Consider the following 72,089-nt stretch of genomic DNA (forward strand, 5'->3'; position numbering starts at 1 on the left):
CTGACAACATTAAGTTAGGTGGCACAGTAAATAGTGTAGATGGGAGCAAAAAGTTGCAAAGGGGCATAAAGTGAGTGGGCAAAACTGTGGCAAATGGAATTCAATGTGGGAAAATGTGAGGTCATCCAATTTGGACCCAAGATAGATAGATCAGGGTATTTTTCTAAATGGCAAGAAGCTAGGAACTATGGATGAGCAGAGAGATGTAGGGGCCCAAGTGCAGAAATTATTAAAAGCTAGTGGACTTAAAAAGGCTAATGGAATATTGGCCTATAGCTCAAGGGGACTGGAATACAAAGGGGTGGAAGTGATGTTACAGCTGTACAGAGCTCTGGTTAGACCCCTATCTGGAGTACAGAGTTCAGTTCTAGGCACCACACCTTCCCACAAAGTGTAGTGGAAAATCTAGAACACACTCCCCCAAAAAGCTGTTGAGGTTAGATCAATTGAAAATTTCAAAATCGAGTGATAGTTTTTGTTAGGCAAGTGTATTAAGGGTTACGGAATCAAGGCGGATAGAGTTAAGATATAGATCAGCCATGATCTAATTGAACAGGTTCAAGGGGCTGAATGGCCTACTCCTGTTCCTATGTTACTAGTAAATGACTAACAAAGTAAATCTTATATCTAGGCACAACAGCCAAAAACACAGCTTATCTCCAGGGATCAGCTCTCCCTGAGGGGATGGGCCCAACTATGTTTGGGCTCCACTTAAAATGTGTAGAATGGAGAATGAGGAGAAAAAACGTAGGGAGTGATTTTCTGAAGCCTGAGGCGGGAAAGGCGGGAAAATCGGAAAAAATGAGTGCGGGTTCGGAAGCTGCCTCAGTGCGATTTTGCCAGTGCCGGTTTTGCAGGGCAGGAAACAGTCCCACCTCCAGCTGGCCAGAGCTTGTTAAGAGCCTTAAATGCTCGTTAAGGGCCTCTCTAATCTTATTTTGAGAGGCCCTCATTATTTTTCGACCATTTCGGCGTGTTCCACGACCCTCCTAAACCTGAAGGGTTGACAAGTGAGTGGTCTCCTCACAGCTGCAGCTCAAACATTAAATCGGGGATTTCATCAGGTATTAGTTGCAGGTGGCAGAGCTTTGCTTTAAAAGATCTTTGAGCACTTTTATCAGGCCTTCCGAAGTTGGAGGTGCTGCAGCTTGAATCTATCAACTGTGGGACCTCCTTGGAAGACCCTCTCCCCGCTTGCAATGAGCACTTCCCCAACGGAGGCATCTGCAAGCAGCATGGGAACAATTCATTTTCTTTCATCAAGGACCTCAGATTCGGATGAGGAGGAGGAAGTGCAGGAGGAGGTCAGAGTGCTGGTGTATCGACCAGCAGCAGCGGCAGCATACAGCTGCCGGTGATGCAAGGGATGAACGTATCATGGCCAGGTTTGCATAGGTTGCCCAAGTTGGCACATGTCCTTGGCTCCATCTTAAGACATCATTGACAATGGACATGACTCTCTGGCCTCCTTTCACTCTGGCCACCAACCTGACAACGCAAGTGTCGTGCAGCCCGCGGCGAAAGAGCAGATGCCATAACACCAACATTTTGGCATAAAATCATTTTAATGCTTTCCAACGGGGATGACATTTCATCAGTACACAAACATTCACCCAGTCTGCACACAGATCTGGAGATTATATCCCTTGCCAGCTGGACCCACATAGCCTTGGTTTCTTTGGGAGGTCTCTTCCTCCCAGATAAGTGGAAGAGCACCTCCCTGCTAGCTGTAACCCCCTCAACCAACATTTGCAGCGCCTCACTCGAGAACCTCGGGGAGGCCCTTGCCTTGGAATTGGACATAGTGGTTTCTCAGAATATGTTGCAGCATCGGCAGAAATCCAGTGGAATGATCCAAGGCAGCAAGAAGCCATAAAATCAGGCTGGTGAAGTGATGTCAACAGAGGCGAGTTTCAGTCCCAAAACACTAATTAACCAACGGCAACCCACACCTCTGAAATCAAGTGGCCAATCAGCAGAAAATCACAATTTTTTGAAAACTATCAGTGGAGGCGGGTTTCAAACCCACCCAAAGCGAAACCCACCTCCAGTGGAAAATCATACCCGTAGATTCAGAATATACTGACCTAGGGAAGCAGAGCAGAAGCATTGATTGGGTTATCACCTCAAAAAGGTATCGCTGACGGCCAATGGTCCCTCTAATTTTTTTTTTAGGCTGCGCGGCCCCTTCCACGCATATGCAGTTAAGCTGGCTCACGAGCTGCGGGGGACCTGTAGGTTATTTACTATGATTTTAAGAGGACAACTTTCAAAGCAGGATCACCTATAGGAAATAGAACTTATGCAGACCCCTGACAGGGACTGCTCCAAGGCCATAATGGTGGGCTTGGATTACAGTAGCTTGACTGAGACAGATAGTGAACTAGTTGCTAAGGGACTTCCAGCAGTAGTACCCCTACCACTCAAGTAAGTGAATACTGCTCAATAACCCTTCCCAGAAGGCATAAGGAAACTGCCTGGAAGAAAGCTGTCCTTTGAAGACCACTAAATATAACCTGTAGAGTTGACTCAATTAGATTGCTTCTGAGAATGAAATGTTCAGATTGACTTCCTGAAGCTATAGTTTAGCAGCAATTACAAGTCACTGGCTGCCACTCCACCCCACCCACCCCCCGCCACCACGCCTTGGGATCATGAAGTGGTCCTCGCCTTTCGAAAGCTTTAAAAAAAATCTGAATGGAGCAACGGGCAGGTTCAAACCAGATCCTTAATTTCACAGGACTAGAAGTTCTGGTATTCTGAAAAAACTTTACTCAGAGGCCAGAATGCTACCAAAAGAGGAAAGTTGAATGAAGATAAAATAATAAACCTGAGAGCTACACATTTGTTGTGCTAGAGTGTATTAGGAAAGAACAACAGGAACCAGTTGGCTGTTTTAACTAAATTTTCATTTGAAATTAAAGCAATTACTCCCCTTCCCTGAATTCAAATTCCATTCACTAGATATGCACAAGGCCACTTCCCCAGAACAAAACTACCATGTCTCCATCACAACATCCATTTCTTCCAGGGTTTCCAGTTCTACACTAGTCGCAAGTTCATTCTGCATGTTGATCACTGTGAATAAGAACTTCCTCACATTACTCCAAAAGTTGTATCTAGCAGAACAGGCTTGAGGAGCGGAATGACCTACTCCTGTTCCTATGCCAATCTCAACCTACATCCCCTCGACCTACTTTCATGGTTTAAGGGAGTAGTGCTCTAGATTTGCTTTTTCTGTAGGTTTTTTACCACTTTGCACACCTCTCTGGACGTCCCATTTTTGTAGCCTTTTCAATATTAAAAAATCCAAATTATTTTGGTCCTTCCACATAACTCGACACATTAGTATCAGTTTTCTCTGCACCACATATCTGTAGCTTCAATATTTCTTGTGTCTTGTGATGTAAATAGGATACCATACTGTAAATGCCAGTTATTTGTATCTACATGTATTGCTTTTATGTAAATCAAATAATTCACTTAAAACTGTATATAGCAAGACAGCAATGCAAACAAATTGAACACCAGCTAAATGGGTAAAAAACATTTGTTTGACACTGAGATTTTGACATTCAAATATAATTTCAGAGCCCAGTTTCTCCAATTAGAAAATTATCTGGTGCGATACAACTACAGCAAACATTAACTCTGAAATTAGATAAAAGTGGGCAATTTACACTTGATTTGCATTTAGTTGGACAATTTCTGGAGACAGCATTTTTTCTGGGGTCGGATCAAGTAATCATATACCATAATACTACCATGGGATATTACAACATTTGCATATATGCATATTTGATCCAAACATATGTAAATTTACTACCAACAATCATGTTATCCCTGATCTAAGCATATATAAAACAGTTGGTAAATTACCTAAATATTGATCACATGAAACTGTAATTTGCTCCAATAAAAATCATTAAAATACATCACTGCTGGTGAAACTGATATTAACATGAAAAATTTACCATGAGGAAGTTTAGTGACCAGTTTTGCATTTCAGTCCAAATCACTGGACTAAATCATAAAGGCAGTCAACACTTTATTTTTAATTGTCCATAAAATGTTAGTACCTTATGTATAAGAATATCTGATTAGGTGCATGTGTGCGCCTGTGGTAAACCACTGTTTGTATTCCTGTTTGTCCTGTTTGTATTCCACTGTGTACATGCCTGGACATGCCTCGGCTGACTCCTCCCACAGGTCCTAGTATAAAGGTGACTGCTCCCCAGCCCTTAGTATCATGGACCGGTCGACCACGCGAGGCAGACCTCCATTCTGTTGTTAATAAAAGCCTTTAGTTACTCTTCTAACTCTCAGTCTTTTATGAGTAATTGATAGCGCATCAATTTTATTAACAACATTTTTATAATGGAGAAGATCCTCACACCAGCATGCCTGGACTTAGATCATCGGGAGGCGGACTCATCCACCAAGTTTACTCACTGGCTTAAGTGTTTCGAAAAATTCCTGACCGCCTCCGAAGCAATCAAATCGGACGAGGACAAACTGGATGTCCTGACCTCCAAAGTGAACCACTGAGTGTACTCGGTCATCCAAGACGCGACCTCGTACGCGGACGCTATCAAGCTCCTCAAGGACCAGTACACGCGCCCAGTGAACGAAGTGTACGCCAGGCACCTCCTGGGGAGTCGTAAACAACAACCTGGGGAATCGACCGTGGAATACCTTCAGGCACTGTCTGTGCTTGGCCGGGCCTGTGGTTGTAAGGATGTAAAGGCCGCCGTGTACACAGAGGAACTTATCCGGGACGCTTTTGTAGCGGGCCACAGATCCAATTACACCCGACAGTGACTGTTGGAGCAGAGTAACCTCGACCTCAACAAGGCCTCTGAACTCGCACTATCGTTGGATGCAGCCTACCAGGGCATGGATGCCTACTCCTCTGCACTGTGGACGCCGCGGGGAATGACAGCCTGGGACACGGTAGGACCGCCTCATAGCGCCGTGCCACCCCAGCCACACCCCAACAACGGCCCAACTACCGCAGCAGTGTCCCAAGGCCAGACAGCAGTGCCCCAAGGCCAGAAATGCTACTTCTGTGGCCAGGCAAAACACCCCAGAGCACGCTGCCCGGCGAAAAACGCGATCTGCTCGGGCTGCAGGAAGAAGGGACACTACGCTAGCGTCTGCAGGGCCAAAGCCACCCCGAACCCCAGCAGCTCCGCGTGTGGGCCATGCGGGCCGCCATCTTGGACCTCCCCGGCCATGTGCGAATCACCGGTACAGCAGCCATTTTGGACGCCTCCAGCCACATGGGGATCATGGACGCCGCCATCTTGGACGACAGCCGGGACGCAGCAGGCCCCCGACACCGCCTCATCTGATACCCGCAGCGACACACCGACCCCTACACTGGCATCCATTACACTGGACCAAGCGAGACCGCACCAACTGGCCAGTTCCACAATGGACATTAAGGTAAATGGTCACGATACAATCTGCCTTTTTGACTCTGGGAGCACGGAGAGCTTCATCCACCCCGACACGGTGCGGCGTTGCTCTCTCCCAGTCCTGCCTGCGCAACAGCGGATTTCTATGGCCTCCGAGTCCCAGTCGGCGGACATCGGCGGCTACTGCGTGGTGACACTCGTAGTAGACGGGACCGTGTACGATCATTTTAAACTTCTGGTCCTGCCTGACCTCTGCGCTGCCGTCCTGCTGGGGTTAGATTTTCAGTGCCACCTTAAAAGTGTTACGATGGCGTACGGTGGACCCCTACCCCCACTCACAGTCCGCAGCCAGCAGCTTCCAAACTGCCCGCCGCGCACCAGGTGCAACCTCTCCACACTCAGAGTCACCCCCCCCCAACTGTTTGCTAACCTCACCCCCGACTGTAAGCCCATCGCCACAAAGAGCAGGCGATACAGTGCCGGGGACAGGGTTTTCATTAAAACCGAAGTGGAGCGGCTCCTGAAAGAAGGGATTATTGAGGGCAGCACCAGCCCCTGGCGAGCCCAGGTTGTGGTCGTTAAGACCGGCGAGAAGCAGCGCCTGGTCATCGACTACAGCCAGACAATAAATCGCTACACCCTGCTGGATGCCTACCCACTCCCCCGTATAGCTGATATGGTCAACCAGATCGCGCAGTACCGCGTCTTCTCGACCATTGACCTGAAATCAGCGTACCACCAGCTCCCCATCCGCCCTGAGGACCGCCAGTACACTGCCTTTGAGGCAAACGGCCGCCTCTATCACTTCCTTAGGGTTCCCTTTGGCGTCACCAACGGGGTCTCCGTCTTCCAAAGGGAGATGGACCGGATGGTAGATCAAAATGCGTTGCAGGCCACTTTCCCATATCTGGACAATGTGACCATCTGCGGCCGTGACTTGCAGGACCATGACGCAAACCTCGAAAAATTCCTCCGCACCGCCCAACTCCTAAACCTGACATATAACAAGGAGAAGTGCATATTCCGCACAAACCGCCTCGCCATCCTTGGCTGTGTTGTGGAACACGGAGTCATCGGCCCCGACCCCGACCGGATGCGTCCCCTTATGGAACTTCCACTGCCCCACTGCCTCAAGGCCCTGAAGAGGTGCCTAGGGTTTTTCTCCTATTATGCCCAGTGGGTCCCCTACTATACGGACAAGGCCCGTCCGCTGATCAAGTCCACCTCTTTTCCCTTGACGGCAGAGGCCCGCTTAGCCTTCCACCGTATCAAGGAGGACATTGCCAAAGCCACCATGCACGCAGTGGACGAATCCATCCCCTTCCAGGTGGAAAGCGACGCGTCTGACTTTGCCCTGGCCGCTACCCTCAATCAGGCGGGGAGACCCGTGGCCTTCTTTTCACGAACCCTCCAAGGCCCGGAGACCAGACACTCCGCTGTTGAGAAGGAGGCCCAGGCGATTGTGGAGGCTGTGCGTCATTGGAGGCACTACCTGGCCGGAAAACGATTTACCCTGCTCACTGACCAGCGTTCAGTTGCTTTTATGTTTAACAACAAGCAGAGGGGCAAAATCAAAAATGACAAGATCTTGAGGTGGAGAATCGAACTTTCCACCTACAACTACGAGATCTTGTACCGGCCCGGGAAGCTAAATGAACCCCCGGATGCGCTATCGCGTGGCATCTGCGCCAGCGCGCAGATCAATAGACTGCGGGCCCTCCACAATGACCTCTGCCACTCGGGGGTCACCAGGTTCTTCCACTTCATCAAGGCCCGCAACCTGCCTTACTCTATTGAGGAGGTCAGGACCATGACCAGGAACTGCCAAGTCTGCGCTGAGTGCAAACCGCACTTTTATAGACCAGACAGGGCCCACCTGATAAAAGCCACTCGCCCCTTCGAGCGCCTGAGCGTCGATTTTAAAGGGCCTCTCCCCTCCTCCGACCGCAATGTGTACTTCCTCAATATTATTGATGAGTACTCCCGTTTCCCGTTCGCCTTCCCCTGCCCGGACATGACCAGTGCCACGGTCATTAAATGTCTGAACAACCTCTTCACCCTGTTCGGCTTCCCCAGCTATATCCATAGCGACCGGGGCTCATCGTTTATGAGCGACGAACTCCGTCAGTACCTGCTAACTAGGGGTATTGCCACAAGCAGGACCACCAGTTACAACCCCCGGGGGAACGGACAGGTGGAAAGAGAAAATGCGACAGTTTGGAAGGCCGTCCTGCTAGCCTTAAAGTCTAGGGGCCTTCCAACCTCCCGCTGGCAGGATGTGCTCCCCGATGCGCTCCACTCTATTCGGTCACTGCTCTGCACTGCCACTAACGCCACCCCTCATGAGAAAATGTTTGTCTTCCCAAGGAAGTCCACATCGGGGACATCGCTACCGCCATGGCTGACGTCCCCAGGGCCGGTCCTACTGAGAAGACACGTGAGGACCCATAAAACGGACCCCCTGGTCGAGAGGGTCGACCTCCTCCACGCCAACCCCCAGTATGCTTACATCGCATACCCGGACGGGCGGGAGGACACAGTCTCCATAAGAGACCTTGCACCCTCGGGGGCCGCAGTAACCCACTACCCACTACCACCCCCCCCCCCACGATCCGATATCCAGCCCCAGCAGACGGCAGGCCTGGGCCCCGCGACCCGCTCGACATCTACGAGGACGACACGCCTGTGCCACAGCCTACGCTGGACTCGACGCTGGAAACTTCACTACCCCTGCCGTCGCCACGCAGATCACAGCGGCAGACAAGACCTCCGGAGAGACTCCAATACACTAACTTTTAATACACTTCACCCCGCCGGACTCAATTTTAAACAAGGGGTGAATGTGGTAAACCACTGTTTGTATTCCTGTTTGTCCTGTTTGTATTCCACTGTGTACATGCCTGGACATGCCTCGGCTGACTCCTCCCACAGGTCCTAGTATAAAGGTGACTGCTCCCCAGCCCTTAGTATCATGGACCGGTCGACCACGCGAGGCAGACCTCCATTCTGTTGTTAATAAAAGCCTTTAGTTACTCTTCTCTCAGTCTTTTATGAGTAATTGATAGCGCATCAGCGCCTAACCTAGTCCCTCAACCCATGACAATTTCACTAGAATTCACTTTGCAGATAAAAAAAATTGGGGCATTTGTTTTTTCACTCTAAAAATCAATCATTCTGGCAGTAGTTTAGAACATTCAGCCACCAGGCCCTGGCAATCAAACCTCATAGCCCAGGCAACTCTCATCACAAACCAGCAAGGAAGAAATACAGATTGGAATTTTGTAGGCCTGCAAGTTTGAGGAGTTTTTAGCACTTTGCCTCATTGGTGGATGAATTCTAAATCTGAACACCAAGATCCAATAGGATCAGCAACCGGAGATATATAAATGCAGGTTAACAGGGGCATTGATTTAAACTTCATGTGGCACTCCAGGCTTTATGGTACAAGCCTATTTACTGTCAAATACCTATATATACACAAACATATCCCAGGGATGCAACAACAATGTCCTAGTGAGTGCAACTGGATATAGCATGTTCTGCACAAGCCCCGACACATGTGCCGCCCCAACCTTTTAAGGCGAAAACACTTGGTAAGATGAGTCCAAATACAAATTGTTGAGCCGTTTCATTTCTCAGACAGCAAGTGAACATATAGAGCAAGTTATGATTATACTCAATTCAATTAGTACAACTTATTTTTGCATAAAATAACAAACTCACACTTCCCCACATTTGAATGACCTACTCCTGTTCCTATGCCAATCTCAACCTACATCCCCTTGACTTACTGTTATGGTTTAAGGGAGTAGTGCTCTAGATTTGCTCTTTCCTCCAACATGGACTGGTTGGGCCAAATGGCCTGTTCCTGTGCCGTTCATCCTCTGTAATTAATAGGTCATTATGCGTGACCAAAATAATGTCCAACTACTCTCCAGCTTCCTAATCTTTTTAGTCTGGGCAAAAGCCTGTGGTGGCAGCCTTCTGTTTAAAGACCTGACTGCCAGAATGTTTCTGTCTCAAATTTTATGCCCATGTTCACAACCAGAGAAGGCCTATGCCAGTCAACTACTAAGCACACTGGAACTTCCCAACACAATGGGAATCAGAAGCTTTCTAGATCTTTCCAGTGTAGGACAATTGCATGCATTCTCATTTTATTTTTACAATTATACATACATGGAACATGGGACAATGGACTAAATGTCAAACGGTCCAGGCCTGTTCACTTTCTTCAATTTTTAATAAAACGAATTCTGAGATTACAATTATGAACCCCATCATAAAGAAACAAAAGTCTGAAGATTAACAATTTATGTATTTTCATGTGGATGGAAGTCCCTGCTTTAGAAAATGAAATGAAAACCATCCAAACTCTTTTTTTACACATGCAAATAAGCTTATTAGCATATTTAACAATTTATTAATTCAGAAAGTTTGGTCCAGACTATCTACATGAAACATTTTCATACCAAATGACATTATCTGAATAGCCACTTTACATTAGAAAGTACAAAGGGAGTAATCACTTTCTTCAACACTTCTTTATGTAATAAAGCAACACACGCTGAAAGTAATCATTTTTCTCTTTTATTTTGTACAAAAGTTTTGCAGTTAAAGGTAATAACAATTTCTACCATAAACATACAGTAAATCTATCAGGCCACTGCGTGCTGTTTTTTTAATTTTGGGGAGAAAAATAATGAACTTTAGCATTGATTAAATGCTATTAAGCAAGGGATTTCTTCTCTTAAAAAAGTTAAAACTGGATTGTAATAGTGTCTTTGAATATTGCTTTCATCATTAACACCGAAAAAAGTTGAAATCTAAATGAAGGAGTTATTAAAAAATTACTTGCTACAACATAACAAGGTCACACAATCAGCCCATTATACTTAACTTGCATACTTATTAGCAGCAATATTTTCCTCATTAATCAATGTGCAACTACATACAACAAAGTCTACGCCAAGTGCAGATTTGTTCCTCACAGCTTTCAACTGAATGGAGGGTAAATATTTTTGATTAGACATTAACATTCACAGGTGACAATAAGTCACCAGAAAACCATACCCCTTCCCCTGAAACATCCCTCTACAAAAATCTGTGCTTCTGGGTTCAAAATTCAGTTGATATAGTCCCACATGCATGAAAGCAATAGATGTACAAGGGTCATAATAAGTTCCAATATGTAATTTAACTTAAAAAAATAAAAATAAAAAAGGAACAGTTCTAAACATCTTTCTGCTACTGTAAACACAAAAAATTGACAGTGCTTCAGCCAACTAGTTATCTCCTATATCTTCCTCGCTCTTTGTCTCTGTCTCTTTCTCTCTCTCTCATCCTTTCCCTTTCTCGTTCACGTTCCCTGCCTCGGTCGCGTTCTCTGTCTCGTCGGCTGTCTCGAGGCCGTTCACGCTCTCTCTCTCTTTCCCGTGGTCTACTTCGTCGATTGGTGACAACTGCCTGAGTGCGACGGAGGAAGTCATCGACTCTCATGTCATAGTCATGCTGTTGGAATGAATGAGAACTGTAACTAAAAAGTGAAATTATCCACCTTGCAAAGATCCACAGCTAGAACACATTGTGTCTGAATAGAATCGCTTCTCATCAAGACTTAGATTGTATTCAAAACATACTGCTGTAACGACTATATCTTTTATACTGTAGCAAACATCAGCCTTTTATCTCTAGCTAGTTATGGAGCAAGGGCAGCAGTGCACTTGACAATTACCATAGATCCCCTAAGACAGAGGTCAATCATAGGTCAGCACAGGTCACATACCAAGACACTTCACTAAAAGGTGAGATTATAACTGCACCAACAACATTCCTTTTGCCATCTGCCAGTCCCGCGCAGCCCGGGGCTGACTTTTACAATGTTAAAGTGCGTGCATACGCAAAACTGTGAAGGGGCTGCGCACCCAAAAGAAAAATTACGGGGAACATTGAACTGCAAAATCTCCAACAGTTTTTAATATCCCACCATCAGTGGCAGGTAAGTGACTGGAGCCACAACAATAAACACAGATCTTCAATTTTACTTCTAATTTAAAAAAAACTAAAGGTTAAATGAGTCTGATGGTGAGCACCATAAAGTGTTATCTGTCAAGTGTAAATGTGGGTTGTGATTTTTCTTGACTGACTGTACCTTATTGGTAAATCCCTTGCTTATTTTGAATATTAGCCATGCTTAAAATAAAGACAGGCGTTCACTGATTTTCCCAAATTTACATAGGTCTTTTAGGATCTAAATTTTCCCTAACCGATCTTCTCCCCTTTTAAGAAATCCTAAATTAAAACCTGAAACACCGAGGTGTTCAAACTGACAATAAAACTGAATTTAATGATTCATTGGTATGATCTAACAACCTAACTTCCCTCTCCACTCTTGTGTTTATAAAGCATTGTTCTGAACTACAACTGTGGTTCTTTGACTAGGGAAGACAGCACTAAGAATCCTAGCACACGAGTACATAGGAGAAATTGCAGTAATTAGAACACTACATGGTTAACTTCTTTCTGGGTGTTCAGTGTCAGAAACCAGGTTGGTACTTCAATGCCAGACACAGCGATGAAGTGGTGCAAAAACAAAAAGGAGTCCTTTTTCTTCGCATGGTTAAACATGAGACTTCAATCCTTGCGATGGAACCACGCTCCCTATTTCTATCTTCTGTAAATTTTGACGAGTTCAGATTATTCATATTGTGACGAGCAATAGCTGTAACACTGCCCCCCGGCCAACACCACCAGTTACCTCCTTCCACACCCAAAAAACATTAACTATTACTGTTTTCTGACCTTTAGCCAACTTCCTATCCATGCTGCCACATCTTTTCCATGAAAGCAGAGAAAATCAAACCCAAATATTTTCTAATGTGCAATACGGGCTTTGATGTCACAGATCCTGGGGTTATAGCCAACTTAGAGGCAGACGTGCTGTGTACTCACCCGTAGGGCCAACGGAAATGCCGGTTTTAGGCATGCACTGTGCATGTGCTGGAATGGCATTTCCGATCTGTCAAGAAAGCTCTTGACAGATCCTTCAGCTGCCCAGGAGAAGGGCCTCTGCGGGTGGAGCGTTCCGTTTTTTGGAGACCCTCCGCCCGCAGAAAACTCTTACAATGCCTGCTTTTACCAGGATAAGAGTTGAAAAAAAAAATTTCTCTGATTTATCATTTAAAAATACTTTAAAGAAAGGTAAGTTTATTTTTAGCCCCGTTAAATTTTTTGTTTAAAATAGTCAATTTATGTCATTTATAGTCATTTTAAAAATGTGATTTTAAAAAAATTATTTGAAGTTTTACTATGTTTTGGGGATGATCTCTATTCATAGATTTGACAGGTCTTCCTGTCAAATCTATGAATGGAGATTCCCTTCTCTGGTTGGCTCCCCATGGCTCACGTGATCCCAGGGATGCTGCAAACCGCCTGGGCCTCTGGGATACGTGGGCCCTGCGCACCGGCAGTTTGGGGAGGCCCAGCAGCGGAACTCTGCACTTCCCGGATGCCCTCCGGTCCAAGCGCAGATTTTTCCAGATCGCAGCCCTCCGCCTGCAGGAGGCCTGCGAAGGGAATTTCTGGGCCATTAAATACTACAATCCAAAGAAATTCTCTGTTTCAGACGCTCGCTTAACATGATGCAGGGAAGTTAAGACAGAAAGAAAGGCTCAATAAAAGGAAGAATTCATCCTATTGTATTTGATTAAAGTGCCTGATCTTAGTTGAAGTCATATTCTCCTTGATGTTGACTTAAAATTTGTTAGTATTGCACACTGATTATATTTCTGTATCATTTAACTGCAACCAACTCATTGCTTAAGTAATAGTCACAGCAACACGAACATGAAATAAGTTGTTACTGCAATGAGCATCAGCTACCACTAGGATAGTTGCAGGAATTTTGCAAAAAGAACACCTACTGTACATACCACTCGCTTGTCCCGGTATCTGGCTTCATGTGGGACTGGATGATGTCCAGAATATGGTGGGTGTGCTTGAGGTGGTGGGGGATGATGTTGGTAATAGGGATGATGTGGAGCCTGCTCCATACCAGGATATGGTGGCTGTAAATTGGAAACACATTTAAACGTTAACACAGCATCCTCACCTTCATTTGCAAGCTTTCTGAAATTACAGTAACTGTAGAAAAATATATTTGTTGCATCCAATACTGAATTGACAGCATTTTATTCTCAACTAAGGGCTCACAATCACAAGAAACCGTTTAGCAAGAAAGTGTGCAAACAGCATAGGACTCCATTAGACTCTAGGCCAACATCACTATGCTCAAACCAAGGGCAGTCAAGCTTGCTTTTCCCAGGAGGGGGACAAAAGAAGATAACTTCACCTCCAGACTGTAGAAAGGCACTGCTAAGTAAGACATGAATGATGGATAAGTTAGCATCCAGTCTGCTTTATAACTGATTTATACAAGCAATATGGAAAGATGGGTTGCAAGTATTTAAAGGATGGGCTGGTAGCTGCAACGCAAGCACACTAAACTCAAATCTTCACCTTGATTGCAATTGCACTTAAGCATTTCAAAGAGGACACATTTGGTCAGGCTGGGTTGCAAGGTAAAAATGGAGAATTTTTTTTTCTTGGGGGGGGGGGGGGGGGGGGGGTCAGATCAGGGGCAGAGGGTTTGAACTGCCACACCTGCCCCACCAAGGCTAACTTTTTTGAGGGGTGGAAGAGAAAGGACAGAATATGGAAAAAGTGAGGACAAAAAAAATTAAGTATGAAGCATTACTATCACTTTGGCATACAGAGCCTGTGTCAGATTTAAATAATCAAAACACAATGATGGTCAAAAGTCCTCGATCAAGTAAAGCGTGCCTTTGCAACAACTTACCATTCCCTGCCATGGTGGTGGTGGACCAATGCTATGATGAAATTCCCTCATATAATCATTGTAGGACTGTGAATAAAAGATGTATTTGTAGATTGAAACTGGGCTTTGAAATGTATTACCAACAAATTAGTATGAATGTTACTGTGATTCGAAGGTTTGAAATTTTACAGAAAATTACTTACTCCATTTAAAAACACATCACGTCTAACGCCGGAAAATCGTCTGTTGGGATATAAAGTTTTGAAATGATGAATGAATTTATGCAAGAGGAACAAAAATGCAAATGAGTTGACAGGTTCAGTTTAGGCAACCTACCTCTCTACTTCTTGGTACCGTGGATCCTTCATGTATCCTGCCCAAATATGAACATATTAACAAGCAAAGTTTTGCATAATGATCAATTACACAGGAAACCATTACATTAGTACAGCTAACAGACACATTTAGACAATTCATCGTTTTACGATGAAAACACCTACACTAACAGCCTGCAAAGATCTGTATTCATTTAAAAATATTTTATCATCACACCAGCCTTCAAGATTCCAAATATGGCCAAGAAATCCAGTTTAAAAAGTTCGATAGATCATTAAAACTCTTGCATAGGGCTCATACTTCGTTGTCAGCTTTTGGTCATGCCTTTATCACATTTAGCAGTCACTTGCTAGGTCAGAATATCCTGTTCAATTCTGCCAAGTCAACTCTTATGATGTAGATGCAGGCTCTGGCTATGAGACGACTCGAACGAGTTTCTGTAGTTTCTCCCAAATCCATCTTGTATATCAAAAAGATTAAGTAATTGTCCATGGACAATGCTACAGGCAATTTATTCTGGCTTTTACTTACGCGAAATATTTTGTTTTAAGCAGGGAGTGCTGACAACATCCTTGATAGATACTGATTTGGAAGAGTTAGAGTTCAACAGCGCTGAGCAGAATTGGTCCCATAGGTGGTTTTTTAACCTAGTATTTTAGCAATTATATCATTTCATTAAAGCTTTCTGCAGTGTGTTCCTTCCATTATGATAAATCCCTTAATGAAAACAAAATCAAGGTATGGGACCAGGAAGCCAATTATTATAACAATTTCTAAATTTATATAGACTAAAAATTACAAAGAGGTACACGAATACTGGAATTATAAATTTAAACCAGCTTTGCAATAAATAGAAAATGGCAATTCTATTGGCTTGTAATTTAGCCTGAATCACTTTCATTAATGGGAATTTTAAAGTATGGGAACCAATCAACTCGGGGAAAGGCAGCTCACGTGAAATAACATATTAAAACGCTCTGTCCTCATAAAAAATTCTTTTAAATTACCCCCTCATCCAAATACAGCATCGTCTGCATTGATTGAAAGAATTATTTAACAAAAGTATGCATTTAACTGGGACAAGTCACTAATTAAAGAAACACAGGGTTGCAATGAAAAATCATTCAAACCATCTAACCCACCCATGCCCCTTCCAACTTTCAATATAAAAAGCTGAGCCCAAACTTGAAAATAACCACTATGTAGTAATCCGATGGTGTATAATATGAAGACAGGTTTATAGGGTTACCAGCGTTAAATCCAGGAGCTCTATCTACCAAATAGGAAACTGTCGTTTCAAGCACAGCTAAGCTTTATCACTGCTTTTTAAAAAATGTATTACCAAAATTTTAATACAAAATTTAGAGATTGTCAGAAAGATCATCCCTTTTAGAATTATTTCTAGAGAAACTGTTAAACCTAACCTTTGTGCCCCATTAAATATTGAGAAAACATTCTTGGGTGGATCTGTAAGGTGTTCCTAATACAGTATAGCATTTGTTGTCACTGTTAGAGGCCTGAGGCAAATATGCCATAAGTGTGAAAATAAATTGATAAGCAAACAAGAACAGCATTTGCAATGTGCAGTACCTAACTGATAACCTAACTACGCAAGACTCAAATCTCAACCCACTTCACTGAATAAGGCTATTTACAGATTTTAGCACTTGCTTATAACAGGTTAGTCTTTAGCCTCCAGATCAGACTTCAGAAAACTTTTCTATAAGCATACTCTATGCTGTCAAACAAGCGTTGGTTTCTGAAATAGCTTTTATTAATCTGCACTAGTTTACTCTTTTACTAATCATTTTAAACCTCCTGTTCATAGCCAAAGCCCAAACACCCAATATTTTAGGAAATCACTGCATAGTTGGAAACACTCCATTCATTTCAGTGGAGCTAATTACATAAAATTAGTTGTAGCATTATGCTACTAGGGAGCCACAGTCCTTGCTTAAAAATACAAAAAAGACTTCCACTTAATCTGAAGCAAGTTCCACATATTTTTTTTAAACAATGAGTAAATTGCCTGTGGCATTGTCCATGGTCAGTTGATGAATACTTTTTCTATGCTAGGTAGCAACTGAGCTGGAGATCAGCTCGCCACCTGGTGGTCAGAGCCTGCAACTACATAAAGTTTGAAATAGGAACATTTTTAGCAAAAGCAATCGATAATGATAAATGTCGAGAGACAAGCATGACCAAACACCGTGACAACCGGAAGTAAGGCTTGTGGATAGCAAGCAAGTGTCCTGAGCAAGGCAGAAATATATTCAAACCTTTTTAAGTAACAATTGACCTGTTGCGCGTGTGTGCGCGTGCGTATATATAAAATACACATATGTGCATGTGTGTATCAAAACCTAAACTCTTCCAATAGTTCTCAAACTAGCAAAACTAAGAATGGAATAAACAGGAGGGTATTTCATTTTGCCAGATAGCTTCTGTAAACAAAATGAACTAACTAAAAATGTAACCTCTGAGTGGGTTCTTCCATTTTATGTAGTGTCAAAGGTTTTTACAGATTTTTTATACATCTGGAGCATAACAAGTTGGCACTGTGTTTCAAGTTCGCTGGGGATAGATTTGAGTGCAGAACTTCTCGTGACAGTAGCACATTTCTGGAATAAAAACAGAAAATGCTGGAAATACTCAGCTGGTCAGGCAGCATCTGCAGAGAGAGAAAGAGAGTTAACATTTCAGATTGATGACCTGCTGAGTATTTCCAGCACTTTCTGTTTTTATTCCAGATTTCCAGCAACCGCAGTATTTTGCTTTTGCATATTTCTGGAATTTGGGTAGAGATTGCCACACTTCTGACAATCTGCCCATTAAAGTGAATGAGTGGAAGATTGCATGGGGCACGTCGACCTGCACACCCGAATTCCCAAAATAATTTACATGATGCAAAGTTCTGCCAAAGGACCATTAATATATAAAATCTATCAAGATTACTTGTGGGGAAGGTGGCACAGAAACCAAATATGCTGGAAATATTCAGGTCAAGCAGCAACTGTGGAGGGAGAAAGAGAGTTACGTTTCAGGTCAATGACCTTTCATCAATGTTCTGATGAAAGGTCATCAACTGAAACGTCAACCTGGTTTCTCTCTCTCTCCACAGATGCTGCCAGGGCTGCTGAGTTGTTCCAGTATTTTCTGTTTTTATTTTGCTTTTGTACTAGAAACAAAAATAGGTTCCATTGCTGCATTATTATATTTTTTTCCATTTTGTGTTGAATCTCACCAGGCAATATCCTCAACAGGACTTTCAAAAATATTTGTCTGGCACTCCTTAGGATCCATGCAATTGGTGAAAAGCATTTAACCCACTACGTTTACAAGAAACTAAACAAGCATTTCTGAAAGTGTAGCATTCCTGAATTGGATAAAGATTCAAAGCTGTAAACATATCAGTCTTAAAATCATATTTCCAACTCGTGATATATCTGGCAATTTAAGTACAGTACAATCCAAAAATCCAAATTATATTGAATTTTGTAAATACAATCATATACCAGAATTGAAGTTTTATTCGAGTGATATTAACAAAAGATAATACTGCAGGAAGGACATCAAGGCCTTAGAGAGTGCAGACGAGATTTATTAGAATGGTACTAGAGATGAAAGACTTCAGTTACGTGGAGTGACTACAGAAACTGGGGTAGTTTTCCTTAGAGCAGAGAAGATTAAGCAGAGATTTGATAGGTGTTCAAAATCTTGAAGGGTTTCTTGGGATTTAAAGGAGCAACAGTTTCCAGTGACAGAAGGGTCGGTAACCAGAGGGCACAGATTTAAGGTGATTGGCTAAAGAACCAGAGGCGGAATGCAGAAACATTTCTTTTTACGCAACAAGTTGTTGTAATCTGGAATGCACTGCCCGAAAGGGTGGCAGAAGGAGATTAAATAGTAACTTTCAAAAGGGAATTGGATAAATAATTGAAAATAACTAAAAGCCATATGGTAATGACAAAGTGATAATTACATGAATTATTATTATTATAGCCCTTTCTCTGCACTCTTCCAATTCTGGCCTCGTGCGCATCCCCAATTTTAAATCACACCACCATTGGCGGCTGTGCCTTCAGCTGCTTAGGCCCTAAGCTCTGGAATTCCCTCTTGCCTCTCTTCCTTTAAGCCATTCTTTAAATGTATCTCACTTGTCCTAATATCTCATATGGCTCGGTAACAAAATTTGTTTGATAACACTCCTGTGAAGCGCCTTGGGACGTTTTACTACGTTAAAGGCACTATATAAATGCAAGTTGTTGTTGTTGAACAACACTAGGTACGATAGTCTAGTACTTACAGCAGTGGACTAGCTACCCAGTGGTAGCAAATTCAAATCCCACCACAGCAAATTGCAAAATCACAACTGATTTACCGGGACGGTGCATGTGACTGCACTCCTACACAATGGGCAATAATACCGCTTAGTCAGTGCTGTTTAGATACCAAGAACAAATTTTTAAAAAGTTAACAGTAATGTGCTATTCAAATCAACTATAATATCCAGGCTTTAGAATTCAACCAGCTACACCTGGATTATTCAAAGGGTTTAACTTTATCTAACTTGTTGTTGAAAGCTTCAGGTATTTCACTTTTCATTACTCACCTTTATATTGGCTACATCTGCTCAACACTTTTTAGCTTTCACTAACTGGCAAACATATCTCAAATTATCGTTAGTCAACAGCACTAACCATATACCTGAAATGATCACCGAGAAATCTGTACAGCATGTAATATGCTTGCACTTACCTGAAGTTTCTATGATGCATGATTAGTATTTATTAGGAAACGTGAGGATTCCATGTAGCATGATTTGAATGGGAAACTTGAGCAAGTGTACACAGACTCACGACCGCAACTACGCAGCATAATATACTTGACTTTCTGTCCATTCAAGTATATCTGCAGATCATATAATTGCAGTTGAATTAGGGTAGACTTCATTCAAATGCCACATTTCTAACTCAAAAATTTTAATATGCTACAAGATAATGACCTGGTCTTTGAGAGAATTCTGGTGGGTAGTCAATCCTTGGTCTCTTTCTGGTGTTATATGAGTCAAATTCTTCTGCTCGACGCCTACGTAAATTAGGTAAACAGAATTATTATGAAACAACAATGTGATGGATACAATTGAAAAGCTGACAAAATGTAAAAAAAACTCTCTTTTTAAAAAAGGTAGCAATCAAGAAATGCAAATATATAATGGGTTTGGTTTTTCCTGTGCTTCATTAATCAGAATTACTGTAACAATGAAACAGTTCATCAACTCGATCAGGTGGATTTTTATATTTTGAGATATTTTACTCAGTGCATCCGATGTCTTGCTAAGAGGATTAAAACAGTAAAAAAGGATTTCTAAAGCACTCATTTTAAAATAGTGCAGAAACGCTACAGTTAAAACTAGATAATTAACTTCAAAAAAAAATGTGAGATTTGATCAAATTTGAGCACACAAAAGTGACAAGCTGCATTTCCTGATGGTTCTGTTTTAATGCAATTACGTATATTATGGCAACAGAAAGCTTACTTTAAAAAACCCACAAATTTTCATAAGTTGCAATGCAAAATACAAGTTACCACATGAACACGAAGAAGGGGTGTATCTTTTGTTCATTCTTATTAATGACTCTGGCTGGTTAATAGTTTCAAATATTTTATACTTGTGGTTTGAAATACAGCGGTCCAAACATAATTTTATCCCCACAAAGAGGAAGACACCATCGAGATCCAACTTTCAAATTACAACATAACCTTTTTTTAAAAAAAAAAGCTTACCAAGAAAGAAAAAATCAACCTCCTTAATTTTCCCTATTCTCTTCCTGCTAAACAGGACATGCGCTATTAGTTTTAACATTCACATTTGTATTAAGGATGCAACAAGTGAATAAATACTGGTGATCAGATCAAGAAAGTCAAATCTTATTCACACAATGGGATTCATTCAAGTGTGCAATTTGTCACATTCGATTCCTATTGCCTCCATGGGGATAAAACATTAACACACAAAAACCTTAAACAAAATGCCTTAGAAGCCTTAATGATAGCCCCAAAGCACCAGGAAAGGTGATGATGTCAGTTATATTCATAATAAATAATTACTTTTCTCCAGCTTTCTGTTGCATATGTTTTTATATATTATTTAAAATCAAAAAATTAAGCATAAAAAAGCTTTCACGGTGAGAAAAATTCATTAATACTACGTTGATTCTTGCTACTGAATTGAGATGCAAGCAGTTAGTTTCTGGACAGCAACTCCACATTGTAGATTAACCAACATTTGCATTAAAGCTCCAAAATGATAATGTACAACTACCAAATTTGACATTACAAATGTACGGGTAATGCCTATTAACTATTTGAATAGAGCAAAAGTTTGAAACTGTATGCATGCATTGGTAATAAGGAAGTAGCTGATTAATCCAATGTCTAAATAGGTTACCAAGTTTTGACTAAGAAGAAATTATAGTTTGATATTTTGGAAAATGAAAGTTGGCTCACAGTAACAAATTAACAGGATGCATCAACCCAGTAACTCAAGAGTAATGAAGAAAAAGTGGATTTTCCTCACCCCATTATTCAAAACAAAACAAGGGCAACAACAGCAAGTTCATATAAAAATGCTGGTTAAAGGAGGAACATACCGCTTCTTGTAGTTGATTTTTGACCACGCAACGAAGGTTTTAATTTGACAGTAAAGTTCATAAAGCAGTCCCAACTAATGACTTATGATGTGTGAGCCACAAACATAAAAGGAGGGCCTGGCAGGCTGAGTAGAGGTGTTGTGGTAGCAATGCTATTGCAGTCCAGTGCAAAAAAATAAATTCCATTCACAAAGACCTTTAAAATAGCACAGTGAACCCCTTGGCTCATAACTTCAAAAGACAGCTGGCCGCACAGTCCATAATAGCCACAAAGAGAAGGGCACTGCCAGGTTTCCTCCTACCTAAATCGACAGTCCACTACATCAATGAAATGGGCCACCGTTGGATTATTTTCTACCTACCACAGGTGCTTTTCATAAAAGGAAACATTTGTCAAAGGCTGCAACCCAGAAAACTACATCAATCCATAGTCCTTTGACAGAGTGGAGGGTATTGGAAGACTTAAATCTGTCGTTTGGTAGTTGGCTACAGGCAAAAGCACTAAGCAGAGTGGTTACATCAGTTCTTTGAAATTCTCCGCTTTTTTTCACCGTGTTAACACCCATTTTCTCCCCCCAGGATTAGGAGGGAAACTGTATACTGTTCATAAGCAGTGCTCAGCGAGGTGGCTTCAAACTGTAAAAGTCCAGAGGCACTGTGGACATCTAGGAAGATCACACACGGACTCAGCAACATCCACTCTCTGGTTTGTTGCCAGGTCTCCAAGGGCCATCGATTTTTCCCTTTTAAAAAAAACCTAACCACGTGGATGCTTTCAGAAGCTCAGCAGCTTGATGGAAATGTATTCACTGTGACTAATTTTTTTAAGGAATACTTTCAATAGGTGTATGCGTCACGGTGACCAGGGTGTAGCACCAAGTGAAAGAGTCCCATATTTAATGCTCTTCTTGACCAAGATTAAATAACTTAACCCAAAATGTGATGTCATCTTCTGCAAAATTAATAGATACTGATCCTTTTAAAGTCCCAGAGCACATTATTATCCACAGGAATACACCTGAAAGAAAAGGCTTTCACAAGATATTATAAAAGCAAGTTTACCATTAAAAATATATAATTTACACTCCACCTACCACACCAAGATTTAATTACTTCGACACAATACCTCAAACTCCCTCCACCCCAGTATATGTACAGGATGTACCACTCTCTGTACTCATATTGGAAACAAGAATATAATCACCCCATTTCTTTATTACAGTTCATTCTGGACATTTATGCTTTAACCACGTATGGCTCCACTCTTTTACTCTTGAAGACGAAAAGCCACTGCGAAAGCACCCACAGCTGTCAGGGGTAGGCTGTGCAATCCTCACTGAAGCCACAGACTAGTCCATGCAGCTTGGCATGAGGATTTTAAAGTGATCTTCTGTATCGCTGGTACCATGAATGGTGACTCTTAGTGCTCCATCATGTTATTCCAATACAAGTGCCTACTATCAGTCCAAAGAACGTTTCTAACCTTCCCACTTCCCGGACAGGATCACGCCGAGAAGGCCGCCCTCTTGATCGTGGCTGAGAATGCACTCTTCTCTTGTGCCGCATTTTATGAATGAACTGATACAAGTCAATGCTTTCATCCGGTGGAAACAGAAGACAAAGCTGTGTGCCACATTCAGGTTCAATTTCCTACAAAAAAATATCAATGACACACTAAAAAAAAAGGCAAGCAATTTCAAGTCTGTAGTAAGTCTGAAAAGTTAAGATTTGTGTACCTGCCCATCCCGTCCAATTTTAACTGGTTTGTTTTCATTCCACAGGTTTACAAGATGCCCTGTTTTTGTGAATGGCAACTCACGTCTGGAAAAATAATTTTTTAAATATAAATAAGCATAATGGTCAAATATTCAACCTCATGCAAATGAAACAGCAAATTGTTAATTTACAGATCATAGAACAACTTGCTGCCTTTCATGCAGCTACTTCTTTTATTCCTAATTTTATTTTTCTTGAAAAATATTTCATCCCACTTTTTAGGTCTTCTCAGCCTTGAAAGAAGACAGGTTATTTACTTGTACTGTCAATTCACCTCTTCACCTAGGCACAAGGAGGAATGTTGGAAATATAAAGGGAATAGGAATATCAACCATGATTGAACTTAAGGATGGGGATGAATGCTTCAGTGCAGTACTAAAGGAGTGCTGCATTGTGAGCAGTGCCATCTCTCAGAAGAAAGACATGCGTTCACCGACGGCAGCAACGAGAGCGGCCCTAGGTGGAGAATGAGCGCGGAGACCGAGGAGTTAAAGAGCGGGGAGCGAGAGCGGCCCAGACACACCAGCGGCAGCAGCGAGAAGTAAAAAGTAATCGAAGTGTGACGTCACCATTAAGCAGGTAAGTATTTCTCTCTTTCTCGCTTTTTTCCCCCAAACTTAATTTTTGTGGTTTAAAGTTTCTAGGGTCTTTGTTGTGCAGCGGGGAGTGGTAGTAAACAAGGGCCCTTCAGCATATCATTTATTTGTAGCGTAATTAGTGGTATTGATTTGATTTAATTTAATTTGAATTAATTAAAGGGTAAGTCATGGCAGCACAGTTCGGTCCCGTGGCATACTCTTCCTGCACTATGTGGGAAATCAGGGACACTTGTCCCCGGCGACCATGTGTGTGGTAACTGTATCCAGCTGCAGCTAATGACAGACCACATTGCAGCGCTGGAGCTGCGAATGGATACATACTGGAGCATTTGCGATAGGGAGGACATCGTGGATAGCACGTTTAGGGAGTTGGTCACACCGCAGGTAAAGGCTGCACAGGCAGGAAGGCAGAGTAGAAGGCGCAGGTAGTGCAGGGGTCCCCTGTGGCCATCCCCCTTTCAAACTTTGGATATTGTTGAGGGAGATGGCTTATCGGGGGGAAGGCAGCAGCAGCCAACTTCCTGGCACCATGGGTGGTCCTGCTGCACAGGACAGGAGGAAAAAGAGCAGGAGAGCTATAGTGATAGGGGATTCTATTGTAAGGGGAATAGATAGGCGTTTCTGCGGCCGCAAACGAGACTCCAGGATCGTATGTTGCCTCCCTGGTGCAAGGGTCAAGGATGTCTCAGAGTGGCTGCAGGGCATTCTGGAGGGGGAGGGTGAACAGCCAGTTGTCATGGTGCATATAGGTACCAACGATATAGGTAAAAAAAATGGGATGAGGTCCTAAAAGCTGAATATAGGGAGTTAGGAGGTAAATTAAAAAATAGGAACTCAAAAGGTAGTAAACTCAGGAGTGCTACCAGTGCCACGTGCTAGTCAGAGTAGAAATAGAAGGATATTTCAGATGAATACATGGCTAGAGGAATGGTGCAAGGGGGAGGGATTCAAATTCCTGGGACATTGGAACTGGTTCTGGAGGAGGTGGGACCAGTACAAACTGGACAGTTTGCACCTGGGTGTGACCGGAACCGATGTCCTAGGGGGAGTATTTGCTAGGGCTGTTGGGGAGGGTTTAAACTAAAATGGCAGGGGGTTGGGAACCTGTGCAGGGAGACAGAGGAAAGGGAAGCAAGGATAGAAACAAAAGACAGGAAGGAGAAAAGCAAGTGGAAGGCAGAGAAATCAAGACTGTAAATCAAACAGGGCCACAGTAAATAATAATTCTAAAAGGACTAAGTGTTAAAAAATCAAGTCTGAAAGCATTGTGTCTTAATGCGAGGAGCATTCGCAATAAGGTGGATGAATTAGCTGCGCAAATAGATGTAAACAGATATGATATAATTGGGATTACAGAGACATGGCTCCAGGGTGACCAAGACTGGGAATTCAACATCCAGGGGTATTCAATATTCAGGATGGACAGGAAAAAAGGAAAAGGAGGTGGGGTAACATTGCTGGTTAAAGAGGAGATTAACACAATAGTACGAAAGGATATTAGCTCTGATGATGTGGAATCTGTATGGGCAGAGCTGATAAATACCATGGGGCAGAAAACGTTAGTGGACGTTGTATACAGATCCCCAAACAGTAATGCTGAGGTTGGGGATGGCATTAAACGGGAAATTAGAGGCACATGCAATAAGGGCACAGCAGTTATCATGGGTGACTTTAATCTACATATAGATTGGGCTAACCAAATTAGTAATACTGTGGAGCAGGAATTCCTGGAGTGTATACGGGATGGTTTCCTGGACCAATATGTCGAGGAACCAACTCGAGATCAGGCCATCTTAGACTGGGTATTATATAATGAGAAAGGATTAATTAGCAATCTTGTTGTGCGAGGCCCCTTGGGGAGGAGCGATCATATGATGAATGAATTCTTCATTAAGATGGAGAGTGAATTAGTTGACTCAGAGACTAGGGTCCTGAATTTAAATAAAGGAAACTATGATGGTATGAGGCGCGAGTTGGGTAGGATGGATTGGGGAATGTTACTTAAAGGGTTGACGGTGGATAGGCAATGGCAAACATTTAAAGATCGCACGGATGAACTACAGAACTTGTTCATCCCTGTTTGGCATAAAAATAAAACAAAAAAGGTGACTGAACCATGGCTGACAAGGGAAATTAGGGATAACAAGATCCAAAGAGAGGACATAAAATTTGGCCAGAAAAAGCAGCAAACCTGAGGATTGGGAGCAGTTTAGGATTCAGCAGAGGGGGAAAGGGATTAAGAGGAGGAAAATAGATTGAGAGTAAGCTTACAGGGAATATAAAAACTGACTGTAAAAGCTTCTATAGATATGTGAAGAGAAAAAGATTGGTGAAGTTAAACGTAGGTCCCTTGCAGTCAGAATCAGGGGAATTGAATGGCAGACCAATTAAATACATACTTTGGTTCTGTCTTCACAAAAGAGGACACAAATAACCTCCCAGAGATGTCGGAGAACATAGGGTCTAATGAGAGGGAGGAATTGAATGAAATCAGTATTTGTAGGGAAATGGTGTTAGGGAAATTGATGGGATTGAAGGCTGATAAATCCCCAAGGCCTGATAATCTACATCCTAGGGTATTTAAGGAAGTGGCCCTAGAAATAGTAGATGCATTGCTGGTCATCTTCTAAAATTCTATAGACTCTGGAACAGTACCCATAGATTGGAGGATAGCTAATGTAACCCCACTATTTAAAAAAGGTGGTAGAGAGAAAACGGGGAATTATAGGCCGGTAAGCCTGACATCGGTAGTGGGGAAAATGCTAGAGTCCATTATAAAAGATGTAGTAACAGAGCACTTGGAAAACAGTGACAGGATCGGACAAAGTCAACATGGATTTACAAAAGCTAAATCATGCTTGACTAATCTACTGGAATTTTGAGAGGATGTAACTGGCAGAATAGATAAGGGAGAACCAGCGGATGTGGTGTATTTGGACTTTCAGAAGGCGTTCGATAAGGTTCCGCTTACGAGATTAGCGTGCAAAGTTAAAGCACATGGGATTGGGGGCAAGGTACTGACTTGGATAGAGAACTGGTTGGCAGACAGGAAGCAAAGAGTTGGAATAAATGGGTCTTTTTCCGAGTGCCAGCTCAGTGTCAAATGTTTTTTTATTGGTATTACTCATTAAGCACCTTGGGACGTTGTTACTTTGGGTACATGTGTGGCTAGAAACTCACCAATCCCAAGTTCATTAAATTTGAACCCATGGCCTCGCCCCTCCCCAATTCTGTAACCTCCCCCAGCCCTACAACTCTCCGAGATATCAGTGCTCCTCCAATTCTGGCCTCTTGTGCATTAACAATTTTAATCGCTCCACCATTAGCAGCCATGCCTTCGGCCATCGAGGCCCTAAGCTCTGGAATTCCCTCCCTAAAACTCTCCGCCTCACTACCTCTCTCTCCTCCTTTAGGACACTCCTTAAAACCTACCTCTTTGACCAAGCTTTAGGTCATCTGCCCCATATCCCCTTATGTGGCTTGGTGTCAAATTTTGTTTCATAACGCTCCTGTTTTACGTTAAAGGTGCTATATAAATGCAAGTTGCTGCTGATTAAATTATGATGATTTAGAGGTCTTGGTAGATATGATCATTAACACGTGAAGCAATTGCAGAACACCAAACAAAGCAAATAGAATCCTGAACTATAAAGGCAAAGGAGCAGAGTACAGGTCAGGGGAGGTAATGCTGCAATGGTATTGTGCACTAGTCAAACCATATCTTGAGTAGTGCCCACTTCTGGTCATCAAGACACAAGAGACACGCAAGCATTCGAGGAAATGCAGGGAAGAGCCGTGATGCTGATCCCAAGTATCTTGTGCATCTCTTTCCCTTCGCCCCACGACTGGCAGCTGTGTCTTCAGTCGTCTACGCCTCACACTCTGGACACCCCCACCTCTCCTCCTTAAAATCCACCTCTCTGACCAAGTTTCAGGTCACCCCTCCTGATATCTCCTCCTTTGGTGGGGTAACTTAAAAAAAATTACACCTCTGAAGCACCATGGTAGGTTCCCCTATTTTAAAGGCGCTACATAAATGCAAGCTGTTGTTGTCAGAGGTCCAAGTTGTGAGGAGAGAAGGGAGAAACTTCCATGTAAAGAGACGGGAGAAACTTCCATGTAAAGAGACTGGGAGTTGGCCTTTTAGATGGCTTTAAGATAGTAGAGAGTAGGAATAAATGGGTCATTTTCAGGATGACAGGGTACCAGAAGGATCAGTGCTTGGGCCTCAGCTATTTACAATCTATATCAATGACTTAGATGAGGGGACTGAGTGTAGCATATCCACATTTGCTGACAATACAAAGCTAGGTGGCAAGTTAGGTTCAAAGGATGAAAGAGGCTGCAAAGGGATATAGACCGATTAAGGTGAGTGGGCAAGAACATGGCAGATGGAATATAATGCAGAGAAATGTGAAATTATCCACTTCGCTGCAAAAAAATAAAAAAAGCTGAATATTTTACAAATGGAGAGAGATTGGGAAATGTTGGTATTCAGAGAGACCTGGATGTCCTTGTGCACGAATCACTGAAAGTTAACATGCAGGTACAACATAAAGTGACTAGCTTGTACTCAGCACAACCCAAGCGGGCAGACTATATACAGAATTGCTAGTAGAAACCCACATCGCACCATTCCATAGCACACTGCATCTCAAATATCTACTTTTAATGTTTTTGAATGTTATTGCTTCTATTAGCTCACAGTACCTGCAAATCCAGTCAATTTTGAAGACACCGCCTAACATTTTTGCGTTCATTCCTGCAGGCAGCACCCAGTGTATTGGAGACCCTCCATGGTGTGATTCTGATGAAAGTCTAGCAAAGCCTGCAAACAAGTGATTACACAGGATTACATAGGATATACGGCACAGAAACACGCCATTCTGCCCAACCAGTCCACGCCAGTGTTTATGCTCCACTCGAGCCTCCTCCCGTCTTTCCTCATCTAACTATCAGCATAACCCTCTATTCCCTTTTCCCCTCATATGCTTGTCTAACCTCCCCTTAAATGCATCTATACTTTTCGCTTCAACCACTCTCTGTGGGAGCGAGTTCCACATTTCTTCTGAATTCCCTATTGGATTTCTTGGTGACGATCTTGTATTGATGGCCTCCAGTCATGCTCTTCCCCACAAGTGGAAACATTCTCTCTGTATCCACTCTATCAAAACCTTTCATAATTTTAAAGACCTCTATTAGGTCATCCCTTATCTATGTTTATTAAAAGCAAGTTACACACAATTAATAGATTCCATTCACCTATACATTATGCTCATGTTGTACCATGTATTATACATTTAATTCACTTTCTATTCAGTTTCAGGTATGAATTTTTGACTTAATATATTCTGTCTTGAGCATCAAGCCATTAGTGAGAGATATGAATCACTGGAAACAGGACCACCGCAGGCCTTCACTCAACTATTGCCAATACTTTGTAACTAAAAATATAAATATCGAATGGTTTACATTTAATGGAATTATATTTAATGGAATTATAGTTTTGGGGGGGGGGGGGGGGGAGGGGGGTTGTGAGGAGAGAGCGCATGCGAGAGAGCAAGCAGGTGAAATAAAATACTGGCAGGTAAGAAATTGCGCTGACTTAATATTCCACAAGTATCCCATCTAGCAAATAAACATTTGATTTTTACCACCAACAACCTGTTCCTATTCTCAGACAGCACATGTAGAAAGTGTCTATATGACTGCCATTTTGAATACAACTGAAAAGTTGGCAATCTATGGAATGACGCTGGTGCCCAGTGGAGATGATCTTTTGGGATGGTTCTACACAACATCCACTGGGCCAGGGGCAGGAAAATTTCAAAAGAACAATGATTTAAAAAAAAAAAATTATGTATGAACACGAAATTCACTCGGATTATGGTTTTCTACGCAAATGATAATGACTTGTACATTTTCTGCATTTCTTCAAAAACATGAGAATAAAATTCTTTAACATTAAGAAATCAAAGAGATTTCTGGCAAAACAGTTTTCCTCTATATTAAGTTTCCCATTTCAAGAAAAAAAAAGGAAATTATATCAGGGCTGTATTAACTGCTTTCCTCACAGAAAGCACCACAAAATTAACACAATTATTCAATTTCCTTAGACTATTTTCTCACCCTGAAACTTCCCACTTTCTCGAACAGAGAATATCAGTATAACACTCCGAGCATCTCGGAATGCAGTGTTGAGCTTCTTCTCGTTTACTGGCAGCGTTGACCATACACCCTAATAGGAGGGGGGAAAAAAGGGGGGGGGGGGGGTGAAATTACATATTAAAGTTAATTATCCACACAGCTGTTGGAATATTCAGATCACAATGAATGGCACATTTTAACCTCAAGTTGGAAAGCAAACTTTTGAACTCAATGGATGTTTACACTTAATGTATAATTCTCAGCTGAAACCAATCTAGGTACCTATGTGGGGATGGCCTTTGGCAACTATACCAACAGCATAATGGGAACAGATCGGCTCGTCATGAAAACACAACTCTTCCTTCATAGTACTGGAGAAATTAACGGGAATAAAAGCCAACAAATCCCCTGGACCTGATGGCCTACACCCTAGTGTTCTAAAAGAGATAGTGGAGGCATTGTTTGTGATCTTCCAAAATGCCCTAGATTCTAGAACATCGGCTTGAAAGGTAGCAAACGTAACCCCGCTATTCAAGAAAGGAGAGAAAACAGGGAACTATAGTCAGTTAGCCGGACATCAGTAGTAGGGAAAATGCTAGAATCTATTATTAGGGACGTGGTGAGGGCACTTAGAAAATCATAATAGGATTGGGCAGAGTCAACAGATTTATGAAAGGGAAATAGTGTTTGACAATCGGTTAAGAATTTAGAGATAGTAACTAGCAGGGTGGAGAAGGGGGAATCAGTGGATGTAGTGTATTTGGATTTTCAACAAGCATTCAATAAGGTGCCACACAAGAGGTTAGCACACAAACATAGGGCTCATGGGATGGAGGATTGGTTAACAGACAGAAGGCAATGAGTAGGAATAAACAGGTCATTTTCTGGTTGGCAGGCTGTAGCTAGTGAGAGTACCACAAGGATCAGTGCTTGGGACTCAGCTATTTACAATCTATTAATGACTTAGATGAGGGGGCCGAGTGCAATGTATCCAAGTCAGAGTCATACGGCACAGAAGGAGGCCATTCGGTCCATGCCTGCTCTTTCCAGTCAGTCCCATTACCCCGCTCTATCCCCGTAGCCCTGCAAGTTTATTTCCCTCAAGTGCCTATCCAGTCTCCCCTTGAAAACATTGAGTGTCTCCACTTCCAACGGCAGCGAATTCCAGGTCCTCACCACTTGCTGCGTAAAAAAGTTTTTCCTCACACCCCCCCCCGTATCTCTTGCCCAAAACCTTAAATCTGTGTCCCCTAGTCCTTGTACCATCAACTAGTGGGAACAGCCTTTCCCCGTCTAGCCTATCCAAATCTGTCATAATTTTGTACACCTCTATCAAGTCACCCCTCAACCTCCTTTGCTCTAATGAAAACAAATTTGGCTTCTCCAACCTGTTCTTGTAGGCAAGATCCCCTATCCCCAGAACCATTCTGGTAAATCTCCTTTGCACCCTCTCAAGGGCCTTCACATCCTTTGCTCACAATTAGGGTTGCAAAGGGGTGGAAAGTTTCCGGGAAATTTCCGGAAATTTTCCACGGGAAGTTTAGCTTGGGAATTTTGCCCAAAAAAGCACATGCTAGCATAATATTGTTTTTTTTTGTATTTCTTTCTTTCCACCCCCCCCCCCCCCCACAGGTCCTCTCTTAAAATTACTAACAGAGATGGAATCTTAATTATTAAGGAATTTCTTAATCAATATATGTTTATCTTCTTACTTGGCTTGTTTTAATAATTACAAGTTTTGTGTGTGACTGTGAACAAATATGTGTCCTGATTGGTTGGATGAGTGGATGAGCGATTAGCTCCCTCTATTTGTAATATTTGCGTATCGAATTGTGATTGGCCTGCAGGCATCTGTAAGACTGCTATAGTTTTTTTTAAAGATCCAGGTTAGGGGTCCTGAGGGAAGTCATTTTGTTTTCTGCTGATGTTGTGATGATGCAGTAAGTAAATCAGACTTTATACCAAATAAACCAGTTACTTGTTGAACTCTGTTGTCCTTCAATTTAAAATATACAAAATAATACACTATTGGTGATGTAGCGTCGTGTGTGTACAGGTCATGCTTCCATCACATGGAGCATCAGCAAAAATGTACTCACCCTGTTGCAATCGTGCTGATCGACCGCAGTTCGACAGAGATGAATGCCCTTTATTTCTCTGCATAGAACAATGCCATGTTTACCGTCGGATGTGTGGAAGGATTTTACCCCAGGCATTAAAGATGGAAAGACTGTGTACATGTGCAAACACTGTAGAAAGCCATATGTAAAGAATGCCACATAGATGCAGCAGCATTTATCCAAATGCAACAACTTCACTCAAAGCTCACAGCAGTCAGCCCAGAGTTCCTCTGCTTCCATTCAAGAAGATGATGGTTCTCATTCAGCATCAGGCTCCTTATCATCAGCAACTCCTGGCCCACTTGGAAGGTTCTTTGATACAATGGATAACCATAGCCAGAAGAATGCAGAGGAGTGCCTTGCTCGAGCTGTATATGCAACAGGCTCACCCCTCATGCTCACAGCCAATGTGTACTGGAAGAGATTTTTCAATGTTATTCGCCCTGCATACCCTCCCACCAGACATGCTTTGTCTACTTATTTGTGGAGGCTGAGTATAACAGAGTCCAAGGAAAGCTCAAAGAAACGATAGCAATGGCAGACTGTGTTGCAGTTATCTCAGATGGGTGGTCAAATGTACGAGGGGGGGGCATCATAAACTACATCATCTCCACTCCTCTCCCAGTGTTCTTCAAGAGCACAGACACGAAGGACAACAGACACACAGGCACATACATTGCTGATAAGCTGAAAGCGGTCATCAACGATCTTGGATCACAAAAGGTCTTTGCAGTAGTTACTGACAATGCTGCGAATATGAAGGCTGCTTGGGCTCAAGTGGAGGAGGCCTACCCTCATATTACGTCTATTGGGTGCGCAGCTCATGGGCTTAACCTGCTCTTCAAGGACATCATGGGTTTGAGAACCATGGAAGCACTGTACAAGAGAGCCAAGCAAGTTGTTAAGTATGTCAGGGGAAAACAGGTAGTTGCAGCAACCTACAACTCCAAGCAAATGACAAAGAACAAGAACACCACACTGAAGCTGCCCAACAACACTAGATGGGGTGGTGTTGTCATAATGTACAACAGCTTTCTGGAGGGTAAGGAGTCGCTGCAAGAAATGGCAATATCCCAGTCTGGGGATATGGAAACCACCATCAAGAAAATACTGCTGGATGATGTGTTTTGGGAGAGAGTGGTTAGCAGCCTTAAACTACTCTCACCAGTAGCATCTGCAATTGCTCAGATTGAAGGAGATGACGCTGTCTTGTCAGATGTTCTCAGGCTTTTTACTGATTTAAAAGAACTCAGCATTGCCCTACCCACATCCCTGCTGCTCAAAGCAGAGGAGAAGGCAATTGTTCAATTCATTCATACAGACACGTCAAGAATTTTGTGTCAAGCCGATTCATGCTGCAGCATACATGCTGGACCCAAAGCATGTTGGGAGACCAATACTTTCTGGAGAACAGATCAACAGCGCTTACAGTGTGATTTCTACCCTCTCACACCATCTCAATCTGGATGTGGGCAAAGTTCTGGGAAGTCTGGCAAAGTTCTCTACCAAGCAAGGTCTTTGGAATGGGGATGGGAATCATGCAAGCATATCAGTGCACATACCTGGTGGAAGGGACTTAGGGCCTCAGATGCATAGTCACCTATTGCATCGGTGATACTCCAAATCCCACCTTCATCAGCGGCCTCAACGAAACTGGTCACTTTTTGGGAATACGCATACAAAGGTGCGCAACAGGCTGACTAACAAGAGAGTGGAGAAACTGGTGGCTATCCGGGCGAACCTACAACTTATTGAGCCAGATACAGAAGTGTCCACCACACAGCTAGACACTGACACAGAGGAGGAAATGGACACGTCAGAGCCAGAGTCAGAGAATCAGGAGGAGCAATGACGAGTAGAAGACTCAGAAGACTCATGAGTAGAAGACTCAAAAGGGACAAAATAAGGACAAATTACAGGCTAAATAAGCTGACGCTCTTTTTATTTTATTTTAGATGGGTCTTTTTTGTGGGGGTTCAATAAAGTTCAAAATTATAACCTAAATAAAGTTTTGAAAGCCTGTTTTTATTTGTATGGAACAGTATGTCTATTTTGACGACAAAGATAATATAAGGGTCAGAGACAAAAACCATCAGTGTGCAAAAAAACTCAAAATTCCCATAAATTCCCATGGAAAGTTTCCTCTTTTAAAAATTCCCAGAATTTTGCAACCCTACTCACAATACAATATTAGGTAGGAAAGTAAGCTGTGAAAAGGACATAAGGAGGCTGCAAAGGGATTTAGTAAGGTTCCATAAGTGGGCAAGGACATGGCAGATGGAATATGATGTGAAGTGTGAACTTATCCACTTTGGTGGGAAAAATGGAAAAGCAGAATATTTTTTTTAAATGGTGAGAGAGACTGTGAAATGTTGGTATTGAGGTACACAAATCACAGAAAGTTAACATGCAGGTACAGCAAACAATTAGGAAAGCAAATGGTAGGTTAGCCTTTATTACAAAGGGATCAGAGTAGAAGAGTAAATAAGTCTTACTACAATTTTTTGGGCCTTGGTGAAACCACACCCAGAGTACGGTGTACAGTTTTGCTCTCCTTACCCAAGGAAGGATACACTTGCAATGCAAGTTTACTAGATTGATTCCTGGGATGAGGGGATTGTCCTATGAGGAGAGATTGAGTAGACTGGGCCTATATTCTCTCAAGAGTTTAGGAAAATGAGAGGTGATCTCATTGAAACATAAAATTCTTAAGGGACTTAACAGGGTAGATGCAGGGAGGATGTTTGCCCTGTCTGGGGAGTCTAGAACCAGGGGTCACAGTCTCAAAATAAGGGGGTGGCCATTTAGGACTGAGATGAAAAATTTCTCCACTTAAAGGGTTATGAATCTTTGGAATTCTGTGCCCCAGAGAGCTGTGGATGCTCAGTCGTTGATTCAAGACAGAGATCGATAGATTTTTGGATACTAAGGGAATCAAGGGATATGGGGACAGTGGACTTGAGGTAGAAGATCAGCAATCATCTTATTGATTTGCAGAGCAGGCTCGAGGGGCCAAATGTCCTACTCCTTATGTTATATTCAGCCAGAAAATTCAGGTCATCTTTTGAAAACAGGTCTCAACAATATGTGAGGGTTGCTCCATTTTGCAGCCATAGACATATTTTGAATTCTCAGTTTAGTCAGTCAGTCAGTCACTCAAACATGGAATATCAGCAGAATGGGTTAAACTAATCATTCTAGAAGGCCACACTTCTTTTACTTGGAAACCAGATCCAAACATCTAAGTTACTCTTCAAATTCCTGTCTGAGGTTTTAATAGTCTTGACTATGTACATTATGTTGAGGCCACAACAAGGCACTTGTTAAATACCCTATGAAATTGTTAATTTGAAGGGAAGTACCTATATGGAGAAACTTAACTTTATGCATTTAGTATATACAGGAAACTTTGAGTTATCCGGAGGCGAACCGTCCAGCAGGCTGGAGCCACCGGCAAAAATCAGGAGCCGTTTTTTATTCCTTTCGTTTCTTTTCTTTGCTTTTTTTTGAACAGTCAAGCTGTGCAAGGTCTGTAGCTAAGCAACAGCTTCAGCTAGAGACGCTACAGAGACGCTTGCCGACTGTTTAGAGGCAGTTGCTAAGCAACAGGGTTTGTTGGTTCATACGGAGATGAAAATCTCCGTATGTTTCAACATTAGCTCTGGAGTGTACGGCAGTTTGGAGGGAACTGCAGCAGCTCGGTCCCGTCGGTGTCGGATAGCACAAAGTTTCCTGTAGAACATAACAGGCAAACAATCCTGCAATCCTATTTTTTATCCTTAATGTGTTAATATGACCTACTGTTCTTAAATGCTTCTATCATATTCCATTTCAGTCTTTGTGTTGTTTGCCAACTGGTTTTAATACATTCCCATTTAGCCCATTGGCTTGGACCTGATGCAGGAGCCTATTGTGAGACAGTGTCAAATGCCTTCCTGAAATTGAGGTAGAAAAGTCTCTCCCTTATTTACTAGGTCTATAATTAGAAAAGCATGACCTGCCACTCCTTAAATCATGGTATCAAATTAGATCATACCCCTTGAGATACACCCTTACATTATCCCTCATAATACTTTCAAATACAGTACCACCACTAGAAGTAAAGCTTTAAAAGGTCTATAATTTAATAGCTTATCCCTTGCCCCTTCTTGGAAGACAGAAGTCAGATTTGCTATTTTCCAGTCCTCTGCTTATTCATAAATAGAATTTACATAAAGCAATATAGGATAAATACTAACAGTCAAAACAACAACAAATGACATTTATATAGCGCTTTTAATGTAATAAATCATCCCAAAGCACTTCACAGGAGCATTATCATAAAACAAAATTTGACACCGAGCAATATAATGAGATGTTAGGGCAGAGGTTTTAAAGAGCATCTTAAAGGAGGAAAGAGAAGTAGAGAGGCGGAGAGGGAACTCCAGAGCTTAGGACTTAGGCAACTGAAGGCACGGCTGCCAATGGTGGAGCAATTAAAATCGTGAATGTTCAAGAAGCCAGAACTGGCAAAGCGCAGAGATCTCTGGGATTAGAGGGTTGGAGGAGATTACAGAGATAGGGAGGGGTGAGGCCATGGAGAGATTGGAGAACAAGGATGAGAATTTTAAAATTGAGGCGTTGCTTAACTGGCAGACAATGTAGGTTAGCGAGCACAGGGGAGATGGGTGAGCTGGACTTGGTGCAAATTAGGACACGGGCAGCAGAGTTTTGGATGGCCTCAAGTTTATGGAGGGTAGAACTAGGGAGGCCGGCAAGGAGTGCTTTGGAATAGTCAAGTCTAGAGGTAACAAAAGCACAGATGAGGGTTTCAGCAGCAGATAAGCGGATGCAAGGGCGGAGACAGGCGATGCTATGGAGGTGGAAATGGGCAGCCTTAGTGAGGGACGGATAGAAGGTAGGATTTTTTTTTAATTTTTTTTTTTTTTTTTTTTAATTCGTTTATGGGATCTGGGCGTCGCTGGCAACGCCAGCATTTATTGCCTATCCCTAGTTGCCCTCGAGAAGGTGGTGGTGAGCCGCCTTCTTGGACCACTGCAATCAGTGTGGTGAAGGTACTCCCACAGTGCTGTTAGTTAGGGAGTTCCAGGATTTTGACCCAGCGACGATGAAGGATCGGCGATATACTTCTAAGTCAAGATGGTGTGTGACTTGGAGGGGAACTTGGGGATGGTGGTGGTGTTTCCACACGCCTGCTGCCCTTGTCCTTCTAGGTGGAAGAGGTCACGGGTTTGGGAGGTGCTGCCAAAGAAGCCTTGGCGAGTTGCTGCAGTGCATCTTGTAGAAGGTACACACTGCAGCCACGGTACGCTGGTGGTGGAGGGAGTGAATGATTAAGGTGGTGGATGGGATGCCAATCCAATCAAGTGGGCTGCTTTGTCAAGCTTCTGGAGTGTTGTTGGAGCTGCACTCACAGGCAAGTGGAGAATATTCCATCACACTCCTGACTTGTGCCTTGTAGATGGTGGAAAGGCTTTAGGGAATCAGGAGGTGAGACACTCGCCACAGAATACCTAGCCTCTGACCTGCTCTTGTTGCCACAATATTTATATGGCTGGTCCAGTTAAGTTTCTGGTTAACGGTGACCCCCAAGATGTTGATAGTGGGGGATTCAGCGATGGTAATGCAGTTGAATGTCAAAGGGAGGTGGTTAGACTCTCGCTTGTTGGAGATAGTCATTGCCTGGCACTTCTGTGGCACGAATGTTACCTGCCACTTATCAGCCCAAGCGTCGTCCAGGTCTTGTTGCATGCAGACATGGACTGCTTCATTATCTGAGGAGTTGTGAATGGCGCTGAACACTGTGCAGTCATCAGCGAACATCCCCATTTCTAACCTTATGTTGGAGGGAAGATCATTGATGAAGCAGCTGAAGATGGTTGGGCCTAGGACACTGTCCTGAGGAACTCCTGCAGCAATGTCCTGGGGCTGTGATGATTGACCTTCAACAACCACAACCATCTTCCTTTGTGCTAAGTATGACTCCAGCCAGTGGATTGTTTTCCCCGATTCCCATTGACTTCAGTTTTACTAGGGCTCCTTGATGCCACACTCAGTCAAATGCTGCCTTGATGTCAAGGGCAGTCACTCTCATCTCTGGAATTCAGCTCCTTTGTCCATGTTTGGACCAAAGCTGTAATGAGGTCTTGGCGGAACTCAAACTGGGCATCAGTGAGCAGGTTATTCGTGAGTAAGTGCCGCTTGATAGCACTGTTGATGACACCTTCCATCACTTTGCTGATGATTGAGAGTAGACTGATGGGTGGTAATTGGCCGGGTTGGATCTGTCCTGCTTAATCTTTTTAACAAAAAAGTCCATGAGCTCCTTGCATTTATTGCTGGAGGCAAGAGAGGTGGCAGGGGAGGGTGGTGAAAAGAAGCCTGGTGTTATCTCTGCCTTCCTGGATGATCTTAGACTTTTAATAAATACAAATTAAAAGCCTGTAGACAATTCACAAATCTCATTTCTTTCTGGGAAGTACCTCAGCTCAAGTTCTGTAAGTCAAAATTAAGTACTTTCCAGAAAAAAATAAGCAATCTTGGTCCTCAGTAAAAACAAAATATATTTTTTGAGAGAAATTTGCACGTTAGTTTAGGGTGCTTAATTCGCCTTTGTGCTCTAAAACAAGGATCATACTTGGCAGTCTAACATTTATGTCCAGGATTCAACTTTGTTCTAAAAGCCCTTTCCTCTTAATTCATTCTGAGCAACCTGTTTGGGTGAGATTACAGGGCAAATGCACTATTTATAAAACAATCTAATATGGAGTCTGACAAATCCAATTGATGAGCAACTCATATGAATAGTTAACAAGTGTTCTTGTTGTACATTAACTTAAAACTTTGCAATCAGAGCATTAGCTTGTCAAAATATTTTGGCAGTAAACTGGACTCTCATTTCTTGAACAATCAAGTTGACTTTAAATGAAGGAGTGACCTCTATTTAGAGTGTGACATTTAAAGCAGCTAAGGCAAAAACAAAAGAAATCGTAGATAAAAAAATTAATCAATTTGTCACATTACTACCTCCCCATATTAGTTTCTTCCCAACTGCCGCTAACTTCACTCGAGAACCAAGACAGCGTTCTAATCTTGAGGGGAAAGTGCATCAGCCTTCCCATTTTACAAACCATGCTGATGTTGGATGACTAAGTTACACAGCTGCAGCATAATGCCCCATCACAACAAATATACATCAGCACGTGTCAAGGTTAACCAAACTGAACGGCTGTGGCCAGAACATGAGTGTTCGCTAAATAGCTTAGGCATTCTGTCAACTGTTAATGTGCCATTTCTCTGGACAACCACTTACGCCTTATAGACAGCCTGTGCCTTTTGCCTAACTCAGAAGAGTGCCCATGCCCCTGTTATCAGGTACAATCTGGCATGTTTAGCAGTGGACCTACATAAAAGGCATCTTTTAATCTTGCAAATGTGTTCTCCACATCAAGGGACCAGACCACCTGTTTCGGCTTTGCCTTTCAAGTCAAATTCATTAATGGCGAGACTGCGTTACCATAATAATAAACCTTTGATAATAGCTGTCTAACCCGAGAAATGCCTGAACGGGACTCTGTCTCTCGATTGCCTGGTGGAATCGATATCAAAATTATATAAATTAACTGCTCAGATTTAATGCCATTACAAGTCAGCGTGTAGGTACACACTCTACAGAAAACATGTTTCAGCCTATGAATTAGGTCTTTAAAAACTGAATGTATAGAAGTTGTCACAATATAAATTTAGATTCCAAGAATTCGTATAAAATGTTGTACGATGAACTCCAATATATCCTCTATACCAACAGGAAGCTACACATGATTACCATAAATTTGTGAATGATGCCAAACACACCCAACATTAAAGAACAGTTAAGTTCATTTCATACAGATATCTGGTACACAAGACTTGTACCTTAGCCTTTGCCAGGGATACATTCTCATGGTTGTTGCTCTTTATGAGGAAAAATCGTGCATCCCGAAGAACATACTTCAGCTTACTAGTTTGATCTGTAAAATGTAAATGTAAAATTACTTCAAATAACTGCAAATAGCACAAATGACAACTGTTTACAGGGTAAATTTTGCTCAATGATTTCTGTTCAGAGGCCTCATCAACTTTGTACCAGAGAAGTAAATAATGCGCTCACAAACATCCACCCATAAAAAGCACTTTTGAGAGGATTGTCTTGATCATTTAAAAAGAAAAGTCGAAGTGCAGTACCACTCGGATTTGAGTTTTAATCTGAAACAAGACATTTGTCAGCTGTAAAAGTCCAAAGCAAAATAAAATTGGACAATCTCATTGGAATTCCAAGGCAGCCGTGGTGAACAGTTCAGGACTGCCAATAATTGAATACAAGACGACCTAAATTAGGCCTATGGGTTACAGACAAAAAGCAGGGATGGGACGAAGCACGACTGCTCTTTCAAAGAGCCAGCATAGGCACGACGGACCGAATGGCCTCCTTCTGTGCTGTAAGAATCCTATCCTAGAATCATAGAACCTAAGTTTGGCAAACTCACTCAGAAAGGATGATTGTGAAGTTTCACTTCCCAATCTCTGCTGCAGTAGGAGGTAATGGCACAGAAACACTGGGACAACTGAGAAATCATATCCCTGCACATGGCTGCACTATGTATGACCCGAGAGTGCTTGATGCTGACAAAGAAAAGAAAGCTGTTCCACTCCCAACTCTCTTCAAAGTATTAAAATAGGCTGACTTACACAGCCAAGTTATGCAACTGTCATTGTTTGGTAATACAGGAAACTTTTGTTTAACCGGAGGTTAAATGTCCAGAAAGCTCTATCTACCGGCAAAATTCAGGAGCCGTTTCCTTAAGTTTTTTTACTTCTCGTTGCTTTTTTTCCCCTCCAGTCAGGCTCTGCAAGGTCTAGCTGAAGCTGTTGCTTAGCTACAGAGACGCTTTTAAGCTGCGGCCGACTGTTTTGAAGCTGTTGCTAAGCAACAGGGTTTGTTGATTCACACGGAGCTCAAAAGCTCCGTATGTTTTAACATTAGCGCTGGTTTGTACGGCAGTTTTGATGGTACGGCACCAGCTCGGTCCTGTCAGTGCCGGATACCAGAAAGATTCCTGTAAATGACTTCAACATAAAGACATACACCCTTGTAAATATTCTACAGACACCAACTGCATTTGAAAATTTTTTTAAAGCATGACTGGATCTTTAATTGGAGTTGCCATCCTTGCCACATTTCTGATGGGCAATGAAATAACACCTACCAAACCACCATTTGCTGTTGGTTGCATAGCAGGTATTGCCAAGAGGCAAGGTAAAGCAACTAAAGCATCCATCCTTGGAAATGAAGCAACAATAGCAGCTTCAACTGGGAGGTCAATCACATTAGAATCTGAACTTTTAAAAATAAAGTGTCTGAAATTGAAGCCAAACTGCACCAAGGGGAGTAATTTCTAATTTGCAGCAACAAACTTGGTGGTATAAACATGATTAAAGCTGCATATCTCATTGATTTTGATGGCATTAAAACTTGCCTCCATATAGTTGGTTCCACACCAAAAGTATCCAATATATAAGCTGTCAGTTCACTCACAAGCAGCCTTTCTGATCTCCAGTTTTTTTTACAACAGGTCAGACACATCAAATGGAGAACAGTTATAATCAGAACAAACATATGCCTTAATCCTTCAATGCACTTTTAAGTACAACTTTTTTTATATCTTGACATATACAATCATTTCATATAAACATACATCTAAATGATAATTTGCATGGAAGCTCTCTGTAAAGCTAGTAAAAACAAGGTCATACAAAAAAATCATACACAGTAAGCAACCATTTTCAGGAAGTGTATTAAATTATTGTTCGTCTGCAATTTTTCCTGTTCCCAGGCTTCTCCCACTCCTGATGCAGCCAATAAGTGTCCAAAAGCCGTCTGGGGTAACTCTTCGGTGTAGCAGCTGATTTCCATTGGTGAGACATTAAACTCTATTATTCCTGGGAAAATGCTGCATTAGATTTCAACAAAAATCTCAACTTAGATTTTACAAAAAACATTTTCACTGCCCACGTTGCTTGGTCAAACCCATAAGAATCTGGCCCTCAATTTCTAGTAGCAATCATGTGCAGAAAAAAAATATATAAAACCTTGTATGCAAGCCACACTTGGGCTAACTTATACAATTGTAATACCAACCAATATAAAAGTTGGGGGGGGGGGGGGGGGCATGACATTTACACTGCTGTAATCAATTCACAGGTTAAAATGATTACTTTTTCACAAAAAAACAAACAGGTGCCATGTACAGCACCATGAACTGAAAACAAGCCATCAACTCAACAGAAAACACTCAGGTGCTGGGTTATAGTGACAATGCAATTTGGAGACTGGCTCAACTTGGAAATGCTGAGAAAATAAAAATTGTGGATACAAGATGACCAGACAATCAGTTCAGGAAACAACTCCTATAGGAAACCATTAGCAAGATAATGGCAGAAAAAGATAGTCATTGGCAGCTGTACAGATTGGGAAGACTCTCAAAAAGGATTATCCCCATAATTCCAGGCCCTTGATGATGGACTTATCCTACGTATGTGGAAGATAAATGAGTTAAGAGGAACTTTGATCAATACCCTTTGCTTTATTTGACTCCTTAGGAAAAATTGCATTGGGAGTAGTAACTGTGATCTCATGTGAGGAAACTGAACAACCATCAATAGGAGGAGACATTAATCGTGGGTATTTGGGCAATCTTGGCAAGCCGCATACCCCAATTAAGGTAATTAAAATAAAATAATCCATTAGTCAATAAAAGTAGGACAAAAGCATTTGCCAAAATCAACTACAAAAATCACAATTGATTCTGATCCCCGCCAGCCTTTCAAGAATTGGTGCAAATAGTATTATTGATTAGAAGAGTAATTTTGATTACAACAGTCCACTGTTAGCAAGAGAAACAGAACAAGCAAGATTTTAAATATAAAAAGCCCATTTCAAATTTTTAACCTTTCTCTTGAGTAAGGGGTTTTACTCCAAGACTTTTAGTCTATAATCTATAAAGTTGCAATGCTACACAATTTCTAAATCCCCCTCTTCAAAAGCCCAACTCATTTGCTGTTAGGTACACAGTTGCTTGGGACCACAGGCTTATGACACATTAACAAACTGCTTAAAAATCATTATGCAATATGTATACCAGCAAGAACAGTGCGGCTCAGCACAAGCAGCTCATTTTGAATGCTAAATACTCCCCAGCAAAAGGAACAGAAAATGTGTAGATCATATAAAAATAAAAATAAATTTGTGGGGGAAATTATGCACACGTGGAACCACAACCCAATAATGTTTTCAGTTAAAATGTTTTAAACCAAAAAAAATTAACTTTTGGATTTTCACTGAAAATTAGTAACTTCCTTAATGTTGCATTTGAATGATTTATAATTTTGACAGAACAAGCCCATGCAAATTTAGCAATGTTCCCTTTTCATCATTATACTGTAAAATCTCCCAGCTTTCAGTTGGTTTATAAATTATGGAGCATTGCATCTTTAATAAGTTATAAAGACATACAATATTTATTTTAGAGCTCAGAGCATTGTCCAAAGATGTCAAGCATGACACTTAACCTAGCAGTTGCTTTTCAAGCTGCTCAACAGCACATTGAGGGTGTGCTGCCTTATGCTAACCTCCAAGCTAGTCGTTTCCATACCTTTACGAACTGCACGCACAGATGATGACAGCTTCTCATGTTTCTTCTCTGATCCTGCATTACAGTACACAAAACCCATTAGGCCCTTGCTGTTTAAGCTCCAAGCACAACAAGTTCCAAATGAAACACAAAACATACCTGCATATGAATCGGACGCTGAGCTTTCACTCCTATCAAACACAATTGGAGAAATGTCTCTAGATCGCTTTTTCTTCTCCTTTTTATCTGTCTCATCGTCTGAAGAAAATTTAATTTGTAACAATGCTATTTAATTATGCTCTAAGAATCAATGAGACTGTAGTATGGATGATGGGGGTTGAAAATTCCACTAAATTTGGTCTGGACCTGCTGAAAATTATAGATCAGTAGAAGAGGTATTACATAAACTGAACCATATTGTTGCAGTGCTCAGTATCTGCAACTAGGCACATACACAGCACACTAGCAGCTTTCAGTGTTTGAAAACGTACAGTTGAATCCAGATAACTACAGAGCTGATCTGAAACAAAATTATAAAACTGGAGCTAAGATTAGCCAATTTATAAATCTTTGTATCGCCCGTGAAATTTTGTGTTTCAAATTGAACTGGTCAATTAACAAAACAAACATTGTTGCTATCATTATATTGCTCCCACCGGTGGAGTACCAACACCATGCTAACAGTGATGCAGCGGAGTAACCATACACTGATATAGAATGGGATGAAGGTATAGCTCCATGTATGCACACGGAAAGGTTTGGTTACTCGCCTAATATTTTAGGTCCTTCTGACTAACTGCTGACAGAACAGTCGGCACTTCTCAAATGGGAAAAATTATATGGCGCCACCAAGGCCAACTTAAAAACCAAGATCTGGGAAAGGTAGTGTAAACTGGTCCTTCAACTCTAGCTTTGGGTTCAAATCTAGCCCAGAATGATGATTTGAAAGTCTCCTGGCTGTAAAGGATAGTTTGAACAGCCTCTATATCCAGTTCCCAGTGGGCATGTGCCTGCAACACAAAACTGTCTCCAATTTGACACTAATCAGAGGGCCACAAAATGGCAAATGTAGGAAATAGAAAAGTGGCAAACTCGTGCAGCAAGAGTGTCTGCTGAGGCTTTAGCTGAAGCACATTATATGGGCAGAGTAGAGGGAGCTTTACTCTGCATCTGACCACACTACACCTAACCTGGGAGTGACTAATACAAGTACTAGGTGATCAATATGGAAATCATTCCATTCCCGAATACCAACAACCCTTTGCCAAGTACAAAATTCAGGGGGGAAAAATTGGCTTTGCAGCACCACTGGTGTGAAGTAACAGGACACTGGACCAATATAAGACCACAATAGCAGATTCATACCTGTTTTTTAGCACTAGCACAACAGCCCTAAAAATGGGCCGTCAGTGAAATTTGGCAACAAAATAGCTGATTTTGAAATGTTTTATGTTCAAATAAAGATTTTGCTTTAATCAGGAATTCTACAATGGTAAATGGTTTGGTACATGAGCAGTCTATGCTTTGATCGGGTGCTCATTTATCTGAAGTCAACTGTACTGCTACAGTGCAGGTTGAGGATCTGAAGATTTTGGCACTATTAGGTCCTGGATTAGCAGTGCTCTACGTTTAGTCACCAAGCAGTCAGCATGGCTACCCAGTCAGAAACTTTAGCAGTTGTGTTAAAACAGAAAGCCAATACAGTTGCACCCGTTTATTTACAAATTGCTTAATTGCAAGTCCCATTTTAATTCTATGGTCCCGTTTTTTTCCTGCATACTTCCTATTGTGAAAAGTGTGTCACACAGAAATCTCACTTTAAATGAGAATTTTCACTGTTCAATCTGCTGGTCAATGTGCTTAAAAACAATTTACCAGTCACTGCCAATGTTTGTTAGTGTTGTATGGAAATCCAATTGCTTTTCAAGGTGGCCCAACAAAAAAAAGCGCGTGACTTGGCACTGTGCGCGCAGAAGGGGATATTTTGAACAGTAGGAAGGAACTGAAGATTCAAAAGCTAGTCGCACAGCATGGCATGCCTTAATCTCAGGCTTCTAGAACTTTGAAAAAAAAAAGCAGACATCTTAAAAGGACATGGGGGAAAAAAAAAAGAAAACTGGGAAAAAGTGTGCAAGATGGCCAGTGCTGTAAGCAATGTTCCCTCTGAGCTGCACGGCCACGCAGCAACCTGCAAGGTCCCACATAGGCTGCTCACCGTCTTTTCCATTGTAAGTACCGTGCAGGTGCAGAAATTTAAAGGAACCACGCATTAAAAGAAACAGGCCACACAGAACAAAGCGCAGCTTATAGGGAACTTTGGTTTTAAGTAGTACTGTTTGTGGTTTAATCACAAAAGTGCTCAAAATTCAGTTTGACAGCTGCCTGTTAAAAGCTAAACCTAATGAGCTTGCCAAAGAACTTGGAGTGAAAATGCTCAGGCAGTTTTGATTTTTGTTGCTACTCACTTTATAGGATTTCTTGTTTTATTGCAATCTGCAGTTGCAATTAAGCGGGTTCGTCTGTATAACATTTTAAACTTGACCAGTCCAGTCCCACTAGCCACATTGTCCACCATTTAACACTGTATTACTGACCAACCTCATGAGCAGCCATGACCACTACAATGGTAGCAACATAGAGCCCTGACCTGCACAGCCAAAAAACATTAAATAATTTTCAACCCCCTGAATCATTATACATTAGGTTGACATATTCCCACCCTCTCCCAAACAAAACACAAACAAAAAAGGGGGATATTTCTAGATATCTGTTATATTAGCTGACAATATTCTCATTCTGATTAAGCCAACTGCTTAAAACCCACAAAAGAAATCAGGCTTTTAAAAAAATTGGAAGTTAAGGTGATCACAATTGAATCATGTATGGAGATTTTAACTAAACGAATTACAAGGATTAGGATGCAGGTAGATACATTGACAGACTGCTGTACTGCATCTGTTTTTGTATCTGCTATAAAGGCATTTCTAGAAACAATCTACTCATTTCTCCCTCCCTAGTTTCCATACTGTAACTATCCGCAAGGTAGGAATTGGAGCATCTACACAAACATGTCACATGAAACACTAATCGCACTATTATAAAATATGATTCGAATGATTCCCTGTAGAATAGATTTCAGATGGACTCGATTCATGCACTGCAGTGGGTTCAAGGTAGCTTCTGGGTTTCTGGACTGACTGATTTTCTAATTTTTCAACTTGGGCAGCAAAACTGAAAAACACCAATCTTTCAGTAATAAAGGTACTCAAAATGAATATTTTTATTACTGCAACAATAATACCTCTAAATAAAACAAATCTAATTTTTAAATCTAAATAGTTTTTAGAAAATGCTTTTCTTGCCCACTTAACTAGCTTGGAGGATTTAAAGCCCAGCACGGTGAAGGTGCTGAATCATTTTATATCAAGTCATTAACCCCAAGGGGCCTCAACCGAGCACCAAGTTCATCTAAAAGTCAATTGATCTCTTTTGCAATTAGTTACCAAGCCAATAATCCTAACTACATGAACAGTCGTAGTCTTTTTCAAAAACATATACTGAAAACTTCCCCCGCTGCCGCCCCCACCCCCCCGACCCAATGTTTAACTTACCTTTTCTCTTCTGGTTTCCTGCTCCAACCGTGTTTTAGAGCAACTTCAAAAAGAAAATTACCATTTGATCAGCAAAAATCAATTCCAAAGGCCTGATTTTTAGCCAAACAAATGGCAAACATGTTCAGGGTAATGATTATGACACAGACAGCTGACTTCTTGCAGCATTTTTCAGCAAATAGAAAGGGACTGCTAATGGATGCGTATAGTCATTGACAACTTCTAGGTCAGTAAATTCATTAATGGGATGTTAAGCATCAATCTGCAATGGAGTCTATCACTAGGTCTATAACCATATAACTTTTAAGACAAAGTCTGTAATTGGATACCCACTTTTTGTCATCATAGGAATCAACATATACCAGTGCAATTTGTAAGCAAGTAGCTAGGGAAGTGATTTATACACTGGATTTTATACTAAATTAAATGGCAAACTGCATTTTTTCACCTTAGCACTATTACTTGATTCAATTTGAAAACATGCTTGCATTAATTTAATTATAAAAGTATCTAGTGTAGGGCGCGTGTCAAAACTGTTATACATGCTTTCAAAATTGAAATGTACCTGATGCATCGGAACCAGAACCAGATCTGGTGGCAGATTCTCCGTCAGAAAATGAGACAGACTCCGAGTCAGAGTCACTGGCTTCACTACGTGTGTCATAATCCTGTTCATGGCCTTCCTCCTTGCTTTCTCTAGGCTCCCGTTCTCTGAAATCACCTTGTTCAGGCATATTCCGTTCATATTCTTCCTCCTCTATTTCTTCCTCCTCCCCCTCCTTCTCTTCCTCAGCATCATCCTCATCAGGCTTCATCTCATCTACTGCGTCATCTTGATTTTCTTGGTCTTCAGATGAGGTATTGCCATCAGTCTCAACCTCTGCTCCAGACTGATAATCTGAATGAACCTCTTCTTTAGAGGAATGGCTTGATCTATGCACTTTTACACTCTCGTCGACATTCCTTATAGTCTTCTGCATTAAAAATATAAGTTCGGTAAAATAGGTATTTTCAAATTAAATAACATCAGAGCACTATCAACCAAGACAGGTTATGTACACAAAAATGTTCGCCAGCATTATATCCCTTTCTGCTGTTCTGTTTTAGCAATCTTTGTTTCTCTGGTTCCGTCTACACCTCCATCTGCAACCGGAATGATCTCCAGGCCTTCCGCAACTTCAAGCAGATCTCTCCAATTATAGACCTCTTCCATGAAGCTCTCTATTTTTCAGATGTGCTAGGGCAACAAAAGCAAGTGTCTCATTGCAATGTATCCATTCAGGATCATTAGTTGCAATGGGCTACCTATGTTTATCGATTTTTACTTTTAAAAACTGTACACACTTACTCACTGTTGAAACACTTCTTAGAGATAGGACTTGACTGTCATTGTATTTACCCCATGACAACCATTCCTTGAAGTCTGAAAAAATGTAAACAATCTTGCTCCTGTCTAACTGTTATATGCCAGAACTAGTGGCTTCGAACAGCAGGAAAATGTCAATGCTCTTAGTTGGAGGTGGATGCACAGCATGGAGGGTCTTTCATTCCAGAAAACACGGTAGATGCAAACATCAACTATTTTAGAAACTCTACTCAGCTTTGCCTTACCATGCTGTAAGTTTCCGACTCATCCAGAGTTGCTGCTTTAGTTTTTCTGTCAGATTCTCTTCTTCTACTCCCCGCTTTGTCCGTTCGATCTTTCTGCGACTCTCTGGAACTCCCACCCTGTGTATGGTTCTTTCTGTCGCTGCTTGCAGTTTTGTTTCGTTCATATCGCTGGTATTCATCCTTCTTAAAGGTTGATACATGTCTATTTTTTGAAATGGAAGCCTTTATGTTGTCTCCTGCAGATGGGCAGGAAGATCTTTTGCTACCTTGCCGCACCAAATGGCTTGAAGATTTCTGTCTTTTCCCATCACCACTGTCAGCCCTCTCCTTTTCATTTTTTCTTTTTGATGCTGTTTAATAAAGAAGGTTAACATCCTTTATGTCTCAAAAAAAATTAAGTTATATACACAATCAAAATCACAAGTGAAAAAAGCAAACGGCTTAAAGGTATTGCACAAGTGAAAATATAATGGTTCCGTTGTAAGGAGAGACTAGCTGTAATGTCTATAATTAAATAATACATGTGCTTTCATGGTTTTATACGCAATAAAGATACCCTCTCTTCAAAAAAGGTACTGGCTAAAGTTGTGGAGAGCCTGTTGAAATTGCCTTTTGTCACTGGTAGTTTCACAAGTTAAAACACAGTAAATACATGCTGTAAAACATCCATTATATCTACTGTACATTCATCAAAAGCAGACTATTCTTGATAAATAACATGCTGACCATTCAAATAAAGAAATTGTGACTGGGCTGTACTTTGTCTTTAGCGTAGAAACAGCTAAGACTGAGGTAATGAGGCAACACACATGCTAAGCAACCCAAAACAAAGTGTGAGACACAGTAACCCTTAAACTGGTGTTTCATTTAAAGATCTCTTTAAAAACTAGGCATTTACTTTTGTTTATTGTTTATTAAAGTTCGTAGCTCACAAATTAATGTTGAAATGAGCCCGCAGATCATATATCTTTTTCTTAAAAACAATCGTAATCCACAATAAAAAAAAGCCTATTACAGGTCATAGACTGAACCATCTCAGCCTTGGGCGTATTTCCAAGTACCAAACCAAGAAATGTTATTGCATCCACAACACTAGCAAACCAATTGCACCCAGTCATGATGACTGAAAGGGCTCTTGGGAGTGGCATTGTGGAACTGTAAAACACCAGTATATGCACCAAAAAAAGCTGCATTACGTCAAACTTACCTTTCTTCTCACTAATGTCTTGTTCACTTTCGGGGTTATAAAGCTCATCATCTTGATCAGGAGCTTCCGTCAAGATATCATCCAAAACATTGACTTCACCATCTGAAAGACAAGAAATTCCAACTGTTTTCTCACACTTTTGCTTTGTTGCAAGCCTGCTTGCAATGAATTACAAAGGGTTGGATGTTGCAATTTTATAAACACAAATTTTAGACAATTTCAATGCAATTTTTTGTAAGAATAAACTAGATATATGTTTAGTTGTATTGCCTTGTCTAATCCCAGTCTATTGCTCGTTCCCTGTACCCTTTAATGTTACTGTTTCGCGAGCAACTATTTCCTGTTTGAAAGTATTTACGGACAGCAGCAATTGAGGCAGATAATTTCACATTCTTACTACTCGCTGTATAAAGACTTTTTTTAAAACCTCAACTTTTTTGCAATTATCTTCAATGTGTGCCCCATTGTTACCATCTCATCATTCAATGGAAACTCTCTACCACTATTTACCTTGTCATAATTCTTCATAATCTTGAAGCCCTCAAACATTCATAGCTCAGTGGAAAATACCCCAACTTCTCAAGTCTCTTCTTGTAACTATAACCCCTAGAACTGTACACAGTACTAATTAAAGCTCCCCCCCCACGCCTCTGTACACTTCTACTGACAAGGCCCCATGCAAATATAAAGTAGAGTCCCGCAAGGCTCCATGTTGGGAGCCTTGTGTTTACCATCTTCCCAATTATTTGGATTGGGGGCCGAACACCAAATCAATAGGTTGAAAGCCTATTTAGATAAGTTAGGGGACTGGGCCTATGTATGGCAGATGTAGTGATGTAGTTGAGTCTCAGAAATCAACTAGTTGGACTGGTTACTTGAGATGGATAGAGATGGCAGAACCAGGAGCATGTGAATGAAATACACAGGCAAAGAGTTAGATTGGATGCTATCAAGTGTTTATTTTTCACAAAGACTCAACGCCCTCTAGTTCAAGTATGGGGTGAGTATGGATTCCAGCAATCTTTAATAACAAAGCTGGACAAGTTCCTTAGTATCTCCTGGAGTTCGCATATTTTTTTTGCCTCTCCCAGGAGAATATGCAACTAAGTAGGCAGATCAATGATGTACTTGGCTACTTTGTGGCTAGATAAGGCGGGTTTGATGGACCAGATGTAATTTCCCATCCTCTTTCATATTTCTGTAGCTGTGGATATCATCAATGACAAGGGACATCGGTACTACTGTAGCACACAGCAGAGGGGCGCTATTAAAACTATAGCCATAGACACCTTTCTCTTGCAGTGTTAAACTTGGAGAAACCAACAACTGGTATCAACCTCTGCAAGAAAAGCACAGCAAGTTATGGGTGGAAACAGATTTATTAACTTTCATAAGGATATATATACTCGAAATGGAAAAACTTGCAGGGTTATGGGGAGAGGAGTGGGACTATTTGGATAGTTCTTTCAAAGGGCCAGCACAGACACAATTGGTAGAATGGCTTCCTTCTGTGCTGAGAGATTCTAAATAAGCTGTTCCACAAGTAGCATCTGAGCTAGAACTTTTTTCTGCTGACAAACCATGGGCTGTGTTATAGTTCTATAAAACCTCAGTTTTATAAATGGAAGAAGTCCAGTGTCTGAACACAGACCAAGTAAAAGGATAAATTTCAGTCACTGTGAATCATTGTAAAATCGCTGCACCAGCAAGGGCTGAAATGCATTTAACAAATACAGTACTTAATTCCCAGATATCATCAGCAGTACCCAAGACTAGAATCTTAACAGATCAGGTCACTGCCATTGAGTTGAAACTGATTTTTGTTTTAATTTTCTAACCTCAAAACCACTGCTGGATTTCCTGCTAGATCATAACCCAATTTTTTTTTTAATGTACACTGGGAATGGAAGAAACAGAGTACAGTATTAGTGTAGAATTGCCTTTTCAAAAATGCACAAGTTATTGCTGAGAAGCATTGCACTTTACATAAAAATGTATTCCAGGTGCTGTGTTAGCAGTCAATTTCCCAGCTCATCTAATACTTGCCCTAAAATAAACTTCTCAACCAACACTTGCGTGTGTTTTCTCATCTGCCAGCTTTATGTACACTGCATCAGCATTAACAAGAACCAAATTAAGGCTAATCTTCAGTACATTACATGATACCAATACAGTAGTTGTCCTCCAACTCTCAGTTAATGGTAGAAAAACCCACCTGATAATCCGTCCACACTCAGCGGTGATCTTGTCTCAGTGATTCATGCAAGCTATAAAGTCAAATCTGCTCACACTTCAAACGCAGTATACTAGGCCCACTGTCACATTGTACCATAAAATACTATCTACAGCAAGAGGCAGTTTTTGAAAGAAACTGAACATCAAGCGACATCACTGGTGCTGATTTGTTCAACTGGGGTTAGTGTGAGATGCTACAATTGGCTTTTACCTCCTTGAGGAGAGAGTGGGGAAAATGCAGTCAGGGCACTGACTTTTCGTAGCTTTGATATCCACCAGCCAATCCACCAACAGATTGTTTAGACCAGGGGTGTCAAACATACAGCCATTTCTGTCCGATGGAGTGCTGTGCTTAGGAGTGGATGTGACTCTCCCAGGCTCTGCTTCTAACAACTCGGGAAACTGCGCCTTTTAAATTTTGTGGTATAGCAGTGGCACTCCCTTCCCACTCAGGGCTAACCAGAAACAGGACCAACTGATGAAGGGGTCACAATCTAAGGATAAGGGGTAAGCCATTTAGGACAAAGATGAGGAGGAATTTCTTCACCCAGAGAGTGGTGAACCTGTGGAATTCTCTACCACAGAAGACAGTTGAGGACAATTCATTAAATATATTCAAGAAGGAGTTAGATATATTTCTTAAGGCTAAAGGGATCAAGGGATATGGGGAGAAAGCAGGGACAGGGTACTGAATTTGGATGATCAGCCATGATCGCATTGAATGGCAGAGCAGGCTCGAGGGGCTGAATGGCCTACTCCTGCTCCTATCTTCTATGTTTCTATGAAGAGAAAAGAGACACGAGTGAGGAGAGGCTCAGACTTGGGCAGGAGGAATGTGAACAGACTAGGATACAGGATATTAGGAATCTGCGTCGGGAGATTGAGACATGGTTGGGGCAGGATATTGGGACTCGGGGTGGAGGGCAGGTGATTGGCACAGAGGTGAGTGTGTAGGAGAATGGGACTCAGGTAGTAGGGGAGAGATTGACAGGGGACTGGAGAATAGGGGCTCATAACAGTCTGGGGCAGGGGGATTGGGAGGGAGGATGTGTGGGGTGCAGCATTGCCTGGAGAGCTAGGAGTAGCAGCAACAGAGTGGGAACAGCACCAGTAAAGTGGCGAGTGAAATCTGGGGCCTGTGCTGTGCTGTTGTTGGGTAATTAGTGAAAGATTATTCCCACTGGTGGGCAAATGGGGATACAAAGGGACGGAGATAATTGCATGTCCTGATTTTAACCGCAAACTCCAACCACCGCCGTTCACAGGCTGGGAGAGGAGGTGAGTAGTGCACAATACTGTCCCAAGGCAACAAACCCCACAACCATTTTTAAAATATCAAGAATTCTAACTCTTGGAAAGAGATACGAACCAAGTAACACTCTTCCTTTTATTGGAGATAATGCATTGCTGGCAGATTTCTTATGCTCAACAGACTAACCAGTGATTAAACTTCAGCAGTACCCTGGACTAGTGCAAACCAGAGCCTAAATTCTCCCTGTTTAGGTAAAGGGCCAGGTTCCAATTCTCTACTGGGCAAACAGAACCTGAAGGGGGTTGGATTGCTCAGTAATTCACTGGCACAGGGGATAGCGCTGTTCACAATCTCAGGACATCCCAAAGCACTTTACAACCAATGAAGTACTTTTGAAGTAGAGTCACTGTTAGGAAACATCACAGTGAATTTTCACACAGCAATTTTATAATGACTAGATAATCAGATTTAGGCATTAGTTGAATGATATTAGCCACGGATAACTCCCCTACTCTTCTTCGAAATAGTGCCAAGGGATCTTTTACGTCCACCTGAGAGCAGACGAGGTCTGTTTAATGTCTCATCCAAAAGATGGCACCTCTGACAGTGCAGCACACCCTCAGCATTACACTGGAGTGTCAGCCTAGATTTTTGAGCTCAAGTCTCTAGACTGGGAGTTGAACCCACAACCTTCTGAATCAGAGGTGAGAATGCTACACCCAGAGCCACTCCTTCATAGAAACATAGAAGATAGGAGCAGGAGTAGGCCATTCGGCCCCTCGAGCCTGCTCCGCCATTTAATGAGATCATGGCTGATCATCCAAATTCAGTACCGATTCAGATCGTACATTCGCTGGAATACACACACACACTGGCAGGCAGCCTAGTCCCCGGGGATCGGGAGGGCGAAGGAGGGGCTGCACACTCTGCTGCTCTCCCCACCGGGGCAAAAGAGGCCTTGGCGATCGGCTCCGACATAAATAACATGGCGGCGGCGGCGTCGTCGTTGAGGCCTGCACCCCCTGGAGCTGTTCAAGTGTGATGGCGACTCGGCCACGACACCGTTAGGGAGTGGAAGCGGTGGGCCGCAGACGGAGCCACGGGCATACTGATATAATTCAATTCCCACCACCTTTCCCTCCCTCCCCGAGGCCCGGATCCGGGCGGCGGCGGCGGCACCATCTCGTTTCATTGAAACAAAAGAAGCCGAGGCCCTTCTCCTCTTCCGGTCTCAACCACAGAACGAGGGGAGAGCGATGGCGGTACGCTTATTTACCTTTGTCATCCCGACTCTCTGCCGCCATGGGTGATGCCGGTCAGTCCCCAGGACTGTGCCGCTGCCGCCTCTGCTACCGCAGACCGACCGTCCGCTGCTCGCAAAATGGCGCCGCCAAACCAGGCCGCCGTGATCCCACAGGCCTCCGCGCCCATCCGCGTCACAATGCGCGCCGCCGCGGCGTCACAATCAGCGTCTTCGGCCTCCCCCCAGCCCTGGGGTTACAAGTTACCCAGAGCAGTTATCTTTGTAGAGCTATCAGTGGGGGCAATTGCTGAGTGAATCTTGGACTTGATCAGAAAGATTGTGCAGCTGATTTAATCCGTCATAACCTAACTCTGACAGCACAATTAAAAAAATAAACTGAAAATCTGCAGTGATACATTGCTGCAATATAACAGCATTTCTGACAAAAAGGTCCACACCTGATGCATTGGCCTGTCCTTCCTGATGGTTTTGCTGTGTAATAATTGTTATGTCTTCTAGCGCTCGTAGTGCTTTGTAAAGATGCCTCTGGACTCGGTAGTTTGTAATTATAAACTATTTTATTTGAGTTGTAATGGCTGCCTGCCGCATGGTGCGGGGTGATATTTTCCCAGAGCCTGTGCAGCGCCTGCGCACTACTTTCCCAGCATCGTAGTGCTGCTACACTTGATTTGAGTATTAGTACACTTGTACAATGTAGTCCCAACATAACTATGTAACATCCCTCTTTCCCAACAAAACTAATTACATCAGTTTTCTATTTTACAATGTTTCCAGTTGAATAACGTTAACAAAAATACAGAACGTGAGCTTTCTTTGCTCAATTTATATACAGATATTTGACCATGCTGTTTTACTGTTCTGTGCGAATTATAATTGTCTTTATAATTATTCGCGATACCGCTCAGGTGGTTGTATGTTACTCCTCCATCTTGTGGACTTTCTGCGGTGTTTTGGTGTGTTCTTTTCTTGTTGCCGGTGCTGTCGTGTTTGGCTCTGGAGAGTGCATGTTTGCAGTTGTTGTATTTGAGGTGTTTGTATCTGGCGTTATATTGTTTTCCGTGTCTGGTACCGTAACTGCTGTTAATGTTGTCCGCTGTTTGACAGCTTCAGGTGAGGGTCTGATATGGATCCTGTTTCGCCTGTATTGGTTTCCAGGTTCTGTCTCTACCAAGTAAGATCTTGGAGTATCAGCTTTTCCAATAACCTTGGCTGGACTCCATGTTCTCAACAACGGATCTTGTATATGCACTGATTGCCCATTTAGCAGCTCCGGTAGTGGTTTTGCATGCTTGTTATAGTGTGTGCTCCCCGTAGCTTGTGTTTCCATCAGCTTCTGCCGAACGTCCTCTTGGTCCTGGGGAGGATATATCTTTGCTGGTAGAGTTGTTTTGTATTTTCTACCGTTTAGTAGTTCTACTGGTGATTTCGAGTCTGCTCTCAAAGGTGTCGATCTGATTGCCAAAAGGGCGAGGTCTTGGTCTTCTCCCATCTCCTTGCTTTTAATGAGAGCTCTTTTGACTGTTTGGATCTGTCTTTCAATAAATCCGTGTCCCCTTGGTTAATGTGGGGATGAGGTAATTATTTTAAATCCGTATTTTCCAGCCAGTGCTCTGAATTCGCTGGAGGTGAATTGTGTCCCATTGTCGCAGATGACCTCTGGGATGCCCTGTTCTGCGAATAAGTTTTTCGCAATTTTTGTGATTGTTGTGGCTCTCATGTTGTTTATCTTTCTGACAAAAGGAAATTTTGAGTAGTAGTCTGCTACTATGATGTACCACTCCTGGTTGCACAGGAACAGATCTGTTCCGACCGTGTGCCATGGTCTCGGGGGTACTTCCATTTGAATCATCTCCTCCTTCTGCTGTGTGTTTTGGTATTTCTGGCATATGCAGCATGTGGAGACCATTTGTTCTATGCTTTTGTACATGCCTATCCAGTACACAGCTGATCTGGCTCTTAGTTTACATTTCTCCATCCCCATATGGCCTTGGTGTATTAAGCGGAGAAGTTCCGTTTGCATCGTTTTTGGTATTATGATTCTTGAGCCAGCAAGGAGAACACCGTCCTCCACCGAGATGTCGTCTCTGATCGTCCAGTACTGTCGGATTTGGTTTTGGACCTGCTGGATCTTCTCCGGCCATCCCTGTATTACCTGTTGCATGAGTAGTAGCAACTCCTCTTCTTTACCAGTCTCCTCTTGAATTTGGCTAAGCTTTGTGGAAGTAACATTTACGAGGTGGTGTATTTTTACTGTCAGGCCCTTCATCTCGTGTTTTTCATGTGGTGACAATCGAGACAATGCATCTGCCAGTGCCATTTCTTTTCCTGGCCGGTATTTTAATTCGAAGTCGTAACTTTGGAGTCTTAACAGTAACCTTTGCAGTCTTGCTGGGGCCTTGCTTAGGTTTTTCTTGTAAATTTGTTCGAGTGGACGATGGTCACTCTCTACCTCGAATTTTCTTCCGTATAAGTAGGTGTGGAACTTTTCGCATCCATTTACTACTGCCAATAGCTCTCTTTCGATGTTTGCATATCTTGTCTCTGCTGATGTCAATGCCTTCGATGCGAAAGCTATTGGTTTTCCTTCCTGCACGAGGGCTGCCCCTAGCCCCCTGGTAGAGGCATCTACCTGTAGGGTGACAGGTTTTTTTCTATCGTTATAAGACAGGCTGGTTTCTTTACATAATAATTCCTTTAGGTGTTTGAAGTTCCTCTCATGGTATTCTGACCATTGGTATTCGGTGTCTTCTTTTAGTAATTCTCTTAGGTTCGCTGTGTAGTCTGACATGTTCGGGATGAAAGAGCTCATATACTGGACCAAGCTGAGGTAGCTTCTCAGCTCCTTCTTGTCGTTTGGAGGTTTCATCTCTGCTATCGCCTCGACCTTTTCGGGATTAGGCTTGACACCCTCCGGTGTGTAGATCATGCCAAAAAATTTGCATTTCGTACTTTTAACGATGCACTTCTCGGCGTTCAGCTTGATGCCAGCCGTTCTGGTGCGCTCCATGGCCTCGTGCAAGTGCACGTCGTGGTCTCTTTCATTTGTTCCGTAAACTTGGATGTCATCAGCGATTCCAATGGCTCCTTCACAGCCTTTGTATGTTTCATCAATCTTTTGTTGGAAGATGTCTTGGCTGACTTTCAACCCGAATGGCAGCCGCAGGAATTTATAACGCCCCAATGGTGTATTAAAAGTCGTCAGGTTAGTTGATTCTTCGTCCAGTTTTACGTTCCAGTAGCCGTTTCTGGCATCCAGTTTGGAGAAAACTTTGGCTCCTGCCAGTGCTGGTGTGATTTCTTCTAATGTTGGTGTGGGGTAGTGGTCCCGCTTTATTGCCTGGTTTAAGTCTTTGGGGTCCAGACAGATTCTGAGCCGCCCGTTCGGCTTTTCCCGTACCACAATCGAGTTTACCCAGTCTGTGGGTTCAGTGACCTTTGCGATTATTTCTTTCTCTTCCATTTCTTTTAGTTCGGTGTATAATTTTTCTTTTAGCTCGATGGGTATTTTTCTTGGAGCGTGGATGACGGGTTTTACCTCTGGATCTATTGTTATATGGTACTTGAACTCCCCGAAGCATCCTACAGTGTCATCAAAACACTCTGGATACATGTCCATCAAATGTTTCGTGTCCATGATTTGTGGACGATTTTCCAGTGGGGTGTTGCTGTCGACTTTCAGTGATGTTTTTGTTAGTTCGTGGTTTACCGAGATTAACCCCAGCTTCTCGCAGCTGTTTAGTCCCAGGATCGCCGGTCCCTCGGAGTCGGTTACATAGAACATGCAGTTGATGTTTCTGCTTTTGTGTGTTCCTTTTATATAGGTTGTTCCGAGTTGTCTGATCTCGTTCCCCCCATACGCTGTCAGCGTGACGTTGTTTGCTTTTAAACATCCTCTTTTCGGGTATCTATCTTCGCCCAAGTTTTCGGGGAAGATCCTCTGGTATAGCCTCAGTGGAAGGATGTTGCTCTGAGCTCCTGTGTCCAACTTTACTTTTAGATTGACGGTTGTGGGCTGTCCTTCGATCCTCTTTCTAATCTGGATGATAGTGTGCCATTCTTTCTTTGGGGTGCTTTCCGCTCTGGACATTTCGTGTAAGAGAACCTTTATGGCTTCAATGTTCAGAGCTTTGTCGTACCCGCAGTCTTTGTCATCTTGCTCACCCATGGTATGGATTTTATTTTTCTTTTGTTGGTTCTGCTGTCCACCTCTGCTTTTGGTGTGTAGCCCCTCTCTTTTAGCTCTGCACATCTTTTGCCAGTGGTTTGCTTTACTACACGTGTTGCAGCTTGTTCCATACGCTGGGCATTTTCTTCTGTCTGCGTAGTCGTGTTGTCTTCCACAGTTTCTACACGTATTCTTCCCGCTGTCATATACTTGTTTTTATGTGCTGTGCTTTTCGCGCACTGCATCTACTCTGTGATCCGGTTCGGGAGTTGTCCGCACGTCAGCCGTATGAGTATTCAGCGTTTTCATCTGTTTTTTTGTGGCTTCGTGAGCCCTCGCTATATCTATGGCTTCTGATATTCCAAGCTTTTCTTTTCCTATTAGTTCTTTTTGCACTTCTTTATGTGCTGATCCCCATATTAATTGGTCTACCAGCCTTTCTTCTAGTTCCGTAAACTTGCATTTGCTGGCTTCGTTTTTTAATCTCGTCAGGAAATTGTCAGCCGTTTCACCAGGTTCCTGTCTTAAGCTTTGGAATTTATACCTGTGTATACGGTGGTTTGATTTAGGCTCGAGATGGTTACTGAACTTTTCATAAATCTCCGTAGGGTTCATTTGATCCTCTTTGGATAAACTCCAGCTGTTAAAGAGATCTAAGCCTTTTTCTCCCGCCCACAGTAGAATGTAGCTGACTTTTTCCTCGTCGGAGGAGCCTTTCAGGAAACTTTTAAATGTAAGCTCGCATTTTTGCTTAAATTTCCGGAAAGCTTCCACGATATCGTCGGCTTCCCAGTTCATGATGGGGAGCATATTCGCGGTCAGTGCATTGGACGCCGCCATTTTAGCTGCCCGTACGATTCGCGGTTAAAACGCTGCAGAGTTTACTTGTAAATTTCTTTCTTCAATCTGATATCGTTTTTATGTGCGTAAGTTTTACTCACTTATACCGCTGCCACCATGTTATGTCTTCTAATGCTCGTAGTGCTTTGTAAAGACGCCTCTGGACTCGGTAGTTTGTAATTATAAACTACTATTTTATTTGAGTTGTAATGGCTGCCTGCCGCATGGTGCGGGGTGATATTTTCCCAGAGCCTGTGCAGCGCCTGCGCACTACTTTCCCAGCATCGTAGTGCTGCTACACTTAATTTGAGTGTTAGTACACTTGTACAATGTAGTCCCAACATAACTATGTAACAATAATAATTATAGGTTTTTCTCTATGATCGAACAATGTTTAAACCAATGTTTTGATGCAAGGTCATCGACCTGAACTGTTAACTCTGTTTCTTTCTCCACGGATGCTGCCTGACCTGCTGAGTATTTCCAGTATTTTCTGTTTCTACATCAGATTTTCAGCATCTGCAATATTTTGCTTTAGTATTAATGTTTAAACCATCTATGGGAAAACAACTTCTAATGACATTTGAATTAACACACAAAAGAATTTTTGCACAGTCATGAAGTAGTGCGTAACTAGAGGAATTTAAACCATGTGGGGTATTCACATCCTTGCATCCTTTTCGCTCTCCTCTCATTGCTGTGCATAAGAGTTCAACCAGAACAGCAAACTGCTTTTAAGAACCTCCTTAAAACCTACCATTTTGACCATGCTTTTGTCACCTCCTAATAGGAACATAGGAATAGGAGTAGAACCTCCAGCCGCTTGAGGCTGTTCAGCATTCAATTAGATCATGGCTGATCTGTATCTTAACTCCATTTACCTGTCTTGGTTCCATATCCCTTAATACCCCTACCTAACAAAAAACTACCAATTGCAGTTTTTACATTTTCAATTGACCCTCAACAGCTTTTTGGCAGAGAGAGTTCTACTACCCTTTGTGGGAAGAAGTGCTTCCTGACATCATCCCTGAACGGCCCAGCTCTAATATTAAGGTTATTCCCCCTAGTTCTGGACTACCCACCAGAGGAAATATTTTTCTAATAAGCTGTTCCACTTTAATCATCTTAAACACCTCAGTTAGATCACCCCTTTGTAACATTTGCATATTGATTTATCATTGGCCCACAGGCATCTGTAAGGAATACCTGTTATATTCACATGTGAGCACATGCTGAGTTGTCATTGGCCTGCAGGCATCTGTAAGGACTGCTATTGTTTAGAAGACCCAGTAGGGGTCCTGACTCTATTTTGTCCACACGGTGCTGTATAAGAGATCACAGACCTGATGCTTCATTAAAATAGTTTAAACTGTAATACTCCGTTGTCCTGCAATTTATTAGTTTTGTACAAAGTGTGCAAAACAAGACACCCTTAATATTCCATTAGCCTTTTAAATTATTTTTTGTCCACCAGTTTTTAGTGATTCATGTACATGGATCCCTAAATCTCTCTGTTCCTCCACAGTTCTCACTATTTAGAAAATACGTCTCTTTCTTTAGCTCGGTGTCAGCTTTTGTCTGATTACACTCCTAACAAGAGCCGAGAGATGCATTTCCTACCTTAAATGTGCTATATAAATGCAAGTTGTTGTTGCACCATCTATGGGACAACTCAAGATGACCATCCCCCTCTCCTGCCATCCAAAACAAAGACCTGCTCTGACTTCCTCACGTGCAGTTCTTCCCAAGCCTTGCTAGCAAGTTAATGTACATGTGTAAGATAGCAATAGATGTTGCACCATGCGAATACAATGTAAAAGTGTGTTTATTGTCTTTTTTTGGAGGGACGGTTTGGTTTCTGTCAGAATAATACTATTTAAAAAAACAGGGAGTGGGCTACATTAAAATATGTTACTGTTTAAAAGGTGAGATTTGACAGATCAAGCAGTGCATTTACAACACATTCTGTTTTAGGGGAGGTTGGAGAAAGGCCTTACAGCTTCAATTTATTTTAACACAACATAACCATTACAACAACAACTTTCATTTATATAGCACCTTTAACGTAGGATAACATTAGCACAGGTCTAAAAGCTTGGTCAAAGAGGTAAGTTTTAAGGAGGGTCTTAAAGGAGGAGAGAGATGTGGAGCTTCTGATCCCATATCCTCACCATTACATAGACTGCCTACTTCCACCTCCGTAATCTCTCCGCTCCTTCCTTACCCATCTGCTGCTGAAACCCTCATCCATGCTTTTGTTACTTCCAGGCTCGACTATTCCAGTGCTCTCCTGCTCTTCCACGCTCCATAAACTTGAGTTCATCTAAAATCCTGCTGCCCGTATCTTAACTCGCACCAAGTCTCGCTCCCTCATCACCCCTGTGCTTGCTGACCTACATTGGCTCTCGGTCTACCAACACTTCCATTTTAAAATTCTCATCGTCGTGTTCAAATCCCTCCATGGCCTTGCCCCTCCTTTTCTCTGAAACCTATTCCAATCCTCCAAGAACTCCACATTCTTCTAACTCTGGACCCTTGTGCATCCCCAACTTCCTTCATCCCACCATTGGTGATCATGCCTTCAGCCATCTAGGCCCAATCTCTGGAAATCCTTCCTGAACCCTCTTTGCCTCCCCACATCTCTCTCCTTTAAGACTCTGCTTAAAACTACCTCTTTGACCAAATGTTTGGTCACCTGTTCAATGCTTCCTTCTTTAGCTCAGTGTCATTTTTTGTCTGATTACACGCATGTGAAGCGCCTGGGAACATTTTACTACGTTCAAGTTTCTATATAAATGAAATTTGTTGTTGTTGATTACCTCTCATACTGTCACACCTCTCAGGTTCAGTAAGAAGTGATTGTGTTTCCTTATTGTTCTATTCATCTACCAGAGGGTTCCATGTTCCTAATGCAGCTATGCTTTGAACATTTTCTTTACTTCCTCAAAGTCATCTGTTTTAAAGTCCAGTATTTTTGCACCCAGCCCATTTTACATACCCTCATACATATTTTATATGTACTCCCTGGCACCTTCTCCTCCTTTGATCATCTCACCTTGTTCCACCCCTCTCGGAGCTCATTTAAAATCCTCGTTCTCTACCGCCCACCCAGTACCACACCAAATTTCTTACCGCGATATCTTCACTGCTTTCCTCCCTCAGCCTCTGCACTGAGCGACTTCTCGTCCTCGTTGATTGCAACCTTCATCTCATCTCATCATGCTCTCTCTCCGCTGAGTTCACTGCCATCCTATCCTCCCTTAATCATTCCCTCCCAATTAACTCCACTACCCATAATCACGGCCACCACCTGACCATGCCAACTCACGTGGCCTCGTTACTCCCATCGTGTCAATCACAGATAAGGCCATCTCTGATCACTTCCTTGTATCATTCTCCAACGGCACTTTCAAATTCCCAACAGTCTAGCCTTTGGCCTGCCATTCACCATGACATTTCTGCAGCTCAATCACACCCTCATCTCCTCCTTTGATGCGCTAGTCACCATTAAAAACATTACTCTCACTCACCCTGGTCGTTCCCCTGGTATGGCCCTCATTTCCACTCCCTTAAGTCCAAGGGATGTAGACTTCAATGTTTACGATGGATAACTGGTTTAGCCATTCATCGCCAAATCTGGCTGAACCACATAAAGGACTACTGGGTCCTGCTCTCCTCAGCCAAAACTGCTCACTAGTCCAGGATCATCCAGGAATGCAAACATAACCCCCGGCTTCTCTTCTCCACTACAAATCGTCTTCTGAAACCCCTCTCCACTGCCTCCTCCACCCTCACCTCCAACAAGTGCGAGGAGCTCATGGACTTCCTTGTCACTAAGATTGAGACCATCCGTTCAGCTGCCTCTGCTGCTTCCCTCCCTTCCCAGCCCACCGATCCTCTGTTCCTCCCTGCCCTAGACCTGAACTTGCATCTTTCTCTATCTCCTCTCATGCCCTCTCCGAGCTCATCTTGTCCATGAGATGCACCAGCTGCTCCCTCAACCCTATTCCCACCAAATTGCTGACACCTAACTGCCCTTCCTAGCCCCCATGTAAGCTGATATTGTTAATGGTTCTCTCTCCTTAGGTACTGTCCCCCTCCCCTTCAAATCTGCTATCATAGAAGCGTACAGCACAGAAGGAGGCCATTCGGCCCATCGAGTCTCTGCCTGCTCTTTCGAAGAACAATCCAGTTAGTGCCACTCCCCCGCTCTTTCCCCATATCCCTGCAATTTTTTTCTTCTTCAAATATTTATCCAATTCTCGTTTAAAGGCTACTATTGACTCTCTATTCACCACCCTATCAGGTAGAGCATTCCAAATCCTAACCACTCATTGCATAAAAAAGTTTTTCCTCATGTTGCCTCTAGTGCTTTTGCTAATCACCTTAAATCTGTGGCCTCTTGTTATCGAAACTTCAGCCATTGGAAACAGTTTCTCTATATATTCGTTTTGGGATGTGGGCATCACTGGCGAGGCCAGCATTTATTGCCCATTCCTACTTGCCCTTGAGAAGGTGGTGGTGAGTTGCTTTCTTGAACCGCTGCAGTCCTTGTGAAATAAGAGCAGGAGTAGGCCATACGACCATACGTTCCCTCGAGCCTGCTCCGCCATTCAATAAGATCATGGCTGCTCATCGACCTCAAAACCACTTTCCCGCCCGATCTCCATATCCCTTGATTCCCCTAGAGTCCAAAAATCTATCTATCTCAGCCTTGAATATATTCAACAACTCAGCACTCACAGCCCTCTGGGGCAGAGAATTCCAAAGATTCACAACCCTCTGAGTGAAGAAATTCCTCCCCATATCGGTCTTAAATGGGCTACCCCTTATCCTGCGACTATGCCCCCTAGTTCTAGACACTCCAGCCAGGGGAAACAACCTCTCAGCATCTACCCTGTCAATCCCCTTCAGAATCTTGTATGTTACAATGAGATCACCTCTCATTCTTCTAAACTCCAGAGAGTATAGGCCCATTCTACACAATCTCTCATCATAGGACAGCCCTCTCATCCCAGGAATCAATCTAGTGAACCTTCGTTGCACTGCCTCCAAGGCAAGTATATCCTTCCTTAGATAAGGAGACCAAAACTGTGCACAGTACTCCAGGTGTGGTCTCACCATGGCCCTGTACAATTGTAGCAAGACTTCCTTCCTCTTATACTCCAAGCCCCTTGCAATAAAGGCCAACATGCCATTTGCCTTCCTTACTGCTTGCTGTACCTGAATGCTAGCTTTCTGTGTTTCTTGCACGAGGACACCCAAATCTCTCTGAACACCAACATTTGGAAGTTTCTCACCATTTAAAAAATATTCTGTTTCTCTGTTCTTCCTGCCGAAGTGAATAACCTCACTTTTCCCGACATTATACTCCATCTGCCACCTCACTGCCCACTCACTTAGTCTATCTATATCCCTTTGCAGACTCTTTGGCCCCGATTTTCTGCCAGCCGTCGGGTGGCTTTCCAGGCTGCCGGGGGCCGAAAATCGCCGAAAAAGCGGGTTGCGAGCCCCCCCGCCTGATTCCCCGCCCCGTCCGACTTTCGGACCGCCGTTTCTCCGCAACCCGCTTCAGTCCTGCCCGCCGTTGGCGGGACTGGCCGTCGGAACACAAATCACCAATTATTACCTTGTTTAAGTAGATTTTGAGGGGCCGTTGCGATTTTAGGGCTTTCCCCACGTGAAACACGCCTGCGGGGAACCCCACTGCTGAGAGCTGGCGTGAAAACAGTTGGCTTGCTTGCTTGCAGCTGCAGGTCAATGAGGACTGAAGAGATTTAAACAGGCAGCATTTGCAGGCTGCAGCACCTTGTTGATGAAGGCTTGGGGGAACTTTTTGAAGGCTTAGGCACAGCTGTAGAAAGTTGGAGCCTCACACACTTCTCCAGTGTGAGCTCCTGGGAAGCCCCTCTCACCACCCTAACTCAGCGCCTCCTCAACAGAGGCATCTGCCAGAAGCATGGGAGGCCTTTGGTACCTTCCCTTCCTGGCATTAGAGGATCTCCAACAGCAGAGGAGGCTGGAGCAACTCCAGCAACAGCATCACCAGCAACACCAGCAGCACCAGCAGGAGCAGCAGGCTGCGGCTCACCCACCTGAGGCAGCACAGGCTGTAAAGTCTGTGGGTTGTACTGTTAATAACGACACAGACTTCAGGAGTAACAAACAAACAGGTCTTTACTATTCGAAGGTCCGGGCGAATCTGCCCAAGGAATCATGCCACAACATTTATATACCGGTGTGGTCACCGTCGGTATTACAGTATACAGAAGCCAAACAAGTAGTGCCACACATAAAGTAGTTCTCTTAAAGGTGAACGGTTACATACAATAGTTCTCTTAAAGGTAGACGGGTACATACACTACAATCCTCCCTTTTTAGCTTATTACATACAGAGTCCCCATTAAACATAACATATCTTCAACTTCATATAAAACAATTTACAGACATAGTCTCGGTGGGAAACAGTTCACAGATTCAGTCTCTGATCTTGACTCGGTCCGAACAACATCTCTTTGGTGTAGATGGTTCACATTGCTAGCGTGACTCCTCCATATCCTTTTCTTGACGTAACAGCTTGAACTTTCGTCCTGCTGAACCAGCAGTGCTGACTTTTACAACAACTGGGTTGCCTTGATATTTTCCTACTTCCCAACTGATTTAACTCCTTTCGTAGGGTCCACGCATGATCTGGTAGAAGTGATAATATTTGCGATAGTTATCATCTTCTGCTTCTTCTTTTTCTTTTCTGCTTTTTGGAGACTCTCGGGGCTCCCTTATCAGCTGCCAGCTGTAGCGCCACCAACTCTCTATGTTCCTTCGACTTTAAGTGCTTCATCCTGATTTCGGCACTTTGGGAGTTTTCATCACAAACTGGGCAGACCACATCCTCGTAATATTCAGTGTCACTCAACAGGTCATGGTAATATTCGGGTTCGTCCTGAGTTAGGCCAGCGAGAGGGCCTTCTACTTCCTCCTTACCCATCTGGACGTTAGCTGACTGTGGTTCCTTCCCTAGACATCTTTCTTGAAAAGACTTCTTCATGCATTCATCTTCATCCCGCTCTTCCTGGGTTTCCTGCAAATCCTTCACTAATGACCTCATTTGTGATTTCAACACTTCCCCTTCCCTCGGGGATTGATTGATCGGGCTATTCAATCCTTCTACTGGAGCAGCTGTTTCAACATTCTGTTGTTCACATAGACGTGATTCAGCGTACTTTTGGCATCCCAGTAAAGTCTGTTTTGCAACCTCAGCTATTTCCCTAACTTTTGAGAGCTCCGAACTCCTTCCCGTTGAAGATTGAAGCTCGTGTTCAGATTGTTCCCATTGCAGAGTCTTTTCCCTCAGCACATGAAGGAGTTGGCTGACCGTTAACTCTTCCATGGGAACACTGTGGATCAGAGTCTTCTCCATTTCATCCACCTTTTCCTCCAATGCTTCCACCTTCTGTTCCTCTTGTACTTTGGCTTTCAGCGCTCGGAAAAGTTGCGCCCTGATGCTCTCTAGTTCATGTTCAGGGACCATTCTTACAGTCTCTGAGTTTCTTACAGTTTCCTTTTCTTCCACTGAAAGGATTCCCAGTTGAATCTGTTCTTCAAGTTGTTGAACCTCGGTCATTGCCGCCTCATATTTGTCTTGGGTTTCCTTCAATATTTTTATGAGTTCTTGGACATCCTGTCTTTCATGTTCTGCCATGTTTTTCACCTCTAATTTCTCATCTATGGATGAAACTTCTACCGATGAGTCTGTCTTGGCCTTGAGCTCATCAAGAATTTCCTGCAGCCTTTGGACTTCTTGCTCATGTTCAACCTTTAGTTGTTCATATGCTTCTACTGAAACTAGCTTTTCGGAGGTTGCCGAGTTAACCCCCTCCAGAATTGTAGCCTGGGCCTGTTCATACTGTTCTTTCAACTTCTCACACTCTGCTTGTAAGGAGTCGTAGAGAAGAACTGGAATAACATCCTGGCTTCCTGAAGATTCCTCTTCATTTGCTTCTTTCGCAATTTCCTGTTGGAGTTCAGCCAAGGCTGCTATGCTATCTGCCTCTCGAATTCTCACTGCCATCAAATCTTCTTTATTCTTGCAGTCTATCTCAGCCATTTTCCGTTTACTTTCATTTAACTGAGTGAGTAGTCCCTTATTCTGGGCTGAGAGATATTGCACCTTCTCATGTAGACCATAGCACTCCTTCTCTGCTCGACATAGCTGGTTACTGCTGATTTGGTTCTGTGTTTCAAGTTCCAACATCCTTTGCTTAGCTTCTTTCAGTTTCGCCCCTATAAGCTGCTCTTGCAACATGGCCACATTATTCACATCAGGTAAAGAAGCGTTTCTCTTTTCCATGTCCAAGATTTTTTTCTGCATCTCTTTAAGTGCACACTGCGATTCAGCTTCTCTTAACCTTGCCTGCACTAGCTCCGTTTCCAATTGCAGAACAAAATCCTCAGTGTAGCGTGGTTTGCCTTTATGCTGTATCTCTAGATCATGCAAATATTCTAACTCCTGAACATCATAAGGGAGATGTGATCGGTAATTTGTCACGATGGCTCTATGGTCGCTCTTTGCTTGAGCTAGCTGCCTCTGCTGTCTTTCCAGGTTCTCCCATTCGGTGTCCCAGAACTTTTCCATTGTTTTCATCTCTTGTACGAGACGGTAACTCAACTGTTCTAATTGTTGTCGTACTTTGAAATAAGTTTGAGTCCGAGTTCGGTGTTCTTCCGTCGTGGATAAGTCCTTAACTTGAACAGGCTCAGAATTCTCTGTCAAACTGGAGTTCTGCTCTGAAGCTTTATTCTTCTCGGTAGCATAAGCCTTTATGCATGTCTTCGTTTTCTCCACCATAGTCGGCAAGTCCATTTTAGCCTTGTCTTCCATATTTGCGTTGGTCTTATCGTCATCCGTTTCAGAATCTGAGCTGATAGCTTGCACCGAGTCCTCACTCATTATGGCTTTTAGATAGTGCCATTCCATGTCTATTTTCTTGATCCACTCCCGTCCTAGAAGTGGTGGTCCCCCCTCAGATAATACGTACAAGTTCATTCTTGGGTGTTCTTTACCCCATCTCTCACCTTGACGCTTATCTTCCCCATGGGGTGTACCTTATGCCCCGTGTATGTCTGCAATACGAACTTGGTATTTCTTAAGGGTATGTGAGAGAGTAGCCGGTGGTAGTCCCTTCGATTTATGACTGATAGAGCTGATCCAGTGTCCAACTCCATTCTTACTTGGACTCCAGCTATTTTTAGTATGACCCAGATAGTTTGTAGGTCAGCTTCCTTACTCACATTGTGAATTCTCAGACTACCCAGCTCCTGGCTGTTTGGGTCTGAGTCTGAATTCTGTTCGTCTGAACTCTTCTCAGCCACCTTGTGTACCTTGTTGTACTTTTCTTGTGGTGGCTTCCTTTGGTTGTTGGTCTTCTTCCCTGACCGGCATACCTTAGCGATGTGACCCAGTTTGCCACATTTCCTACATTCTTGGTTCTTAAACCAGCATTGATTCTGGTCGTGTGTTGTCTTCCCACAACGATAGCATTTTGTTGTACTCGAGGTAATTTGGTCCACCCTGAGTGCCGCCGCCTTCAGCTGCATTTCCGCCGTTCCTTTCGCTGCGGCTTCGTGCGATGCAGCTATAAGGACAGCCCTGTCTAGTGTGAGGTCGTTCTCTTCCAGTAATCGCTTTTGCGTCCCTTCTTTGGACAATCCACATACGAACTTGTCTCGCAGTGCCTCTGTCAGATTCCCTCCGAACTGGCAGTCTTTCGCCAGCCTACGCAGTTCGACCAAGTATTCCGCGTTACTTTCGTCTTTCTTCTGCGTTGTTGCATAGAATTTGAATCGTTCAGCCAGCATCAACGGTGTGGGGTTCAAGTGATCCTTCAGCACTGCTATAATATCAACGAAAGTCTGATCCGCCGGTTTAGCTGGTGAGAGAAGATGCTTCAACAACCCGAATGTTTTCGCACCCATCATGTTAAGTAAGGTTAAAGCTTTTTCATCCTTAGCTATTTTGTTAGCCTTACAATGTATCTCAATACGTTCTACGTACGTGGCCCAGTCTTCTATCTCAGAATTGAAATCGTTGATGTCCGCCCGCTTAGGCATCTTCCTTTCCTTGGGTACAACACAAGTATTTCTTTAAGTATTCTTATTTATTTGTTTATTTCTAAGATGGCGGTTTTCCCGCGAAAATGGCGGTTTCCCGCTCTTTCCTTCTCTCCCCGCCCACTTCAATGGCGGATTCCCGCTTCTGTCGTCTTCTCCGCCTAATGGCGGCTTCCCGCGTTTCTTCCCTGGTGGAAGGGGTACACTTTCCCCACAGCGGACAGGTTCAGCCACTGGGCTGGCTTCCGCACAGCTCCCCTTACTCGGCTCTGTCTTTCTCTCCCGCTCGCACGGCTCTACCGGCGCTGGGTACCCCGTTCACGGAGAACAGTTCAGCCGCTGGACTGGCTCTCGCGCAGTCTCTCTCCCCTTGCTCGGCTCTGTCTCTCTCTCCCCCACGTTCGGCTCTACCGGCGCTGGGTACCCCGTTCACGGAGAACAGTTCAGCCGCTGGACTGGCTCTCACGCAGTCCCTCTCCCCTTGCTCGGCTCTGTCTCTCTCTCCCCCACGTTCGGCTCTACCGGCGCTGGGTACCCCGTTGGTGGAGAACAGTTCAGCCGCTGGACTGGCTCTCGCGCAGCCTCCTTTGGTTGGCTCTGCCTCTCCCACACGCCCGGCTCCCGTTCGCCTCCCAGCCCTCACGCAGTCCGGTGCTTCCCTCCCCGGCTGCGGCTGAGTTTCTCTCTTCCCGCGCCTGCTCCCGGTCTCAGCGCTTCGTGGCTTCGGTCGCTGCCCGGCTTTTCCCGCCGATTGCGGTCCGGCTATCTCACGACGCCGTTGGACCCGACTTCCTGACCAGCTCTGCTCCCCCTCGACCGTGGTCGAGTGCACAGCCCTTATCCTCCGGATTTCGTTACACTTCCCCTACTCACAGTCTCCGCGGCCGCCTTGTTTCCTGCTGATCGGCTCACTCCGCACCGTGGTAGAAGGGTAGTCAGTGCCTGTTGCTGCTGGAAGCTTTTGTTGCTAAGTCTTCTTCCTTTCTATTGCTGCAGCCTCGTGTTTTCTCCCAGCATAACGACGAGGGCGGTTGCCTCTCTTCGACGCTCTTTAGTTGCTTTGGTAGTCTTGCCGCAGGGTACGATCGGACTCGTCGCCACTGTAAAGTCTGTGGGTTGTACAGTTAATAACGACACAGACTTCAGGAGTAACAAACAAACAGGTCTTTACTATTCGAAGGTCCGGGCGAATCTGCCCAAGGAATCATGCCACAACACTTATATACCGGTGTGGTCACCATCGGTATTACAGTATACAGAAGCCAAACAAGTAGTGCCACACATAAAGTAGTTCTCTTAAAGGTGAACGGTTACATACAATTCACAATTCACAATTCAAATCGCTTTATTGGCATGATAAGTTACATCTTATGTTGCCAAAGCATCAAAATACATTTATGGTTTAGCACATAAACGCAGTTCTATTCATACAGTGTATAAACAGGTATATCCCTGAGTGTATAAATATACATTCGCATTGTTTATATATATTCTTTTCTTAGTTTACTGGTTGTCCCTCTGTTCATGGCAAGCTGTAACATAGTGTGCCACCAGTGTTACACAGCTTCTCTCCTCTCCCAGTAGGAATGGGAGTTTTTGGTTGTCATTCAGATTTCTGAAATCGGGGCATATTTGTGAGAATTATTGGTAGAAATTCTCCCTGATGCCCTGATATTTTCCGTAGGCTGTGAGGAAGTGCATCTCTGTCTCCACTACTCCCTGACTGCAGTGAGAGCATATCCTGTCTTCTCTTGGCAGCCTGGTCTGCCTGTGTCTGCCTTTTTCGATCGCTAGGCTATGTTCGCTAAGTCTGTACCTTGTCAAGGTTCTTCTCAGTTTGTTATCCTTTACCATGGTCAGGTAATCAGCTATGTTGTATTGTCTGTTTAGGGCCAAGTAGCAATTGAGTTTGCTTTGGGTTTTTGTTGTTTCTGCCCAATATGTCAGATATTTTTCCTTTTGCTTAGCGACGATTGTGTTGGGTCGAATTCTTTGTGTTACCCTGTCACTGTCCTGGGGCTGGTTATTGTTAGTATTGTTAGTAGTTACTTCACTGAGTCCCAGGACTAGTTGACTGAGGGTATTCTTCTTTATGGTCAGCTCTTGGCATTTCAGGGCGTCGTAGTGATAGCATTGGGGATTGCTCATTTGTAGGTGATTCCAAAATTTGGTGGCTCTTTTTTGGATAGTGATTATTAATGGATATTGGCCTAGTTCCGCCCTGCATGCATTGTTTACTGT

General features: G+C 42.9%; 1 protein-coding gene across 3 annotated transcripts; it reads right to left on the bottom strand.

The window, feature by feature from the left end:
* Positions 1 to 9,988: 9,988 nt before the first annotated feature.
* On the bottom strand, positions 9,989 to 54,938 carry ythdc1 (YTH N6-methyladenosine RNA binding protein C1). 3 transcript variants are annotated; one of them, XM_085990878.1, is made up of 17 exons: positions 54,749 to 54,938; positions 49,986 to 50,087; positions 48,779 to 49,128; positions 47,733 to 48,141; positions 43,716 to 43,814; positions 43,578 to 43,631; positions 39,802 to 39,896; positions 29,750 to 29,858; positions 28,331 to 28,448; positions 22,982 to 23,066; positions 22,729 to 22,895; positions 19,598 to 19,680; positions 14,593 to 14,629; positions 14,460 to 14,499; positions 14,278 to 14,343; positions 13,352 to 13,486; positions 9,989 to 10,931 (listed from the first exon to the last, which is right to left on the bottom strand). In XM_085990878.1, the coding sequence occupies exons 1-17, from the start codon at positions 54,774 to 54,776 to the stop codon at positions 10,710 to 10,712; spliced, it is 2,199 nt and encodes a 732-aa protein (XP_085847004.1). In that variant the 5' UTR covers positions 54,777 to 54,938; the 3' UTR covers positions 9,989 to 10,709. The 3 variants fall into 3 exon arrangements, with proteins under 3 accessions (XP_085847004.1, XP_085847012.1, XP_085847015.1); XM_085990886.1 differs by lacking the exon at positions 43,716 to 43,814 and having other exon boundaries at positions 54,749 to 54,936; XM_085990889.1 differs by lacking the exons at positions 43,578 to 43,631; positions 43,716 to 43,814 and having other exon boundaries at positions 54,749 to 54,936.
* Between the last annotated feature and the right edge of the window lie 17,151 nt (positions 54,939 to 72,089).

The sequence above is a fragment of the Somniosus microcephalus genome, chromosome 1 (assembly GCF_052327205.1).
Source record: "Somniosus microcephalus isolate GS21.2 chromosome 1, FLI_Smic_1.0, whole genome shotgun sequence".
In the NCBI taxonomy this organism is placed as follows: domain Eukaryota; kingdom Metazoa; phylum Chordata; class Chondrichthyes; order Squaliformes; family Somniosidae; genus Somniosus; species Somniosus microcephalus.

Bases quoted from the DNA above. Each gene is read 5' to 3' on its own strand.
- ythdc1 (XM_085990878.1), bottom strand. From the start codon at position 54,776: ATGGCGGCAGAGAGTCGGGATGACAAAG. The intron at 29,859-39,801 runs GTACAAGTCTTG...CCCTCCTATTAG, and splicing joins TATCCCTGGCAAAGGCTAAG to GGTGTATGGTCAACGCTGCC. The intron at 14,344-14,459 runs GTAAGTAATTTT...TTTTATTCACAG, and splicing joins GTGATGTGTTTTTAAATGGA to TCCTACAATGATTATATGAG.